Genomic DNA, 72089 nt, shown 5'->3' on the forward strand with positions numbered 1-72089 from the left:
AAACAGGGAGCGTAATTCCCCCTGTTTTATTCTTCCTTCTCAGGATTGCTTTGGCTATTCAGGTCCTTTTGTGGTTCCATATGAATTTTACAACTATTTGCTCTAGTTCATTGAAGAATGCTATAGGTATTTTTATAGGGATTGTATTGAATCTGTAGATTGCTTTAGGCAGGATGGCCATTTTGACAATATTAATTCTTCCTAGCCAAGAGCATGGGATGAATTTCCATTTATTAATGTCCTCTTTAATTTCTTTTAAGAGTGTCCCATAGTTTTCAGGGTATAGGTCTTTCACTTCCTTGGTTGGGTTTATTCCTAGGTATTGTATTCTTTTTGATGCAATTGTGAATGGGATTGTTTTCCTGATTACTCTTTCTGTTAGCTCATCATTAGTGTATAGGAATGCAACAGATTTCTGTGTGTTAATTTTGTATCCAGCAACTTTGCTGAATTCAGATATTAGATCTAGTAATTTTGGAGTGGATTCTTTAGGGATTTTTATGTACAATATCATGTCATCTGCAAACAGGGACAGTTTGACTTCTTCCTTGCCAATCTGGATGCTTTTTATTTCTTTGTGTTGTCTGATTGCCGTGGCTAGGACCTCCAGAACTATGTTGAATAAAAGTGGGGAGAGTGGGCATCCTTGTCTTGTTCCTGATCTTAAAGGAAAAGCTTTCAGCTTCTCGCTGTTAAGTATAATGTTGGCTTTGTGTTTGTCATGTATGGCCTTTATTATGTTGAGATACTTGCCCTGTATACCCATTTTGTTGAGTTTTTATTATGAATGGATGTTGAATTTTTTCAAATGCTTTTTCAGCATCTATGGAGATGATCATGTGGTTTTTTTCCTTCTTTTTGTTGATGTAGTGGATGATGTTGATAGATTTCCGAATGTTGTACCATCTTTGCATCCCTAGGATGAATTCCACTTGATCATGATGGATGATCTTTTTGATGTATTTCTGAATTCAGTTTGCTAATATTTTGTTGAGTATTTTTGCATGTATGTTCATCAGGTATATTGGTCTGTAATTTTCTTTTTTTGTGTTGTCTTTGCCTGTTTTTGGTATTAGGGTGATGTTAGCCTCGTAGAATGAGTTTGGGAGTATTCCCTCCTCTTCCTCTTTTTGGAAAACTTTAAGGAGGATGGGTATTAGGTCTTCACTAAATGTTTGATAAAATTCAGCAGTGAAACCATCTAACCAGGAGTTTTTTTCTTAGGTAGTTTTTTGATTACCAATTGAATTTTTTTGCTGGTAATTGGTCTATTCAGATTTTCTGTTTCTTCCTGGGTCAGCTTTGGAAGGTTGTATTTTTCTAGAAAGTTGTCCATTTCTTCTAGGTTATCCAGTTTGTTACCATGTAATTTTTCATAGTATTCTCTCATAATTCTTTGTATTTCTGTGGTGTCTTTGGTGATTTTTTTCTTTCTCATTTCTGATTCTGTTTATGTGTGTAGACTCTCTTTTTTTCTTGATTAGTCTGGCTAGGGGTTTATCTATTTTGTTTATTTTCTCGAAGAACCAGCTCCTGCTTTCATTGATTCTTTCTATTGTTTTATTCTTCTCAATTTTATTTATTTCTTGGAAATTGTTTAATCCCTCCTTCAAATTTAAATGATAACCTCCTTGCCAGGTATAGTATTCTTGGTTCAAGGCTATTCTGCTTCATTGCATTAAATATATCATGCCACTCCCTTCTGACCTGTAAGGTTTCTGCTGGGAAGTCTGATGATAGCCTGATGGGTTTTCCTTTGTATGTGATCTTTTTTCTCTCTCTAGCTGCTTTTAAAAGTCTGTCTTTATCCTTGATCTTTGCCATTTTAATTATTATATGTCTTGCTGTTGTCTTCCTTGGTTCCCTTGTGTTGGGAGATCTCTGCACCCCCATGGCCTGAGAGACTATCTCCTTCCCCAGATTGGGGAAGTTTTCAGTAATTACCTCCTCAATGACACTTTCTATCCCTTTTTCTCTCTCTTCTTCTTCTGATACCCCTATAATACGAATATTGTTCCATTTGGTTTGGTCACACAATTCTCTCAATATTCTTTCATTCTTAGAGATTCTTTTTTCTCTTTGTTCCTCAGCTTCTTTATATTCCTCTTCTCTAATTTCTATTCCATTTACTGTCTCTTATACTACATCTAATCTGCTTTTAAATCCCTCCTTTGTATGTTTCATTTCAGATATGGAATTTCTTAATGATTGAATCTCTGACTTAAACTCGTTCCTGGGTTCTTGAATAGTTTGCTGTACCTCTATAAGCACGTTTATGATTTTTATTTTGAACTCTCTTTCAGGCAAATTGGTGAGTTCAGTTTCATTAGGCCCTTTTTCAGGGGTTTGTGAGATTTTGGTTTGAACCATGTTCTTTTGACTTTTCATAATTTTGTGTGGTGTCCACTAGTGCCCACGAGCTCCAGTCTCTGGAGCTGCTCAGCCCCTAGAGTGAGGTTGGGGGTCATAGGGGAGCGGAGCTGGTGCCTGGGGGGAGGAAAGATCTGTTTCCTGATTCCCATCTGCGGTGCCTGTCTCTGGTGTCAGAGCCAGTGGGCCTTCTATTTCTTTTAATCCCCACTCAGCAGGGCAGTATTTATGTGATAGTTTGAGGATGTAGATGCAATTTGAAGGCCAAGGAAAATGCTGATGGGTGTAAGCTCAGAAAGAGTGATAAATTGCCTAGGAAATGGAAGTGGCTTGCTTCACTGGGACAAAACCTATCATTTTTCTTAGACAGTAGTAGGGATTTATCCCTTTCTATTTTCTTCCCTGGCCTAGGCTCATTTCCCAAATTAAAATAAGCTACTAATCAATTTCCCTGTATGTGGCCCAGTCCAGTTTCCATTCATCATGGTGGCAGTGGCAGTAGTGGTGGTAATGGTTTAGTAATAGTATTTGTCCATGAATTCCTCATCTTTAGAAAAAAGAATGATAATAGTACCCAACTCAATGAGTTGCAAAGAGTACTAAATGTTCATAGTGTTTAGCACAGTGCTTAACACCAAGTAAATATTAGTTGCTGTTAATTTGTTGTTAACATAATATATTCACATATTCCCTTAAGATTATTTCACCTTGACTTATACCAATTAAGCTCTACAAAATGCCATCTTTACTCTTTAGTAAAATCGTACCATAACTTTTTAATTTAAAACACATTCTCCATCTTGGAAATTAAAACTTAATAATTGTAAAATCTTAAACAAGGTATTTTATTGAGCCTCTGTTTCCTGATTTTAAATAGGTATATCATTATATGTTAGGTTGATATGAGGTTTAATTTAATAATGTCTATCAACAGTACTTGGGGGAACTGCAAAGAATTGTATACATTTTAGTTGTTTTTGCTTGTGCTGTAAACTGTCTTAGAGCACAGGGGCTGATGGAAACAAGAAACCAGCTCCAAAGAATCCTTGGCTACCATGCAAGACCCTCCTTCTAACAGGCACTGAGCCATATGCCATTTTTTGATGGCTACAAGATACCAATTTAGTTCAAACAGTCACAAATTCCCTAAGGCATAAGACCTGATTTTTGAAGTAGTTTAGGAAAGCATTTTGCACTGAATGATGCTCTCATTTCATTCTCCTCAGGTGACCATGATCTACTGGGTGTCCTCCCTAGCAGATGTAAGTGCCCAATTATTTTATGAATATCCTGATTCTGCTGCTGTGCCCTGCATGTGCCAACCTCCCCACGAACTGCTTACCTACCATCATATTCTTGTCTGTTCCTGAGAAATAGGACCTTCTTGAAAGTACAACAAATTCAAACTAAGACCCCTTCTCTATCTTTGTCTACTGAGATTATTTCAGAAATCCATCTGTAGTTCTGGAAGGAGGGGGTTCCCTGCCCAGGGCAAGTTCTATATGAATTCAGTGAGACTGAAGAAAGGCAAGGGCAAAAAGTTTGAGGTAAAGGAGGTTACCACATTTATTCTCACAGTGGTCATAGGCAGCCTGGTACACACAGCTGGCTCGAATGCACTCCCCAGGCCAGCTACAGGCTCTGCTCCCAGCACAAGCTTAATCCTCTAGGCAATCAGTCTCATTCTCTCCTCGCTTTCCACTCTCCCCGCGGTACTCCAAGCTCCCTGCTCCCACACTCGAATCTTAATTCTCCAGGGGCACCAGGACTCCACAGCTCTCTCAACACTCTCCCAGCACCCAACTTTCTGCTCCCATGCTCCAGAAGCAACTCTGTGCGTGGGTCCCTGGTGACTGGTGATGGCCTGACCAATTACATACCAGGAACTGAGGGGAGGGGTGAATGGGTGTTTCCTCTCCACCCGTCCCCTGGGTCGGCAGTCCTGTGACTGACCAGCTGCTCTGTCCCTGGTAAACATCGCACCGATGTATGAATAGGTATTTATATGTATATATAATGGGTGCTGTTAAGGCCAGGTGGGAATCTTGATCAGAAAGTTCCCATTTTCCCCCACACCATCTACACAACTCTATAGTCCTCGGTCATTGCCTCAAGTACAAGACACTCCTTCCATCTATGATTCTCATTCACTTATGTTCATACAAACTGTTGGATTTTTTTCCCTGAATCAATCACCACCTATTGTTTCATATTTACATCCAGAACTTTTATACCATGTTCTCTGGAGCACCTACAATATTCATGTTCTTACTGCCCAACACCCTCTCCTCCACACCTTCTGGTAAAAGATTCACCCTACCTACAGGGAAAAGCATGTGACCAAGATGGGCCACAAATATTGACCCAGAAATGATAACCCAACCAAGCCAGCCTACTCCAGGCTTCCTTGGGATTGTTCTCATAGAATCTGCAAGTGACCATGTTCTTTCTCTGCCATGTAAATAAAGTCCATTCACAATAGGAAAAAATAAAGCCAAAACAAAACAGAAGGCAAAAAAACAGAGATATGTTGAGAGAGTCCTGATGAGGTCAAGTGTCTGGCTCTAGTGCCTGAGATCCACCATACTTGGTTCCCAAAGTTTTTCTCTTGAACTGGTTACTTTCAGTCCAGTATATCCTCTTTTCAGTCACAACTAGAAAATTTATAACTAATAAAATTCATTCTACTATAAACTGCCCTATATCCTCCACCATTACCCCAAACATTCCCTTGACCAGTTGCTTTAATTGTATCCTAGCCATCCTTGCAAATAATTCCCTTTGGCCTCAAGAGGGGCTGATAATCTCCTCTCCTCCAAGCCACCCTATTCCTGAAAGCCCCAGCTCCGTGGGCCATGTTTCCCACCACCCTTACTGCTATTACTACTCACTGATTCATTCAAAACAGGACTCTGGCTTACCAGCCTCCTTGCATTGCTCTTATCACCCATGTGGAAGAACTTCCACTCTGATCTCTGACTGCCTTGTTTCTACTGACCTTTCCTCCTCCCCAGGCAAAGCTGGTATACCCTCCAATGTAAAATTAATCCTCTACCTATGTCTTGGAGATCCCAACACCCTAGAGGCTGCAGCCCATCATTTTCCCACCTCTCCCCATCTCTTCAGTCTTTCCTTCTCTTCCCCACTTCTTGTAATCCAAACATGCTCAACTGCCCCATCATCCAAAAGCAAACCCATAACCTACCTTAACTCCCTTCATCTCAAGTTACAGCCCTGCTCGCCTCTGTTGCTAAACTTCTTGAAAGCATTTACACTTCCTGTTTCCACTTCTTCACTTTGCATGTGCCACTTTCAGAATCTGATCTCTCTTCTATCAGAGCAGCATTGACTCAGGCCCTTGATGTCTTAAATAAAGTAAGGTTAAATAAAGTAAAATATGTTACAGGTTAAAGAGGAGAAAACCCATCTTGGGCTGCTTACATTTCTAGAGGTCAGAGGATCACGGTCCTACCCCTAGGGGGACACAGAAGGGGGAAGGTAACAGACTTCTCATAATTATTTCCAGCCAGCTCTGCCTTAACTGCCAGATGCCCTTCTAAGCATGATGTATGATCTCCTGCCAGTCTTTCCCAGTAGAGACAATGCTGCATTACAAATTCAGTTTATAGATTCCATAGCAGTAAAACTTATACTTAAGAAAATTATATAATTTCTAACAATTGATGGAGTAGTTTTGCTTCCTCATAGAAATACAGCTTCTTTCTTGCAATTCAGGGCAACTTTATATGTTTAAAATTTACTGTAATTGATAAAGTAATAGCATGTAAACAGATAAGTGACCTGCTTTTTTTAAAAAATGGACTTTGTGTTTCTATTAAGGCAGGAACCTCAGTCTCTTGACTGGATTAGGTTGAGAATCATTGCTCTCTGGAAGTTTAGGATCTTTCTGGCAAGTGAATATCCTGGAGGATAATTTATATGAAATAAGAATGGGTTCAGCAGACAGATTACTAGCCCTATGACTTTGGGCAAATTAGTTAATCTCTCTGAGCCTCAGTTTCCCCATTTCTAAATTAAAATAAATAACCCTATTTCACAGAGTTTCTGTGAAGACTAAATGATATAATCTATGTGAAGACAAAATACCTGGAACATAGCTGGTATGCAACAAAGTTTTCTTACTCTTCAACCCTTTGTCCAGAGGTTGAAATCCAACAGTCCCCTCTCAGTTCTTACTTCTGTTAGGCACTTCTTGAACTGACTCTAACATTATCTCAGAAGTGTTTTTCATTCTTATGTATTTCTTTTATGGCCAACTAGAGAGAACTTCTTTGAGGGCAAACATCGTCTTTCTGTTTCTTTCATATTTCTCATAATTACTGCAACTCTATGCCACAGATTTTTCAGAATAGACCCAAATCCACATAATCTGCCTTCTTTCCTTTTCTAAATTATTGAAAATATCCTGAGAATCCATGTATTTCAGGGCCCAAGATACACTTGCCAAAAAGTTAGTTACCCAGGACATGGTTACTGTATGTAAGAGCCAGCACTGTGCTGGACACAACTGAGTGATCAGTCTGCTCAGAGAGGCCTCCAGAGCCCCAAGGGCCTTGTAAGAACACCTTCCCCACCACCACGACTCACCCTCAGACGATTTTAATGGAAGTCATCCCTCCCTCTAAATTTAATAGGCCAAGCTAAAATGGAACTGAAATTGGAACTTTCCTCTAAAGACCACCAGGATAATTCCCCCATGCAACAGAGCCCTTTCTGCCTTGGTAACCTTAGGGGAAAACAACACCCCCCTGCCCCCTGTGTCATCCATCCTCACCACATTCTCTTCCCCACATGGCTCTGTTCATACTCTTACTTGAATTAAGCTAAAAGCAACCCCCTCTGCCCACTGAGCCTTTCACTATATCCCATTGAACCCCAGCTGTGTCCTCTGTCAAATCCTCCACACCTTTCACCACTTTCTGAGTATTTTCTTCACCCTCTTGTGCACAAACCTGGCTGCAGCTCTAACTAAAAAGTGAAATCTGCTTTCCCAAGTACCATCTCAGGAGGTGGCTGTTTTTTCCCTCCCACGTCCCACATATCTATGGGTGGAGTGGGTGTTTTTCATGATTCTCATGGCTGCTGACAAATAGTTCTCCCTCACTGGGAACCCCAGCTCTTCTGGAAGCCCATACCATCCAACTATGCCTCCCACTACATGATTATCTGCTACCTGTTCTGACTTCTCTTCATTTGTGCCAGATGTCAGTGCCTGGCTCACTCGCTGGCTCCCTTCCTGTTCTCCAGGTCATTCCTGGTGACTAAATATTCAGGTAAAATGTGTGCTGAGCACCCTGGCCTCTAGGGGTTTTGACTCCTCACTTCCAGTGAGTTCCTCCTCTGTCCTCCTCAGCCACCCACTCCCTACATCACTCCCTCACCATCTCTTGCCCATGACTGCACGACCTCTGAATTCTCTGCCAGCATCCCACTTCCTGACCACTTCCTCCTCAGCCAACTAGCCCCCTTCCAACAACCTTCATCACCATGGGTGCCGCCAGTTCAGAAGCCCAAGCACTACTTCTCTGTCCTCTGCATTTGTCAGAGAACTGCAAGGAGCAGGTGGCACGCTCAGATGTGTTTAACTGGAGGGAGTTTAATGAAGGGCCCTTCCCAGAGGAGGAGCCAGGCTAAGGGAACCAACAGGGGCTGGGGAGCTCCTGGGAACTAGGAATGTGGGAGGCTCTTGCCACTAACAGCCTGAAGAGGCAGGGAAGATGCTGAGGTCTCAGGCCCAGTGAGAGCTGGAACAGTGACAGAAAGGCTGCCTGACAAGGGCTGTGGCCACAGAACACAGGAATGATCAAGGGAGAACAAATCCCTGAAATCCACCTCTGATTATTGGCCAGTGCCTTCCCTTAGCTAAACTCAATTAGAAGTCAGAGGGCAAGGGAGCCCCAGGTGATACAGTCTGCAAAGGTTTGCCTTTCACAGCTGGAAAAGGTGGATTTGGGGTTGGGGGGACAGAGCATAGGAGCACAACCACCCCTCACAGCCTGTACTTCGTCACCCCTGCCCACTCCTTCATACATTCTCAACATCCTTGCCCTCCTTCATACAGGCCTGGCAAAACCAACTCTCTGCCTCCCTCACAGCTGTATTGGAGCAGGGGAATATGACTGGAGACAGTTAAGTGACTATGCTCACTTGTCTCACATTAAATTTATGTCTGCAAATCTCAGGTAGGCTCTGCTGTCTGATTATGTTCCCCTAATCTATTCACCCTCCCACAATTTTACCCCATTCTCTCTTCATACTCTATTATACCATCTCCACTCCTGATGATTTCATTTCATATTTTACTAAGAAAACAGAAGCAATCAGAAGACAACTTTATCTTGCCATGCCAGCCTGTCCACAAACTCTGCTCTCCTGCCTTTTTACTGTGGGTGCTCCTCTTGTGCACTAGATGCCATCACCTGTGGGGGGCACCATGGGAGCCCCAGGCCCTGACTGACCACAGCAGGGGTAGAATGACCTGTCGTGTCTGCCCAGTGCAGCCCCCCACCTGGATGACCAAAACTTTCTCAGGCTGCACCTCAGTCTGCGGCTCTTCCTGCCCAGCCCTCCTTCCCTGTCTTAACTCTGTGTTAGCATGTTTCCTGGATTACCCAAACTGACACAACCACACAACCTCTGTCTTGCCAAATCTGATGGTCATCTCAAATCCCATGGCTGACCAGAGTATGGTGGGTTTATGCAACTGAAGAAAGACCAGAGGGAGTGTTTTCTCAGAAAAGGGTGGAAATAATTAGATTGTAAGGTTTTGGAAAGCAATCTAGTTTTAAAACTCACTTTAGTACAACAGTTAATTTCCAAAAGACCTGAAACACTTCCATTGCACCCTGCACCCAGCAAGTGCTGAAAACACCCATTCTTTTATATGAACCATTTTTGAAGCATTCCCAGACCCAAAAAATAACCTCTCTTAAGCTTATCTTTTACCTTAAAATACATCTTGCTAATGGGTGCCCAAAATAAATCACAGCTTGGGCAGTTGATGCTGAGATGATGAGTATAGTTCCCAGGAGCTTAGTGGTCCCCCCTCCCTGCTCAGGCGCACTCCCTCTGGAATGGCTCACTGCAGAACAAGTGCTCAACACTATTTTTGCTTTTTTGCCTTTTTCCATAAAAGCTAAAATCCTCTTCAGATTTCCTTCAGTTAGTGGAAATGGGTACTGATGTAGGCCTTTTGTGAAAGCCAAGTGGCATAATGTGAACTTTCAAATGGTGGGGGATACCTGTAAATGAATTTCAAGAACAAAGACTAAGTCTGTCTTGTTCACAGACTTAGTCTATATCCCTCATACTTAGGCCATACTTAGTGCATTGCAGGTGCTGTTTAAATAGCTTTAAAATGGGTAACTTTGTAGAGTCAATCCATTTTTATATTTGCTTGTTGGCTAAACTATCTTAAGGTTGTATTCTAGTCCACGAGGAACCATTGTCCTTTTCATTCACTCAATAAAAATATTGAGCACTAAAAATTTGACAGCATAGTACCAAATAGTAGGATATACAAAGATGAGAAGACTCCCCATTCCTGAGGAGCACTAGTCTAGTAGGCAGACTGACAATTAGAATACAGTATGATAATTGCTAATGTTAAAACAAAATTCAGGCAAGTAAATTTGAAGATCTAATTGGCTTTATTAAGTGATTCATGAATCAGGAAGCATCCCCTCTAGTAACAAGATAGATTCTCCAAAAGGTTACAGAAAAGGAGAGGTTTTTAAAGCCAGGACAAGGAAGTCATAAACAGAAAAAAGGATTATTTTGTGTGAGGCCACCTTCGTTTGGGGACAAAAGGGTTTTAGTACTTGGATTACCGCATCTTCCTTTGGGGATGGAGAGGGCACATGGGACATAACCTTATGGATGCTGATTAGAAACTTATAGATTAGTAATTTATAGATACATTTGTGAGGGAGGTTGAAACTGAATTTAGGTTAGGTATTAATCCCCAGTTTGGTGACTAGGCCTGTCAGAAATGATCCCGTGGATATTATTTTGCTGTAAAGAGGAATGAAGTACTGGTACCTGCTACAAGAAGGATAAACCTCAGAAACATTATCCTAAGTAAAAGAAGCCAGTCATAAAAGACCACAATTCTATTCACATTATATCTCAGAATAGGCAAATCTAGTGAGCTGAAAGTAGATTAGTGGTTGCCAAGGGCTGCTGAGACTCTGAGGGATAATGGAGAGTGACTGGTAATGTGTATAAGGTTTATTTTAGGGATGATAAAAATGTTCTAAAGTCAGAATATGGTGATGGTCGCACAACTTTGTAAATATATGAAAAATCATCAAAGTGTACACTTGAAATAGGTGAACTATGTGATATAAATTATATCTCAATAAAGCTGTTTAAAAAAATACATTTGAATCATAAGACTCAGATTGCCTATGTCTGTGAATGAACATCAGTAAAGGATCCAAAGAGATCACGTTTGAATGAGACAAAGGAACAGTAGCAGAGTGTTGGGTGTATGAGAGGAGAAAACGTTCCAGACAGAAGCAGCAGCAGGCACAGCTAGTTCTAGGAGAGTATGGGAATAGAGCATGTCACAGGGTGTATAGCGTGTGAAGTCTCTAATGCTGGTAAAATAGACCAGGGCCTATAGAGGCAGGATTTGGGCCTGTTTGGGTATGCAGGGAACAAATCATAAAGGGTTATTTAGTCATGCTAGCTTTCCATAAAGGAAAAGAGAAATCACTACAAAATTTTGAGGTTAGAAGCATCATTCTAATGCAAAAATTGGAAAGTGATTCGGAGATAAGTGAAACTAGTGTCATTTGAACAGAAAGGAGGAAAACAATTACAGCTAACATTTAGAGCCCTCCATAAGCCTTTCTTTAAATCATCCTGTTTAATTGTTAAAGTAGGTACACCAGGATCTCCTTTGTCTAGATGACATCCACATGGCTTGCTCCCTGACTTCCTGCAGGTCTTCAGGCAAATATAACTTCACCAGGTTTCCCCTTCCCCTTGCTTTAGTTTCCTTTGGGACCCTCATCTCAATTTAACAAGTTTCACTTTTTAAATCTTGTTTTAAGATTCTTCCTCCCAACTAGAATGAAAACCCATCAGAATAGATTCAGTTGTACTTTTCATTCAATTCTGTATCATCAGTGCCTAGCATATGGTAGATGCCCAAAACATTTTTTTAATAAATGAAGAAACTGAGTCTCACAGAGATTAAGTAATTTATCCATGCACATATAGGTAATAAATGGCAGAATTATGATTCAAAAACCCATGTTCCTTTACTAAGTGATTCCACAGAGTTTAATATTGTAGGCCAAAGGTGAGTCCCCTCCTGGGGTTGTGGTAATGGGAAGAGAGAAGAGGGAAGGGGACAGAATTGCCTGGGTTTGATAATAGTTTGGATGTGGATGGATGCTGAAAGGCTCAGTCCAGGAAGATTTTGGTTTCTAGATTTAGCAAATGTGTAAACAGTGGTATAATTCATCAGAAGAATACAAAGGCATCTTGGTTTGGGCAGAAAGATGAAATTAGAGGATATGTCCAATCCACAAACCCTTTATACCATCTCCTTGGATATTACTATGAAGCATTAGTAAATATGAAGCAAGTAACCCAAACTGATCCCAGTGTCTTCAACTGGAGGCCCAGGGGGTGGGGAATTGGTATAGGAGTGGGGATGCGTAGGTGGGATCCTATTCTTTTAAAAAAAACTAGTTCAAAGAATAGAAAAAAGTGCCCAGGAGTGTTTAAATAACTCTTTCAGGTTAATAGTTGAGGCAGACGATAAAAATGAAGAACATAGCGTACCCTTGTGTAGTTAGGCTGTAGTCGTACGTTTAGATTATCTTGGTGGCAGGGGTTTTCAACAAGTGACAGTCAACATGGAAGCAGGCACTGACACCCAAGCTCGGGGAGGCCAGGAAAGCGGGACGGCCAGCGGACTCCGCCACCTTCTAACCTAACTAGTCGCCGGAAACTCATGGCTCACACGACTCCCAACCCCGCCCCAGCGCGGAGCAGGGGGCGCGGGGCTCAGGTTCCTAGCATTGGCCGGGCTGCGGGCTTACGACCTCCGGTCCCCAGGCGGCGCTGTAGGCTCCGAAGGGCGGCCGCTCACGAGCTAGCGCCGTCTCGTCAGTGCGCATGCTCGCCTCTCGTGTGCGCTCCTTTTTTTTTTTTCCCTGGGCTGCCCCGGCGGCTGCGTACTGGCTCTGGGATGGGAAGTGAAGCCCCAGCTAGCGGCAGCGACGGGGCTGTAAGGAGCAGCCAGGGGGAGGCAGCGGCGGCAGCTTGTCGGTGAGCAGCTGGGAAGAGCGGAGCCGGGGCGCCAGCACCTGCAGGCACGGGCTGCGGCTTCACCATGGCGGTTCGCAAGAAGAGCTCCAAGAGTCCCCCGGTCCTGAGCCACGAATTCATCCTGCAGAATCACGCGGATATAGTCTCCTGTGTGGCGATGGTCTTCCTGCTGGGGCTCATGTTCGAGGTGAGCCCGCCCCGCGCCCCAGCCGCCCGCGCGCCCTGCCGCCCCTCACCAGCCTTCCAGCCTCAGCCCCTCGGCCCGCGACTGCGGCGGAGCCGGGCCGGGGAGGTGGCGATCCCCTGGCCGCGAGGAGCGGGCCTGCCTGGCCCCGCGCCGGCCCGGGGGTGCGGAACCCCGGAGGGCCTGCCGCCGCCTGGGCGGACTGGGGGTCGCCGCGTCGCCCCCGGACGCCGCTCACGCCTCCCCTCCCGCCGCTGCCCCTCCCGCCGACCGCGCCGCGCAGTTCCTGGTTCCCGCGAAGGGTTACGTGGCAGCCGGCGAAGGGCCGGCGGGCAGCGGGGGCGGCCCCGGCTGCCGAGCTGGCTCTGGGCGAGTGGGCGGGTGAGGGGATGGCCGGCGGCGCCGTGCGCGTCGGGCGGTGAGGCTGGAGAATGGAGGCCAGGCTTCGGGCGGCCGGAGAGCGCCCCGTGCCGTGGGGGCCTCTTGTAGGACCGAGTTTGGGGCGAACTAGAAACATGGAGCTGGGCGCCCGCAGTCTCCTGTAAGGGCGGTGGCCGCGGGGCTGCGAGGACTGCCTCGGGTTCAGCACTCCGAGGCACACCCGATTGTTTGGGTTCTTGTCTCCCAAAGTGGTGTTAATACCAGTTATCGAACTTTTTGCCGTCGCATTTGCTCTTTTCCTTAAAGAAACGAGGTCTGATACAGAAATCGAGGTTCTGAACAGCAGAGCCAAGGAGTCGAGCAATTTTCTTTTTGTTTCTTGACATATGAGGGGATAGAAATGTCAGGAGTGTGTAAATTCTCTTCCCACGTATCTAATGTTTTGATGACTTATTTAACAGCTGTTGAATGTGGCTTACAAACGTTGCAGGGTGAACGTGCAACATCCTACGGTTTTCCTTCCCTCGCTCCCTGATGCACACGCCCATTCCTTATTTTATTTTCCTTTTTTTCTTTTTAGCTCTTAGGCTTCATCGAACATACTAAATATTTTATTTTTTGTCTCTTTCCTCTTGGAATGTAACCTCAGTAAGGGCAGAAATTTAGGGGTTTTTACTAGTCCGTTTGCAGTGCCTAGAATAGTGCTTGGGATATAGGACTTGCTTAAAAGAATTTGTTGAAAAAGTGACATTAAGAATTCTTGAGAAAAACTGGCGGGATGAGATTGCCAGTCACCAAAAAAATGAATATATTTGTTAAATGGAGCCCAGGTGAGTTTTTTAACTGTTATTATAGGTAAATATTTTAATTTCTTTTCGCTTCTCTTCAAATGGGCTCTCTTTTTTGGGCCCAGATACAGATTTACTAAATTCCTGATAGTGTCATTTATGTCCACTTAGCCCACTACCACCAAAGTCCTCTACCACTAAGGAGGTGGTGGTGGAAGGAAAGGGGAAAGGTAGAAGGAAATTAACGTTTAAGTCTCTGGCTTTGTTTTAGGCTGGGCCTGTGATACTTATCTACTGGGTGACCCAAAGCTGAGCCTCAATTACTCTGTTCTATGTAAGGAAATAACATCACGTGTGCTATTCTCACAGCCACTGTTGCAAGGATCACATAACATGGGTAAAGTCATCTGATGGTTTTTTGAAATATTAAATGAATATATGATATTAAAAATGCAGTGCTAAACATTTGTATTCATTTAATTTTACATTTATATATACTTCCTGCTCTGATATTAAAGTAATAATTATGTATATACAGTATTTTAAACAGTTTTAGAAAACTTGCCTAAGTTGTCCTGCATGGTAAGAGTTCCTGATTTTAAAAATATAGTTTAAGAGTAACACTATCTACAAGGCATATTTGCAGTACTTTGAATGAAATGAAATATAAAAACCAAAAATCCTGATCCTTAGAAATGTTATAATTGTGCTTTTAAATGTTAGCATTCTCTTATATTTCTAGAGAAGTTTGCCACCTATACCTTGCATCACATGTTAATTGTTTTGATTGTGGATTTTCTTTATAGAAATTTATAAAATTGACAAATCTAAATAAGCATAAGAAATATCTAAATAGACGTTTTAGTTCAAAAGAGAGCATTGAAGTAGTATACAGAAGAGGGAAGTTTGCGCAAGTTGTACATTTTACTTAACCATATGTTAAAGTTTTGGCATTTGAAAGTATGATATGTACATACAGGAAAAATTTGACTAAGCTAGTTTTACTATTTGACTTTTAATATAACTGCTGCTGAATCTGAAAGTTAATGTAGTCATAGAATTACAGTATTTGTGCTAGAATAATACAAAGTTGATGTTTTGCAGTAGAACCTGTTAAGCCTTTTGTGTAAGTATATTGAGGAAATGTCAAAGGATTTATGGCAAAATTGATGAAGCAATAGCAGATACTGTTTTAGTAGGCCAAATGAAGAATCAGTGTAGATACACTGTAGAATCATAGATTCTGGAGCTAAAAGGATCCATTTTCAAGTTACAGCTCTGCAGCTGGCTCAGTGGGGGATCTAGGGCCTGTCATTTAACTTTGCAGAACTTAACTTCCTGTTCTGTAACATGGGGCTCTTTGGGTCACTTCAAGAATTAAATTAACATGTAAATGCCTAATTCAGTGCTTGGCTTACAGGAGGCATGCCATAAATGGTAGCTATTATTTTTCATTAATTATTTATCAAAGTTGGAAAATAGAAGACAGCATTTTTATTTGAGAGAAAGGGTCCAGTAATGAGCATCCAAAGAGATTATATATACCCCAAAAAGGTTGATAAAGAAATAGTATGTTTTGGGGAAATGTAAGTTCAATTTCCAGGAAACTTCATGTCACCGACAATTGCTTATGAATCTTTGAAATCATGATTTTAGTACAGTCACATAATGTCCACATAATGCATATCATGGTCTGTAATTAATGGCTTTCATAATTGAGTGTGGAAAATCTGGCTGGTTGAAAAATGTAAGGGTATGACTGGGAAGCTTTCTGAAAGTGACTATCTAGAACAGGAGTGAGGAGTTAGGAGTTTCCAAGAGGAATATATTCTTCTGGAAGGAAATTACTTTCCAGATATTCAGCAGTCTAGTTTGTGCCATTCAGATTTGGGGGACATTTATAATTAACAGCTACCTTGGAATAATTTTGGAGATGTTTTGTTTTTAAGCATGATCTGCCTTAATGCTAACTCACCCCCTCCTTTTTTTTTTTCCAAGAAAATTTTATGTAAGCTGCTGGGGAAGTAGAATTTGATATCCAGAAACTGTTTTATCTTTCAGGCATCTAGTCAGTGTAGTAAAGTCACACTTTGCTCTAACAAGTACAAAATAGTTAACATCTCTGTATAACAAGAAAGACCAAACCCCTATTGTTGACTATTTGATTAAGGAAATAGTATGATATTCACCATATTGCATACAACATAAAATTAGATAATTCATTAGAGTTTGTGGTAACCTATTTAAGGTGTATCCAAATAAATCTCATAATTTTCTGGTAAATGGAGAGCAGTGCTATAAATGTCCAAAACTGTCATAGACTCAGTTACTTTTGTTTTTGAATACATTATAAATTTCTGTGTACTTTATTCCAAAGTAATTTACCTTACTATTTATTAATTGTAGTACTAGTTTTTAACTAAAGAATGCTAGTTGGGGTTGGAGCTTATGCCTAGAAATGGCTAGGAGCACAACTACTGGTTTAATTTTTCTGTAAACTTTTTTGGAATGTATAATTGGTATTTTTTCTCTTAGCTGGAGGCCAGGTTTTAATTTTATTTAGAAGCCTAGCATAAAAAGATAATCTAATTTTGTTGCTTTTGGAATTTGTTATTAAATTTATCTTTGAAGAATTTCACTTGTCATTTGTAAAGGACTCTTGAAACTTTTCTTAGCAATGGTAGTGGTGACCTCAGGTGACCCTGTTTCCAAACTAGAAACAGGGATATAGAGACAGTGTCTGTGTGTTTACATGTATCAAGTCTGATCAAAGATGTTAAAAGTGAAATTTAGTAATCAATTTTATTTAAAATAATCACATGAAAACAGTGATACCTTGAAAACCCATGCTATCATTCTGCTCTAATGCATCCATGTGAATGACCCAAGATGTAATACAGAATCCTTACTGGAATTTTCTATTTAAGTGAACTTTATGTATCTACCCCAGTTAAGCAGTTTACTTTAGTGGCCATTTCCCGGACTTGTATCACTCGGGCTGCCTTTTTTCCAGTTCTGAATTCCAGTATAGCAGAGCACAGCCTCATCTTAACATGTTGCTCACCTCCCTGCCTCTGCTGTTCATGTCAGCTTCCACCTGCTCCAAGCTTTTATGGTGCCTTGGCCTCCTTTCCTTTTCTCCAGTGTATTAGTCTGATCATTGCTCTGCTTTTCTTCCTGAAGACTTTACTACATTCTACACTCACCAAGCCCTCAGCTCCCTTCCCCTTTTGGTCTTTCTTCCTATTTGCCCTGCAAGTAATCAGACTATGGATGCAGCCCAATTGCCTTTTCTGTGCCTCCCCATTCATGGATTACTAAAGGTTACCAGAGAAAGTCATACACTCATGCTGACAGATAACAGTATAAATCAAAGGTTTATATCTCAGACATCAATAACACCCAGTGATCTTTTTACTTTTTCCTGGCCAGCTCTTTCCCTACAAGACTATGTAAATACTCGTCATTCAAGTCTCCTACTATTCTTAAACAGATGCCCTAGTTTTTTTTCCTCCAGAGAAAATGAGAGTTTTACAGATGTAAATTTTTTCATTGCCTGCCTTTTGAACTTACCTGTCACATCCTTTGCTACCTTCTTTCCTACCTTAAGAAGAAAACTGTTCAAGATTAATTTCTAGCTTTGTCCTTATATTTCATTCCTTACCAGATCTTTCTATCCCTTATCTCCTTATATATTTAACTTCTCCCTTTTCCCTGGCACCTCCTGATTGCCCCCACACAAGCTCAGTCTCTCTTATAAAAACAACGTAAATCTTGATGTGGCATCTATGATTAGATACCACTTTGTTCCTCTTAGGTTTTTCCGTGCACTGTGATGTAGCTTTTGCTCTCATCATCACTGGAATCACTCAATCTATGACCACTGATGACTTGTTAAATCATCCAGTCCATTGCTCTCTTTTCATGCCATGTCTCTTTTACTTTTGGTTTTACTAACTACACCTTTTGAAATGTTTCCCCTTGGCTTTGAGAGAAAACCTCTTCATCCTTTCTCTCTGACCATTTCTTATTTTGCCACCAGCTTTTTCTCTGCTTTCTCCACAGTTCTAATGTCCTACTTGTCTACAAATACTGTACATTCTCTTTAGATGATTTCTGTACTTTCTTCCACAGCTTCAACTACTGTCTGTAAATAGAGACTCCTGAATCTGTAAGGTAGGACCTCCTCCTCAAAGTTCCAAGATTAGGCTTTAGCTGCCTGTTGGTCTTTCCACCTGTGTATCTCAAAGAAATGCAGGTTTCTCTAAAACTCAGTTTTTTATCTTTCCCCCAAAACCTGCCCTTTCTCCTGTATTCCACATAGTATTACTTTTTACCTAGTTCAAACTGTAAGCATCAATACATAATCTTCCCTCTTCCTTACCACGCATTATGCTGCTTCAAAAATACTCCATCTATCCCACTACCACTGCCTCAGTTCAGGCCTAAAATTCTTTCATGTGGTCTCTTACAGAAGGCTTACACTTGACTTGCATACTTATTTGAATTTATATCCTACCTAGTATTTTTTCAGTAATATTTATTAATCACCTATGTGTGCCAGGCCCCATGCTGTTCTCTAAGCATATAATATAGTGATGAGCAGAAACAGGCATGGGCCCAGCCCTTATGTAGCTCACTAATGAGTGGACAGAAATCATTAATATAATTACACCAAGAATGTGTGTTTTGAAAGAAAGAAACACAACTCTCTGAGATAACAAAGGACCAACTCTAAGAAGACAGGAAAGGCCTCCTTGAAAAGGTGTGATTGAACTGAGATCTGGAGGAGGAAGGTTTTCCAGCAGTGTTTAGCTAGAAGTGCATGTGCACAGACTCTGTAGTGAGAGGAATGCAAGATGCAGGGAGCAGGAGGAAAGGGTCTGAGATAAGCCTAGAGAGGAAGAGAGGAGGGGTCAAACCATGGATTGTTGTAGGGGCCACATTAAAGATTTTGTTCTCTGTCCTAGAAAGATGGGAATCTAGTGGATTTTCAGAGTGGGGTTTGGGGAAGAGGAAGGATGGGCATGGGGAGAGGTTCACATGAGCAAAAGATGCTTCTGGTTGCACTGTGGAGAATGGATGAGGGGCCTTGACAGACCACTTAGGAGACCACAAGGCAGTGATCTAACTAAAAAGCACAAATGAACTCCCTGCTCCTCAACATTCTGTGGACATGCTAAAATAAAAATCTAAACTACTGAGCTCAGCAAACAAGGCCCTTTCTAGCACTTGATAGCTTTCCTAGGCTTTTCTGCCACTTCCTGATGTGTATTCATATGCCAGACCTCATGTTTACTGCTACTTGACCTTTGCACTTTCTGTTTCTTCTACCTATACATTCTTCATTCCCTTCATGAGCTTAGAAACTTCTGTTTTTCAACAGAAGGACTCCACACCACATTCTGTGAGAAGCATTTCTACAACATGCCTCATTCCCCACCCCAGGAAAAAAATAAAAACCAAAGAAGTTTGTTGTTTATCCTGAGTACCCATTGGCACTGATTCTGCAATATTACAACAATTTGTTAACCTGTCTTCCTGACCCCACTGAGCTCCCAGTCATCAGGGATTATATCATTCATCTTTTTGTTATCCTGAAGGTTGAGCACATTGCCTGGTGCTTGTAAATACTGAATGAGCATTCCATTTTTCTTCTCTAACAACTTTACCAATAGTCAGACCACTTAACTGTGCTAGGTGTATGGAAGATTGACAGACACATACCATATACCCTACCTTTGATCCATTTTGTCTTGGTAGCTGTGCTTCCTTTTCTTCTAATTACATTTGATTTTTTTCTTGCTAGGAGCTTTGTGTTAATTGTACATGTCTAGATTAGAGAGTCATTATTTGTCAAATCACTGTTTACTAAAACCGCACTGTCTCTCTTGAAATCTTAAAGTTAGGGGTGAATTAACACAATCTCATCCAGACTGGAGAATGCTCTAGTGAATTGCATTAACTCCCAAGCTCAGCTCCTTGGTGATCAGGAATTCCTACTGGGCCTGTCAGGATGCTGCAGGATGCCCTTGGTTGTTTGATTTGGAGGCAGAATTGATCATGTTTTTCTCCCTTGATCCGCTATTTGAAAGAAGGTCACAAATTGATCTTTTTTTTGTCTCTGTCTAGATAACAGCAAAAGCCTCTATCATTTTTGTTACTCTTCAGTACAATGTTACCCTCCCTGCAACAGGTAGGTAGTTTTCTTTTAGCATTTTATATTTAATAAGTAGAAGAGTTAAGTTAAAGAAACTTGGGAATTTCCATGAACATTAGGCTCTTCGTTAATTTTCACAGATCTCATTCATGATTAGGCAACATTTTGATGATTTTATAATAGAAGATCTGATGCTTTTGGTTGACTTCACCCTATACATTGTATGAAAAGCAGTTTTTATGTGTTTAATGTTTATTGTATACTTCTGTAAATGGGCTTGAAATTCTGTGGAAGAGTGTTTTTTTTGCCTTCTTTTCCCTCTAGTCTTTTCGTAAGAAAATTTTAAGAATAGATGTTATATTTCTTTAAAGTGCTATTGTTCATTTAAGGTTTCTAAAGGCACAGTGTTGAGGTTCAGTTTTTCTGACCTGTGAGTTATGTTTTGGACCTGTAATTATAATCCTTTTAAGCCTATTTTATTTTCACTTTTCTGTTGTGCTTTACCTCTAACAGTTTTGATTAGAGATAATTGTCAGTAAGCTCTAGGAGTTACCTGATAGCATCCAAACTACACTTTTAGGTTTTATTTCTTAAGCTTTTTTTCCTAAATGTTGGGAGTTGATTGTAGTGACATTCAGTAATATAATTAACTACCATAGGTGAAGGATAGGATATTTCGTTAATAAAATATTAACATATTTGGGCATTTAACTTGCCCTGAGGCAAAATGTTTTGAAATTTGAAAATGCCAGAGAAGATTGAAGCTCTTTTACCCAAATGGTCCCCATAAAGTTCGAGAAAAGTGACAGCAATTTACAAGTATTTGAGTAAGATTTGTTCTGAAAAACTAGAGCAGTTTCAGGGCTTAAAAACAATTTTAAGTAGCAATTGCCTCTGTCTCTACTGCTTATAGATCAAAACTAAATCAAATGTAGGTTAAATCAGTTTTTCCATCAGATTCATAATGTAGTGTCTAGTTTGAAAGGAAAGGTAGAAAGTAGGAAGTTTCGAAATTTCTTTGAAAAGACAGCCAAATATAATTTTGATATAATCTAAGTGTGAACTAATCTTTACTCCCAGGGTAATGCCAGGTTTACAGTCTTCCCAAGGATCTGAGTGTGGCTTCCCTTCCCTGTTTTTTGGTCTTCGAAGGCTGTAACTAACATGTGTCAAGTCTTTGTGAGTAATTTCTAAGGCTTTAGATCACTAGATAGTCTCCTCAGTTTTCATTGCTCCTAAGACTCAAGATGTCCAAAAGCAAATTACCTGTGATACCTGGTAAGACTTATTTATTGGGTTAGTCTTTTGTTTCCATAACTATGTTGTACTTAGTGCAAGTTTTTATAATCTTACGTATATTTTTGTGTGTGTGTGTCCTGTCCTTTTTGGCCTTCAGAAGAACAAGCTACTGAATCATCGTCCCTTTATTACTATGGTATCAAAGATCTGGCTACAGTTTTCTTCTACATGCTAGTGGCGATAATTATTCATGCCATAATTCAAGAGTATGTGTTGGATGTAAGTACACAATCTTAGACTTTGTAAAATACTGGCTCTCCATACTATGATAATCATATATTAAATATATTTTAGAATATATTCTTGATTATTAATGATTGTTTTTATTTTTAGAAAATTAACAGGCGAATGCATTTCTCCAAAACAAAACACAGCAAGTTTAATGAATCTGGTCAGCTTAGTGCATTCTACCTTTTTTCTTGTATTTGGGGCACATTCATTCTAATATCTGTAAGTATATACTATGCTTTAATTTTCATTTATATTACATACATAGTATTTGCAGAGTATTTACATTATATACCCAGAACAGAAAATAGTGTCCCATTTTTAATGCTCACATGCATTAAAAATGAATCTTAGAAAAATCCCTCTTCTGTTGTTCTTATCTAAGGTTAGGAATTCTGCTATGTTGAACTAGTATAAATCAAGTTTCAGCAATAAGTCTTTTAGTTAGTTTTTATAAAGCATAAATATTTTAAGCTATGTTTAATGTTTGAGAAAGCTTTACTCATTTTTAGTCAGTCTGAATGTTGTTTTTATATCTTATAGTCATTTGCAGATATCTCTGTATTAGCAAAATGACTCAGATGTCTGATATTTTTAGTAGGTTACATGACTTATGATGTTTCCAGTCATTTTACCCTTTAAAAGCAGTCCAGTTATTTTCCAAGCAACCTAAAATGTTGTATAACTTTTCAGTTAAAGCTGTCAAAATGTTTTAACTATCATTCTAATTGATGATGGGGGAAGGTAAGATCTATTTTATAATTAGTAATAACAAGCCCTTAAATTGATATGGACTCCAGAGTTTATGTATTTTTGAGTTTGTCAAGACAAATAACTTTTTTAATCACCATGTTAGAGATAAATAAATAGGCAAAGTAAATTTTCCAGGGTATAGTACTTAATCCTCGAGAGAGACTACACTCAGCCTTTTAATCTAGTGCTCGTTCTATTTTAAATATCCATCTGCTTTGATGATACTTTATAAATATACATAAATTTCAGCTTAAAATCTATAACTTTTTTAAAAACAAAGTGTTATGTTTCAGTGGGAAAATATTGACAATAAATCACTTGAGTTTTTTTTTGTTTTTTTGTTTTTACATCTGCATCAATTCTCAATAAATTTGGTTATGTAAAAAAGGTTTGGTTAGGATGTTGACATGATCCTATAAAATTTGGCAACACTTTGATTCTCCATCTCCTGTCAGGTGCTGCATCTTTCCTGAAACCCTTCTGATTACCCAAGACAGAATCATCTCTCCCATAGCTGTTTTGTCTCTGATATGTACCATTTCTGTATTTTGGTTATTTTATGTTATTTACATACATGTATATTTTACTTCACTGGCTTGTGAAAATTTTGAAGGCCAGGAATTACACATTTTTTACTTTGTGTCTTGCATAGTGATTTTCACTTTGCTTAAAACAAGTAATTCAATGCAATTAAAAACAAGACAAATGTTTGATTTCAGTAAAGCTTTTTGGAGCCTTATATGGAGAATTGTAAATGTGCAGTACATGTAGTCTTACTTTCTAAGTCTGCATTATACTCATAGGCTAACTTTTCATCTTCTCTCTTAGGAAAACTACATCTCAGACCCAACTATCTTATGGAGGGCTTATCCGCATGACCTGATGACGTAAGTCATTTTTTGCAGTCTTTTCTTACTTAAGGACCCATAGTTATGCCACTTTAAAGCAAATTGTTTTTCTCCTTAGCACCTCAGGCAAATACATTCATGTAATAAGTATGTCTGTGGCAGTCCACTGCCATAAGAAAATTCCTTTGTGCTTTTTTCATATTTATTAGCTTGAGAAAACTGAGTTTAACAATAATCTTAATTTAGTACTGTTTTCCCTTTCTTCTCCCTCCTTTCCTCTCTTCACTGCACCATCTTCTCCATACTTTTGCTCTTTTTCTTTGCTTCAGTCACTTTTCACTCCCGTTTCTTATCTTCTTATACTATAAGCTTGAAGATGAGGGTAGAAATTTTCTTTTTTATCTTTATAGCCCCCAAGGTTTATGTACAATGCTGTAAGAAGCTCAGTGGTTGTAAAGACATTTAGCTAAATTACTCATCCTTCAAGCCCAGCTCTAGTACAACTATTCCTTATTTATTTTCCTTGCTACTTGAGCCTGTATTGTCTTTTGCTTTCCTGAGTTTGTCCTTTTGGTGTATAATATTGTATGTAGTATCTATAAATTGTCTTGACTGTTCTGTCCTGTCTAGTTTATGTAAGTCTTACATTGTGCCCATGCCCATCGAGACTCTTACATCTCTTGATAGCAGTAGGAACTATCTCTTTATACTAAATATTCTTCATTGTGCCAAACTGTAGATGCCCATCACCTAGACAATATGCATTAAATGCACTGTGATGGGAGAATTGGAGGAAAAGATATGAAGAGAATAACATGACCATGCATATCTTTGTTTTAATCCAGCAATAATACCCACTCTGCTGAGTCATTCTGACTTTTAAAAATTACATTAATTGAATAAACTATAAAGTGTGATTACAAACATCATATTTATATGGAATGGTATACCCCCATCACCCCCCAAATGTTTCAGATTGGCTTTGTGTTTTCTGTTTCAGACTTCTGAAGGGGAGGGTGAAGGGAAAATAAAGAGAAAAAAGTGGACTGGAGGACTATAATGTAAAGAGGAGACTTTATTCTAGACAAGATTAGGATATATCTCCTGAGGAACTCTTCTATGCCCTTTTCCTCTCTTTATTCTTTGTTTGCCTCCATTTTATTTGGGGCTCTCTGTGTTCAACCAGGTAGGGTTATCCTATTTCCCTAAGAAAAAAAGCCAAGGGATATTTGCAATTGGGATTATCCCAATTTCAGGTGCTTGTTGATCTGCACACCTTTGCTTTTCTTTGAGTCTTTTGCCCTTTCTGCTTCCCTTTTGATGAACCTTAAGATCTGTAATTTGATTCCCTCAGGGTCATGTTCCTTATATTTTCATTAGCTAACATGAAATACTAATCTGTATTAATTAACTAATAGACAAGGGGCTCTGCTTCCTCCCAGCTAGCTTGTATATTAACAGGGTTCTGCAGATAATGTATTTGCTTTATTAATGTTCTGCTGTTTAATCCAGAGGAATTGACTGATAGTTGGAATATCCTAGGGAGACAGGGGAAGTGGCTGTTGTAGAGTTGTGTAAAGGTACTCAGAGTACTGTAAGGCGACCTAGAATGATAACACAAAGAGCTACTTAGTATATCTTGGTTTGTTTCCAGTGTTTGTATTTACTTTATTCTTTAAAAATACTATGCTTTACAAGGTATTTTTTTTGCTTTCTTGTGTTGTGCAGATTTCAAATGAAGTTCTTCTACATATCACAGTTGGCTTACTGGTTTCATGCTTTTCCTGAACTCTACTTCCAGAAAACCAAAAAAGTAAGCTGTGATTCTGTAATTTTAAAGACTGGCTTGTCTTTTCTTCCTTTTTTTGAAATCTTCCCAAAATTATCTTCCCAAAATCATGTCTCTAATGTCCTCACTCCTTCTCACCTCCACTCTTCCCCCATTATTCTTCCACAACCCCTCTTTCCACAAAGACTAAATATCCTTAGGTACTTCTTGAAAACCTTAGTCATTATTTTCAGTTAGGATCTTTTATATTTGACATGATAATTGTGTGTCTTAAAATTAGCTGTAATTTTAAAATAAAACTATAATTCAAACAAACTTTGAAATGTAGTATTAGTTTCATATTATTGATATTCTTAGTTTCACAAGTGAGATAAAAAGGATTATTCTACCATTAACAGTTCTGTGTAAAAGTCAGAGAAAAGTTAAGTATTAAAAAAAAAACTGTAGTTAAATATTCACCAGTGAGGCTTTTCCTAAAATGGGTGAGCATTCCCTTTTTAGCTTGTGGAAAAGGTGTTTATTTGAACAGATAAGTAAACTACTAAGCATTGCAAGTTCCTTTCAAACATTTTACCCTCAGTACTTCTAAGGTCAGATTTCCATGATAACACAAAGTAAACTTTGTTTCCTTTATTTAACTCTTTCGCTTCTAACACTTGTACCAGGTATCCCTGTTGTGATTTAAACTAAAATAAAGCTGCTCACCTATGCTCGGAGGGCTTCTTCCATCTGTGCACCCTCTTTCCTGGTCCCTTTTCCTTTCACTCTCCCCTTAGCCTTCAGTCACACGATAGCCCCTAAGTTTATAATTCCAATACATCAGTTCTTTTCCCTGACATGCCTTTTCCCTCTGATAAATTAATCAAGCACTTTTCCTTTTTTTGGAGGAGACTAATTAAAAATCAACATATATGAAATGATACTTGGGTCATGGGGACATGGGTGAATCAAGTTTGGTTGAGTTAACAATTGTTGAAGCTGGGTCACAGGTATATTCAGGTTCATTATACTCTATTTGTTATATATATATATTTACATTTTTCTAGTCCCCTTACTTTAAGAAGCTTTCCAAAAAAGAAGTGTAACAACCTTTCCAGGGACCAGTTTATCTCTGCCTTCTCTAAAGCCACAAACACTTATTTCTGTATGTAATGCGAATAGTTAATTCATGAGTATAGATATTTGACTTACTACTGTTTTGTGTCTGTGTTTTTTGTGGGCTGTGTGTCTGTCATTGATGTTGTCCGCTGTGGTTAGAAAACAGCACCAAACTAAAGTCCATGTACCATCGCTCAAAATTTCTTTTTATGTTGATTTTTAGAAAGTAGAATGTTTTTCTAGCTAAATTAATTGTAAGGATTATGATGGTGATCTGTAAGACCTTTGACTTAGAACTGTCTCAAAATAAGATAAAATTTTTAGGATCACTGTTTTCCAGTAGCCCTGCTATATTTACCTAAGTAAGCACCTAATGGGAATTATGGCTGTCCTGAGCTGCACTGTCCAGAACAGTAGCCACTTGCCACATTTAAATTAATTGAAATTAAGTACAAACCAGCTTCACTTTCTTGGTCACACTAGCCCTATTCCAAGTGCTCATTAGCCACATGTGGCCACACTATCTATCACTTTAGACAGCAGGGAACATTTCTGTCATTGCAGAGAGTTTTGTCAGTCAGCATTGCTGAAAATGTCATGGTTTTTGATGTTTTAGCACTGTGGCTCAAATATTAAAGCTTTCTTCATGTACTTGTATACCCACGGATACACCTCTGGGTTTTATTATTAATCCATATATCTCCATCTTGTTCATAGACCATGTAGATAAAAAGCAACATTGTTATTGTTCGCTATAGTTTTCCAGTCTTTTAGTTCCTGCCAGATGGCATTTCTCCAGAAATGCAGTTTAATTTTTGTGGAATAATTTGCATAACTTAGAACTTAAACGGAAACTATTTTTAACTACATATGACTGTCAAGTAAGTGTTTCAAGTAATTAACATAATTTGAAAGTAACAGCTGCATATGTGTTAAACAGTTTCTTAAAATTTACTCTATGAAATTTATTTTTGGAAGAACTCTTTACTGGAAGAAACTAGTATAGTGATTGTTTTGAACCAGTCCTACAGAGAAACAAAAAAAGAAAAGAACACTGTTAATAGCAGTTCAAGAGGTATGCTAGTCACAAATAACTCAATTTCTTTTAAGGAGAATATTTTAATTACATATGATACGTATGCTTCAGTATATGCATTTTGCCCATGAGAAGATTCAAAATGTATTTTCATAACCAACTTGAATATTTGAGGTTTCAGGTAAGTATGTATGACATAGCCAAGTGCTTTGTTTCTAATATTCAGTTTATTTAATTAATAACACACATATAAAGTACATTAAATTAGAAATCCTTTTCCCTATTCCTACTTCATGAAAGTTATATTCACATTTTCATATGCAACTTTATTGTTAGTATCTGTCATTCATCCCTGAAGCCTCTTGAATCATCTCATCAGTTTTGCCAGAGGACATCATCTTTACTTCTGTCTTACTGATTATTCCACTAGATCTCTATAAACATTCAGAAATGACATTGATTGAGTTATTTTGGGTTCATTATCTTCTCCAAGCATGTATTTGTTGTTCAAAATAATCAATAGAAATCCTTGTAAAAGAGCTTTGAAAAGACTTAAATATGAGATGATTCCATCTGTGGTTTAGGGGGAAAATCTTAGCCTTATATTTGGGCATACATGTGATATTCTGTTCAAAGTTTGTTTTTAGTACAATATAGTTAAGAAAAGTATTTTCTTACAAAAGTAGCAATTTACTAAAGTATATAGCTGACCATTTTCATAAAAAGATGTTGGATAACAACAAAAACTATCACTTGAAGTTACTTATAATTTAAGATTTTGTATTTAAATCTATATCTATTAGCTATTCCATGGAAAATGAGACTTTCAGAATTTTAAGTCATTGTTCCATGATTTCATCCTTAAATAAACTACTAGAATATTAGTATTAAGGGTATGTAAGAACTGGGCAGAGCTTTTATAATAACTCATTTTCATTAGATAATTTTTCCTTTCAAGTATTAAAAAAGTTTATTAATATTTAAACAAATAAGCAAAACCTTATTTCTGGCTCTTGGTAGAAAAGGTATATTTACATGACAAAACCATAGGATGATGTATGAAATTGTCTTTGAGACACCAAAATAGTTTTCTCTATGCCGCTTGTATGTTCACCTAGACTCTAGATTCTAGAACAGTGATGAGCTGCTCTTGGGTGACATGCTGACTCCTTAATTGAAACCTGTGATGTGGCAGGTGAACTGATACCGTGAACTCCCTCTAAGAGGGCCAGATTTCAACTAGCCGCCTCTGTTTCCCTTGTGGAAATGTGTAAGCTTAGAGATGGTGGTGCTGGGCTCTGTTGTTGGCTTCAGACATGTAAACACCATGCTAGTGGGGCTGTAACCCCATAAGGGGTGGAGAATGTTGGGAGGAGTTTGACCTACATTAGTGTTGCTGAAAGCAGCCATTTTTTAAATACAACCTAGATGAAACTTCTCATTTAAAAAATCTTGCAACTTTACCTTTGTATTTTTTAAGTAATACGGAAATACCTTTAATCTAGGGTGAGTGTTCTCCAGTTCACCACAATCTCCACCAATCCCTGTGTTATACTCATGTCTGCCACTTATTTTTACTTTTTCTCTCATTAGGCTTTGAGTATGCAAACATTGCTTTAGAGACACTAGTCAATTTGTATACAGCTGAAGGTAGGTTAGAGGTTTCTTGATACTCCTTTTGAAAATTGTATTTTTAAGTTTTTACTTAAAAAGCTCTTGCTAAGCATTTGATGGTTGTTAAGACAGAAGCTGGTAATGGTATTTTACTCTCCATTATTGACTCAGTTGGTCAACTGTCAGAAAGGCAGAACTAAGATGTGAGGTTGAACCTGAATTTGGAAAGAGGTTCTGGGTTTTTCTTTAGCTAATGGAAAGTACAGTCTTGCCTGACCTAACTAGGTTCAGATTTAAAGACAAAAGATACGAGAAATGGAATAGCTTTTGTAATGTAATTTATAATAATGTTTTTAGATTTATCAGAGAGGGTAAAAAGAGCTTAGATTCTTTGGGCATATTTTTAAAACCTATTTGTGTTTCTTCTTTAAGTTTAATTTTTTTTCTAATCCTCCTAAGAAACTATACTTCTGTAAAATAGGGATTTTTTAGCAGTTATTCTAGCAAATCAACTTTTTACATTGACTTATACAAGTTTTTATGTAATGAAATGAGGTTAGTGAGTAGTATTTTATTTAGTAAATAAAAAACTAAAAAGCTATCATTGTAAGTATCGGGTGTCTCCCTGGTCTGTTTTCCTCTCAGAAATTTGGCATACTGATGAACACATCTGCAGGAATATGGCAGAATTTCCCATGCCTAGTTATTTTACATACCACCTTGCTGTAACTTAAAATATTTAAAAATCATGGTTAAAGTTAAAAGTCATTTGTTATGTAACTATCTAAAATAATTTTGTATAGTGTCATGATACACATACCACACTTGGAAACATATATCATGTATATATAGTGACACCTCTATATCCATAGCATACTAATAACAACTACAGCTGAGCTGTTCTAAAATGATTGTAAGAGAAGAAAGAGGTCCCCTTGTGATTAAACTTCTTATCTCAGCACCTATCTCTTTTTAGAAGAGGAAATATTTCATTGGAAGTTTAGAAATTATATGGAGAAGATCTTAAGGCAGTTTATTCTCAAAGATACTTCTCTCTGTAATTGGAAGAGCCAATGTAAATTTGGTGGCATTTAGATCTTGAGAATTTTCCCCAAATGTCCCAAAACATAGTGCTGTATATAGATTTTTATGTCATAATTCTGTGTGTGTGTATGAGAGAGAGAGAGAGAGAGAGAGAAACCTGGAATAAAATTTTCGTGAAACAGTGTAGTGTGCTGTACACTAGCATTTTCTATTCTATTTCATATTTTAAAAGATGTTAGTGTGATCTCCTAAAGGATTTCACTATTCTCTAGTAGGTCTTGACTTACATATTTTAAAAACACTGTTTCTAAGATAACCAGGTCACCAGGGACTATGGAAGAAAAAAAGAAACAAAAGTAAAAATGTAGATATTGGCTTACAGGGTTTTAAGAGGAGAAAGAGTATGCCATTAGGTGATACCCTAAGACAGAAGATAAAACGTTAACCTTCAATTTTAATGTCTGTAACTGACAATGAAAGGGACTAAAATTTAACTACTCAAAAGTGTGTGAACACTTTTATTCTATTTATGCTATTTAGGTAAACAAAAGCATCTCAACTGCTGTAAACAGCAATTTTATTTAGGACATCATTACGGTTATTAATACTGTGTTATTTGGTAAGTGTTTATTATAAAAAGAACCATAGATCTTAACACTGAAAGGAGTTTTGAGTTTCATCTGTTTCAAGCAAACATAGGTATTACTCATATTTTTTTTTGGGTATCACTCATATTTTGCAGGTAATGGAGCTGAAGCTGAGAGGTTAAATGACTTGTAAAAGCCGTGTAGTTAATTGGGATGAGCAAATGGTGTAGGATGCTGGGGCAGAATAGCCTTTAGGTCTTCTACTCCTCTTATGGTACATTTTTCACTCCACCACACTGCTCCTAAGGAGCAGAAATGTTTCAGCATGTTTTATTCTATAATACAATTTTCTGTTTGCAGGAAGATATTCCTCGTCAGCTTGTCTACATTGGTCTTTACCTCTTTCACATTGCTGGAGCTTATCTTTTGAAGTGAGTTGGGATTTTTCTTGGGTGTATATATGGGTTAGACAAATAGTATGCAAGTTTGTCTTAATTGATAATTAATCTTTGCATTTTAAATATGTTCTTTTTAACAGCTTGAATCATCTAGGACTTGTTCTTTTGGTGCTGCATTATTTTGTTGAATTTCTTTTCCACATTTCCCGCCTGTTCTATTTTAGTGATGAAAAGTATCAGAAAGGGTAAGTTGTTGAGCCATTCAGTTTCTTATCAGAGTCAGTGCCTGTGTTGCCAAGGTACATGCTATGGCAGTTATATTACTTCATGAGCTGTTAGTAGTAGCTTTAATTAAAGTGAAACTTTAGCAGTTCAGATTGGTATTTTATTCTATAAAATGGAGTCTTTCTTAGAGAAATACATTGCAACTTTTAATTTTGAAGGCTTTTGGTTTTACTTTTCTGTTATAACTTCCATCTTGTTTAATGCATGTTTTTCTTTTGGAAAAGTAGTAATAAGGAAGTGATTATAGAGATAATAGTAATAGGCAAGAAGAAAATGAAATAATAGATTGTATAACCTTAACGATATTAAAATTTTTTATGGGAAAATTGTACTGAAAATAGAATTGTAGTAGTAAGACTTGTAAAAATATGTAAAGCCTTAAAAAAAAGTAAAATTATAACTCTTAAATGGGAATTGGATGTCTATATTTACAGCACAGCTTTTATTTTCCCCAGCCTTTTTCAAAATTATATACCACTAGTCTGAGGACCATTAATAGTAATTATATTTAAAAAGATCAGTTAAACAAAAAGTCAAAGCATTTCTTTTCTGGACTTCCTAGAACCTTGAATATGCTAAGTTATGTATCTCCAGGAGCATGATATAATATGTAGCATTTTCCAAACATTTTACTTCAGAATCCTTTTTGCAGAACAGTAAGAAATGTTCTAATAAACATTTACTTAATAGGACTTTTATTTCCTATATAATCTTTTCTTCACAATTTTATAAATTTGACTAATTTTTCCTACAGGTTTTCTCTGTGGGCAATACTGTTTGTTTTTGGAAGACTTCTGACTCTGATTCTCTCAGTGCTTACTGTTGGCTTTGGCCTTGCAAGAGCAGAGAATCAGAAGCTGGATTTCAGTACTGGGAACTTCAATGTGTTGGCTGTTAGGTATGGTTCATTTAACATTTTTCTCAACTTTGTACTACTCTGTGGTGTATATTATCAGTTTATGATTAAATCATCTTTTTAAAAATTGGATTATGGGAAAATATTCATTTGATTTGGCTTCATACCCATTTCAGTTTCCTAAATTACTAAAGCACCTGCTTAACTTTTGGGATTAATATTAATGGAATAATAACATAATCCTGTCAACAAAGTGGGAATTTTATTGATTCACTCTGATTTTTTATTTCTTAATATTCTCAGAATTGCTGTTTTGGCATCCATTTGCATTACCCAAGCTTTCATGATGTGGAAGTTCATTAATTTTCAGCTTCGGAGGTGGAGAGAACATTCTGCATTTCAGCCACCAGCTGTGAAGAAGAAACCAACAGTGACTAAAGGCAGGTCTTCTAGAAAAGGAACAGGTTTGTATTCAGTAAGCAGTGAAACATCTGAGGTAGAAACCTTTTCTTTTTTAATGTTGGGGTTTTATTTTTAATCTTAATAAGATTTAAAATCAATAAAATTATATTCTACTTTTTAGCAAAACTAGAGGCAAAGCAAACTTACCCCATTGTACAGTTTTGTGATTCCCTAGGCTCAGTTCTTACCCTCAAAAGTCGTCTTCTAGATTTCTCCCTCATGGATATGGGCAGTGTTGGTGATTAACTAACTTAGAGAGTGATATTCTGTGTTTTCAGAGATCTTGTTTATATTTTTAAGAAAAAAACTCTATAACCCCTGCCCATATTTTGAGATTGCTTGATCTGTCAGTGCTTCATGTTAGAGCCTGCATCTAACCACTTTTCTCCTTTTGGCTTTTGATTGAAAATACATTGACATTACAGTAGTATATTTAGTGTTATACTTGAAATTGTAATAGTTCCAGTTCTAAAAATATATCACCTCTGGTTTGCTCTGTGTAACTCTTCATATCTGACAGTTTATGTCCTCCAGCCCTGTCCCTGTTCAAGCTTGTCTCAGCAATTCTTCATCCTTTGTGTCTTTAATTTTTTTCAATAAAACTTTTTAAATAACCACTTTTTGGGGACAATTTACATACCATAAAGTACACCTTCAAAGTATACATTTCAGTGGTTCCTAAGTATATTCACAGAGTTGTGTGAACCACTGTGTAATTCCACAATGTTTCTCTCACCTCAGAAAGAAATCCCCATACCCCCTCCCCTTGGTAACCACTTTACTAATTTTTGTCTCTCTGGATTGGTCTTTTCTGGACATCACATATAAATGGAATCATACAATAAGTGATCTTTTGCAGCTGGTTTCTTTCGCTTCACATGCATTTAAGGTTCATATGTATTGTAGCATCTAGCAATACTTTCATTCCTTTTTATAGCCAAATATTCCATTGTGTAGACATACCATATTTTGTTTATCCATTTATTAGTTGATGGACATTTGGGTGGTTTTCACTTTTTGGCTATTATGAATAATGCTGCTGTAAATATCATGTACAAGTTTTTGTTTGAATACTTGTTTTTTGCTCTCTTGGGTATATACCTAGGAATAGAATTCTGGGTCATATAGAAACTGTATGTTTAACATTTGGGAAAATTGCTAAACCATTTTCCAAAGTAGCTGCACCATTTTACTGTCAGTTGTTTTACATATTGATATCTTGTTGTCCCTTCACCATTTGTTGGAAAGACTAATCCTCTATTGAATTGTCTTGATACTTTTGTTGAGAATCAGTGGATCAGGAAAGAAAGAATTTACTTCTACACTCAACTCTATTCTGTTAATCTGAATTTCTGTTCATAAGCCAGTACCACACTATCTTGATTATTGTTGCTTTCTAGTAAGTTTTGAAATTAGAAAATGTGAGCCCTCCAGTTTTGTTCCTTTGTTTCATGTTTTGGTTATTATGGGTCCCTTGTTATTTCCATACGTATTTTAGGATCAGCATGTCAGTTTCTGCAAAAAAGACATCTGGGCTTTTGATATGGATTTATTTAGAATCTGTAGGTCTCTTTGGAGGGTATGAACATGGATGTCTTCCCTTTACTTGGTTCCTCTTTCATTTCTTTCAGTTAAATTTTGTAGTTATCAGTGTAAAAGTCTTCCACTTCTGTTAAATTATTCCTCATTATTTTTTATGCTATTGTAAATAGAATTGTCTTCAATTTTGGATTGTCCATTGCTAGTGCATAGAAATACAGTGGATTTTTCCTTATTGATCTCTATCCTGCAACATTGTTGATCATACTGATCTTTAAAATTTTGTAATTTAATAGTGGAGTTTTTGTGTGTATTCCTTTGCATTTTCAGTATAGAGGATCATGTCATTTGCAAAGACAGGTAGTTTTACTTCTTCCTATCCAGTCTGGATGTCTTTTATTTCATATTCTTGCCAAATTGCCCTGGCTAGAACCTCCAGAACCATGCTGACTAGAAGTGGTGAGGGCAGACAATCCTCATTTTCTTCCTGGTTATAGCAGGAAAGCACCCAATCTTTCACCATTAAGTATGATATTACCTATGTGTTTTTCCTAAATGGCCTTTTTCAGGTTGAGAAAGTTCCCTTGTATTCCTAGTTGGTGTTTCTATCATGAAAGGGTGTTAGATTTTGTAACTTTCTTTCTCTGCATCTAACAAAATTACCAAATGGTTTTGGTCCTTTATTCTATTGATGTCATGTATTATACTGATTTTTTAATGTTAAGCCAACAAAGCATTCTTGGGATAAATATCACTTAGTAATGGTATATAATCCTCTAAGATGTTGCTTGCTTTGCTTTGTCTGTCTATATTCACAAAAGGATCTTAATGTGAATTTTTTCTAATGTATTGATGCTAAAATGTAAAACCAATCTTGCATTCCTGGCATAAAACAAAGTTGATAATGATACATAACTTTTTCTGGATTGGATTTTTCAATATTTTGTTAGGGTTTTTATATCTATGTTCACCTTGTTCATCTGAAAGACTGGCATATAATTAGTTATTGGGTTTGTTTTAGTTATTGTGGTATCCTTGTCAGGTTTTCATATCATGGTTTTGCTGGCTTTATAAAAAATAGTGGAGGAGGAGCCAAGATGGCGGCATGAGTAGGACAGTGGGAATCTCCTTCCAAAAACATAAATATTTTTGAAAATACAACAAACACAACTATTCCTAAGGGACCAGAAGATACAGGACAACAGCCAGGCTACATCTACACCTCCGAGAACCCAGTGCCTCACAAAGTGGCAACTGCATGGAGCTTACTCCACAGCGGGAGATCCCATCTGCATGCAATTGCCCAGCACAAGCTGCTAGGGGTCGCTGTTCTCCCAGGAAAGGAAGGCCAGGAGCAAGTGGAAAGAGACTTGGTTCTCCCAGCTGACACACGCGCCAACTGCCTACGACTACCTCTATTGCCAAGAAAAGACAGAAGAATTTGATACAGACCAGACTAACCCAGACATCCTACCCTGAGAGGGAATCTGGGGAGATAGATTTAACCAATCTTCCTGAAAAAGAACTCAAAATAAAGGTTATAACCATGCCGATGGGCTTGCAGAGAAATATGCAAGAGCTAAGAAGGGAGAATACAGAAATAAAACAATCTCTGGAAGGACTTAAAAGCAGAATGGACGAGATACAAGAGGCCATTCATGGAATAGAAATCAGAGAACAGGAACGCAGAGAAACTGACGCAGAGAGAGAAAAGGATCTCCAGGAATGAAAGAATACTAAGAGAACTGTGTGACCAATCGAGACAGAACAATATCCGCATTATAGGGGTACCAGAAGAAGAAGACAGAGAAAAAGGGATAGAAAGTGTTTTTGAAGAAATAATTGCTGAAAACTTCCCCAAAATGAGGGAGGAAATAGCCTCTCAGACCACGGAAGCACACAGAACTCCCAACACAAGGGACTCAAGGAGGACAACACCAAGACACATAATAATTAAAATGGCAAAGATCAAAGACAAGGACAGAGTATTAAAGGCAGCCAGAGAGAGAAAAAAGGTCCCTGCAAAGGAAAACCCATCATGCTATCAACAGACTTCCCAACAGAAACCTTACAGGCCAGAAGAGAATGGCATGATATATTTAATGCAATGAAACAGAAGGGCCTTGAACCAAGGATACTGTATCCAGCACGATTATCATTTAAATATGAAGGAAGGACGAAACAATTCCCAAACAAGCAAAAGTTGAGGGAATTTGCCTCCCACAAACCTCCTCTACAGGGTATTCTAGAGGGACTGCTCTAGAAGGAAGCACTCCTAAGGCTAAACAGATGTCACCAGAGAAAATAAAATCACACCAAAGAAAGCGAAACAAACAAATACTAACTAAAGGCAAAAAAATAAAATCAACCACCCACAAAAGCAGTCAAAGGAAACACAAAAGAACACACACACACAAAAATAACAACATACAAAGAATGGAGGAGGAGGAATAAGAAGGGTGAGAAATAAAGAATCATCAGACTGTCTTCATAATAGCTCAATAAGTGAGTTAGGCTAGACAGTAAGATAGTAAAGAAGCTAACCTTGAACCTTTTGTAACCACGAACATATAGCCTGCAATGGCGATAAGTACATATCTTTCAATAATCACCCTAAATGTAAATGGACTGAATGCACCAATCAAAAAACACAAGAGTAATAGAATGGATAAAAAAGCAAGACCCATCTATATGCTCCTTACAAGAGACTCACCTCAAACCCAAAGACATGCACAGACTAAAAATCAAGGGATGGAAAAAGGTATTTCATGCAAACAACAGGGAGAAAAAAGCAGGTGTTCCTGTACTAGTATCAGACAAAATAGACTTCAAAACAAAGAAAGTCACAAGAGATAAAGGACATTATATAATGATAAAGGGATCAATCCAACAAGAGGATATAACCATTATAAATATATATGAATCCAATACAGGTACACCAACATATGTGAAACAAATACTAACAGAATTAAAGGAGAAAATAGAATGCAATGCATTTAATTTAGGAGGCTTCAACACACCACTCACTCCAAAGGACAGATCCACCAGACAGAAAATAAGTAAGGACACAGAGGCACTGAACAACACATAAAATAGACAACTATATAACTCTACACCCAAAAGAAACAGGATACACATTCTTCTCAAGTGCACATGGAACAGTCTTGAAAATAGACCACATACTAGGCCACAAAAAGAGCCTCAGTAAATTCAAAAAGATTGAAATTCTACCAACCAACTTCTCAGACCACAAAGGTATAAAACTAGAAATAAATTCTACAAAGAAAGCAAAAAGGCTCACAAACACATGGAGGCTTAACAACATGCTCCTAAATAATCAATGGATCAACGACCAAATCAAAATAGAGATCAAGCAATATGTGGAAACAAATGACAACAGCAACACAAAGCTCCAACTTCTGTGGGACGCAGTGAAAGCAGTTTTTAGAGGAAAGTATATAGCAATCCAGGCATATTTAAAGAAGGAAGAAAAATCCCAAATGAATAGTCTAAAGACACAACTATCAAAATTGGAAAAAGAAGAACAAATGAGGCCTAAGGTCAGCAGAAGGAGGGACATAATAAAGATCAGAGAAGAAATAAATAAAATTGAGAAGAATAAAACAATAGAAAAAAACTAATGAAACCAAGAGCTGGTTCTTTGAGAAAATAAACAAAATAGATAAGCCCCTAGACAGACTTATAAAAAGAAAAAGAGAATCTACACACATCAGCAGAATCAGAAACGAGAAAGGAAAAATCATGACAGACTCCACAGAAATACAAAGAATTATTAGACAGTACTACATAAAACTGTATGCTAACAAGCTGGAAAACCTAGAAAAAATGGACAACTTCCTAGAAAAATACAACCTTCCAAGACTGACCAAGGAAGAAACAGAAAATCTAAACAGACCAATTACCAGCAAAGAAATTGAAGCGATAATCAAAAAACTACCCAAGAGCAAAACTCTCAGGCCAGATGAATTTACTGCGGAGTTTTATGAGACATACAGAGAAGACATAATACCCATTCTCCTTAAAGTTTTCCAAAAAATTGAAGAAGAGGGAATACTTTCAGACTCATTCTATGAAGTCAGCATCACCCTAATACCAAAACCAGGCAAAGACCCCACCAAAACAGAAAATTACAGACCAATATCCCTGATGAACATAGATGCAAAAATGCTCAGCGAAATATTAGCAAACCGAATTCAAAAGTATATCAGGGGGATCATAAACCATGATCAAGTGGGATTCATCTCAGGGATGCAAGGATGGTATAACATTCGAAAATCCATCAACATCATCCACCGCATCAACCAAAAGGACAAAAACCACATGATCATCTCCATAGATGCTGAAAAAGCATTCAACAAAATTCAACATCCATTCATGATAAAAACTCTCCGCAAAATGGGTATAGAGGGCAAGTACCTCAACATAATAAAGGCCATATATGAAAAACCCACAACCAACATCATACTGAACAGTGAGGAGCTGAAAACATTTCCTCAGATCGGAAACAAGACAGGGATGCCCACTCTCCCCACTGTTATTCAACATCGTACTGGAGGTCCTAGCCACAGCAATTAGACAAAACAAAGAAATACAAGGAATCCAGATGGGTAAAGAAGTCAAGCTGTCACTATTTGCAGATGACATGATATTGTACATAAAAACCCTAAAGAATACACTCCAAAACTACTAGAACTGATATCGGAATACAGCAAAGTTGCAGGATACAAAATTAATACACAGAAATCTGTGGCTTTCCTGTAAACTAACAATGAACTAATAGAAAGAGAAACAAGGAAAAAAATTCCATTCACAATTGCATTAAAAAAAATAAATACCTAGGAATGAACCTAACCAAGGAAGTGAAAAACCTATACCCCAAAAACTACAAGACGTTTTTAAGAGAAAGAGGACACTAACAAATGGAAACTCATCCCATGCTCTTGGCTAGGAAGAATTAATATCGTCAAAATGGCCATCCTGCCAAAAGCAATCTACAGATTTGATGCAATTCCTATCAAATTACCAACAGCATTCTTCAACGAACTGGAACAAATAGTTCTAAAATTCATATGGAACCACCAAAGATCCCGAATAGCCAAAGCAATCCTGAGAAGGAAGAATAAAGCAGGGGGAATTATGCTCCCTGTTCTCAAGCTCTACTACAAAGTCACAGTAATGAAGACAATTTGGTACTGGCACAAGAACAGAGCTGCAGACCAGTGGAACAGAACAGAGACTCCAAACATTAACCCAAACATATATGGTCAATTAATATATGATAAAGGAGCCATGGACATACAATGGGGAAATGACAGCCTCTTCAACAGCTGGTGTTGGCAAAACTGGACAGCTACATGTAAGAGAATGAAACTTTTTCATTGTCTAACCCCATACACAAAAGTAAATTCGAAATGGATCAAAGACCTGAATGTAAGCCATGAAACCATAAAACTCTTAGAAAAAAACGTATGCAAAAATCTCTTAGACATAAACATGAGCGACTTCATCATGAACATATCTCCCCGGGCAAGGGAAAAAAAATGAACAAGTGGGACTATATCAAGCTGAAAAGCTTCTGTACAGCAAAGGATACCATCAATAGAACAAAAAGGTATCCTACAGTATGGGAGAATGTATTCATAAATGACAGATCCGATAAAGGGTTGACATCCAAAATATATAAAGAGCTCACGCACCTCAACAAACAAAAAGCGAACAATCCAATTAAAAAATGGGCAGAGGAGCTGAACAGACAGTTCTCCAAAGAAGAAATTCGGATGGCCAACAGACACATGAAAAGATGTTCCACATCGCTAGTCATCAGAGAAATGCAAATTGAAACCACAATGAGGTAGCACCTCACACCAGCAAGGATCGCCACCATCCAAAAGACAAACAACAACAAATGTTGGCGAGGTTGTGGAGAGAAAGGGGAACCCTCCTACACTGCTGGTGGGAATGTAAATTAGTCCAACCATTTTGGAAAGCAGTATGGAGGTTCCTCAAAATGCCCAAAATAGAAATACCATTTGACCCAGGAATTTACCCTAAGAATGCAGCAGCCCAATTTGCAAAAGACATGTTCCACCCCTATGTTTATCGGGCACTTTTTACAATAGCCAAGAAATGGAGGCAACCTAAGGTGTCCATCAGTAGATGAATGGATAAAGAAGATGTGGTACATATACACAGTGGAATATTATTCAGCCATAAGAAGAAAACAAATCCTACCATTTGCAACAACATGGATGGAGCTAGAGGGTATTATGCTCAGTGAAATAAGCCTGGTGGAGAAAGACAAGTACCGAATGATTTCACTCATATGTGGGAAGAACTGAAGGAAAAAAACAGCAGCAGAATCACAGAACCCAAGAAAGGACTAACAGTTACCAAAGGGAAAGGGACTGGGGAGGATGGGTGGGAAGGGAGGGAAAAGAGGGGGGAAGAAGAAAGGGGGCCTTACAATTAGCATGTATAATGTGTTGGGGGGCACGGGGAGGGCTGTACAACAGATAGAAGACAAGTAGTGATTTTACAGCATCTTACTACGCTGATGGACAGTGACTAATGGGGTGTGGTGGGGGGACTTGGTGAAGGGGGGAGTCTAGTAAACATAATGTTCCTCATGTAATTGTAGATTAGTGATACCAAAAAAAAAAATAGTGCTGGGCAGTTTTGTCCTTTGTGTAATACCAGCATTATTCTTATTTAAATGTGGGGGGAGAATCTACCAAGGAAGCCATCTATCTTGGAGCCTTCTTTGTAGGAAGCTTTTACCTACAGATTCACATTGTTTTGTAGATAATAGGATTTTACAGATTTTCTAATTCTTATTGTATCAGGTAAGTTGTGTTTTTCAAGGAATTTGTCCATTTTACCTAAATTTGCAAATATATTGATGTAAAATTATTCATAATACACTCTTACTAATGCCTGTAGAACAGCAGTAATTTCCATTTTTCATTTCCTTTATTAATAATTTATACCTTTCTCTTTCCATCAGCCAGGAGCCAACATTTGCCTTTTTTTGTCATTGATTTTCTCAGTCATATCATTGAATTCTGCTTTTTTCCCTTTTTTGGGTATAATTTGCTCTTCTGTTATTTGTGGTTTACCTTCTGGAGATGGATCTTTAGATCATTGATTTTCATCCCATCTTGTGAATTACTTGGAATTAAGGGCAAACTTTCCATTTCAGCACTGTTTCAGCTGAATTTCACAAGTTTTGATACGTCTTTTTCATTATCACTCATTTCAGATTATAATTCCGACTATAATCTCTCCTTTAACCCATAAATTATTTAAAAGCACATTGCTCAATTTATGAATATTTGGGCATCTCCTAGTTTTCTTTTTGTTAATGATGTCCAGCTTAATTCCACTGTGGTTTAAAAAGTATACTCTGAATGACTCAAATTCCTTCAAATTCATTGAGACTTTCAGCATGTGTTAAATTTTGGTAAATTTTCCACTTAGACTTCAAAAGGATGTGTATTCCACGTTTCTTGCATATTATGATCTGTGTCAGGTCACATTTATTAATTGTGTTCAGTATTTTGTATCTACTGGTTTGGTGGAAGGAGTTAAGCTTGTTCAGTTAGTTATTGCAAAAGATGTTGTCCATTTCCCCTTGTAGCTTATACATTTTTGCTTTAAATATTTTGAAGATGTATTATACGTACATCAAAATTCAGGGTCATTATAAAATCTTGTTTATTTTGACCTTTTTTTATAATCCTTTTAAGGAAAAATTATAGCTTTAGTTACAAATTGTGTGGTTAAAGAGATTCAAAATAAAAATGACTTGAAATAAATTGAGAGAATTAAATATTACTGTTATTTCTAGATAGTATATCAGCTTGGGCTTTTCTTTTTTAATTGAAGTATCATTGACATACAATTAAAATCTCTTAAAAGTTGTATATCAACACAGTCATTCAACAGTTACCCACTCATATTAGTAAATCCTCACCCCCACTAGTGCAGTTACTGTCTGTCAACATAGGAAGAGAACCATCAGCTATATTCTCTGTTGTACTACCATCCCCATGATCAACTTATATTATGATTGAGCATTTTTCTCCCTTTATCCCCCGATCCTCCATCCATCCACCCCAACACCCCCCGCATGGTAACCACCAGTCACTTCTCAGTGTCTATGCAACTGCTATTTTGTTCATTTTGTTTTGCTTTTATATTCCAAAAATAAGTGAAATCATGTGGTATGGTATTTATCTTTTTCGACCTGGCTTATTTTACTGTGCATAATACCTTCTGGGTTAATCCATGTTGTTGCAAATGGCATGGTTTCCTTTTTTTTTTATGGCTGAATAATATCCCATGTGTATGTGTACCACCTCTTTTTTTTTTATCATTAGTATACTCTTACATGAGCAACATTGTGGTTACTAGATTCCCCCCATTATCAAGTCTCCACCACATACCCCATTACAGTCACTGTCTGTCAGTGTAGTAAGGTGCTCTAGAATCACTACTTGTCTTCTCTGTGCTATACTGCCTTCCCGGTGCTGCCCCCTTACAGTATGAGTGATAATCATAATTCTCCTTTTTCCCTTTATCCCTCCCTTCTCACCCGTCCTCCTAAGTTCCTTCCCCTTTGGTAACTATTAGTCCATTCTTGGGTTCTGTGAGTCTGCTGCTGTTCTGTTCCTTCAGCTTCTGCTTTGTTCTTATACTCCACAGATGAGTGAAGTCATTTGGTACTTGTCTTTCACCACCTGGCTTATTTCACTGAGCATAATACCCTCTAGCTCCATCCATGTTATTGCAAATGGTAGGATTTGTTTTCTTCTTATAGCTGAATAATATTCCATTGTGTATATGTACCACATCTTCATCTACTGATGGAAACTTAGGTTGTTTCCATTTCTTGGCTATTGTAAATAGTGCTGCAATAAACGTCTGGGGGCATGTGGCTTTTTCAAACTGGGCTCCTGCATTCTTAGGGTAAATTCCTACAAGTGGAATTCCTGGGTGAAATGATACTTCTACTTTTAGTTTTTTGAGGAACCTCCATATTGCTTTCCACAATGGTTGAACTAATTTATATTCCCACCAGCAGTGTAGGAATCCTCCACAAATCACTTGCCAACATTTGTTGTTGTTTGTCTTTTGGATGGTGGCCATCCTAACTGGTGTGAGGTGATATCTCACTGTGGTTTTAATTTGCATTTCTCTAATGATGAGCGATGTGGAGCATCTCTTCATGTGCCTGTTGGCCATCTGAATTTCTTTTTTGGAGAGGTGTCTATTCAGATCCTCTACCCATTTTTTAATTGGATTATTTGCTTTTTGTTTGTTGAGGAGCATGAGCTCTTTGTGTATTTTGGATGTTAACCCCTTATCGGATATGTCATTTATGAATATATTCTTCCATACTGTAGGATATATTTTTGTTCTGATGGTGTCCTTTGTTGTACAGAAGCTTTTTAGTTTGATATAGTCCCACTTGTTCATTTTTGCTTTTGTTTCCCTTGCCTGTGGAGATATGTTATGAAGAAGTTAGTCATGTTTATGTCCAAGAGAGTTTTGCCTATGTTTTTTCCTAAGGTTTTCATGGTTTCATGACTTACACTCAGGTCTTTGATCCATTTCAAGTTTACTTTTGTGTATGGAGTTAGACAGTAATCCAGTTTCATTCTCTTACATGTAGCTGTCCAGTTTTGCAACACCAGCTGTTGAAGAGGCTGTCATTTCCCCATTGTATATCTGTGGCTCATTTATCACATATTAATTGACCATATACACTTGGGTTAATATCTGGACTCTCTATTCTGTTCTATTGAGCTATGGGTCTGTTCTTGTGCAAGTGCCAAATTGTCTGGATTGTTGTGGCTTTGTAGTAGAACTTTAAGTTGGGAAGCGAGATCCCCCCTGCTTTATTCTTCCTTCTCAGCATTGCTTTGGCTATTCAGGTCTTTTGTGGTTTCTATGAATTTTAGAACTATTTGTCTGAGTTCATTGAAGAATGCTGTCAGTATTTTGATAGGGATTGCATTGAATCCATAGATTGCTTTAGGCAGAATAGCCATTTTGACAATATTGATTCTTCCTACCCAAGAGCATGGGATGAATTTCCATTTATTAGTGTCCTCTTTAATTTCTTTTAGGAGTGTCTTGTAGTTATCAGGTTATAGGTCTTTCACTTCCTTGGTTAGGTTTATTCCTAGGTATTTTATTCTTTTTGATGCAATTGTGAGTGGAATTGTTTTCCTGATTTCTCTTTCTGCTAGTTCATCTTTAGTGTATAGGAATGCAACAGATTTCTGTGTATTAATTTTGTATCTATCATGCAACTTTGCTGAATTCAAATATTAGATCTAGTAGTTTTTGAGTGGATTCTTTAGGGGTTTTTATGTACTATATCATGTCATCTGCAAATAGGGACAGTTTAACTTCTTTGTTGCCAGTCTGGATTCCTTTTATTTCTTTGTGTTGTCTGATTGCCATGGCTAGGACCTCCAGTACTATGTTGAATAAAAGTGGGGAGAGTGGGCATCCTTGTCTTGTTCTAGATTCTAAAAGAAAGGCTTTCAGCTTCTCATGTTAACTGTAGTGTTGGCTGTGGGTTTGTCATATATGGCCTTTATTATGTTGAGGTACTTGCCCTCTATACCCATTTTGTTGAGAGTTTTTATCATGAATGGATGTTGAATTTTGTCAAATGCTTTTTCAGCATCTATGGAGATGATCATGTTGTTTTGACCTTTTTGTTGATGTGGTGGATGATGTTAATTGATTTTCAAAATGTTATACCATCCTTGCATCCCTGGAATAAATCCTACTTGATCATGATGGATGGTCTTTTTGATGTATTTTTGAATTTGATTTGCTAATATTTTGGTGAGTATTTTTGCACCTGTGTTCATTAGGGATATTGGTCTGTAATTTTCTTTTTTTGTGGGGTCTGTGCCTGGTTTGGTATTAGAGTGATGCTGGCCTCATAGAATGAGTTTCGAAGTATTCCTTCTTCTACTCTTTGGCAAACTTTAAGGACGATGGGTATTAGTCTTTACAAAATGTTTGATAGAATTTAGCGGTGAAGCCATCTGGTCCAGGAGTTTTGTTCTTAGGTAGTTTTTTGATTACCAGTTCAATTTCTTTGCTGGTAATTGATCTATTCAGATTTTCTGTTTCTTCCTGGCTCAGCTTTGGAAGGTTGTATTTTTCTAGAAAATCTGTTTATTCTAGGTTATTCAGTTTGTTAGCATATAAGTTTTCACAGTATTCTCTAATAGTTCTTCGGATTTCTGTGGTGTCAAGTGATTTTTCCTGTCTCATTTCTGATTCTGTTTATGTGTGTAGACTCTCTTTTTTTCTTGATAAGTCTGGCTCGGGGTTTATCTTGTTTATTTTCTCAAAGAACCAGCTCTTGCTTTCATTGATTCTTTCTATTGTTTTATTCTTCTCGATTTTATTTATTTCTTCTCCAATCTTTATTATGTCCCTCCTCCTACTGACTTTGGGCCTCATTTGTTCTTCTTTTTCTAGTTTCATTAATTGTGAGTTTAGACTGCTTGTATGGGATTGTTGTTCTTTCCTCAAGTTGGCCTGTATTGAAATATACTTTCCTTTTAGCATGGCCTTCGCTGTGTCCCATAGATTTTTGCGGTGTTGAATTATTGTTGTCATCTGTCTCCATATATTGATCTCTGTTTTTATTTGGTCATTGATAACATTGGTTATTTAGGAACATGTTGTGAAGCATCCATGTGTTTGTGGGATTTTTCATTTTATTTGCATAATTTATTTTTAGTTTCATACCTTTGTGGTCTGCGAAACTGGTTGGTAGAATTTCAGTCTTTTTGAATTTACTGGGGCTCTTTCTGTGGCTTAGTATATGATCTATTCTTGAAAATGTTCCATGTCCACTTGAGAAGAATGTGTATTCTGCTGCTTTTGGGTATAGAGTTCTGTAGATGTCTGTTAGGGCTATCTGTTCTAATGTGTTGTTCGGTGCCTGTGCCTCCTTACTTATTTTCTGTCTGGTTGATCTGTTCTTTGGCATGAGTGGAGTGTTGAAAGTGTTTAAGTCTCCTAGAATGAATGTATTGCATTCTATTTCCCTTTTTAATTCTGTTTGTATTTGTTTCACATATGTTGGTGCTCTTGTGTTGGGCTCATAGATATTTATAATGGTTATGTCTTCTTGTTGGATTGACCTCTTTATCATTATGAAATATCCTTCTTTGTCTCTTGTGACTTTCTTTGTTTTGAAGTCTATTTTGTCTGATACAAGTACTGCAACTCCTGCTTTTTTCTCCCTGTTAGTTGCATGAAATGTCTTTTTCCATCCCTTCACTTTTAGTCTGTGTATGTCTTTGCGTTTAAAGTGAGTCTCTTGTAGGCAGCAAATAGATGGGTCTTGTTTTTTTATCCATTTGGTGACTCTGTGTCTTTTGATTGGTTCATTCAGTCCATTTACATTTAGGGTGATATAGGTATGTACTTTCTTCCATTGCATGCTTTAGATTCTAGGTTACCAAAGGTTCAAGGTTAACTTCCTTGCAATCTAAGAGTCTAACTTAACTCACTTAATATGCTATTACAAAAACAATGTAAAGGTTTTTTTCTCCTCCTTTTTCTTCCTCCTCCATTCTTTATATATTAGGTATCATATTCTGTATTCTTTGTCTCTATCCCTTGATTGACTTTGGGGATAGTTAATTTAATTTTGCATTTGTTTAGTAATTAGCTGTTCTTCTTTCTTTACTGTGGTTTTATTACCTCTGATGACAGCTATTAAACCTTAGGACACTTCCATCTGTAGCAGTCCCCCCAGTATACACTGTAGAGATGGTTTGTGGGAGGTAAATTTTCTCAGCTTTTGCTTATCTGGAAATTGTTTAATCCCTCCTTCAAATTAATTTAAATTATAATCTTGCCAGATAAAGTAATCTTGGTTCGAGGCCCTTCTGCTTCATTGCATTAAGTACATCATGCCACTCCTTTCTGGCCTGTAACGTTTCTGCTGGGAAGTCTGATGATAGCCTGATGGGCTTTCCTTTGTATGTGATCTTATTTCTCTCTCTAGCTGCTTTTGATAGTCTGTCTTATCCGTGATCTTTGCCATTTCAATTAGTATATGTCTTGGTGTTGTCTCCCTTGAGTTCCTTGTGTTGGGAGATCTGTGCACCTCCATGGCCTGAGAGACTTACTCCTTCCCCAGATTGGGGAAATTTTCAGCAATTACCTCCTCAGAGACACTTTCTATCTCTTTTTCTCTCTTCTTCTTCTTCTGGTATCCCTATAAAGTGAATATTGTTCCGTTTGGATTGGTCACACAGTTCTCTCAGTATTATTTCATTTGTAGATCCTTTTTTCTCTCTGTGTCTCAGCTTCTTTGTTTTCCTCTTCTCTAGTTTCTATTTTGTTTATCATCTCCACTGTATCTAATCTGCTTTTAATACCCTCCATTGTGCTGGCTCTTCAACGATTGGATCTCTAACAGGAATTCTTTCCTGAGTTCTTTAATATTTTTCTGTACCTCCAGTAGCATGTTAATGATTTTTATTTTGAACTCCCTCCCTTTCAGGAAGATTCATGAGGTCAATGTCATTTCAATCTTTCTCAGGAGTTGTATTCGTAATTTTACTCTGGACCAGGTTCCTTTGGCATTTCATATTTGTATATGGCGCCCTCTAGTGCCCAGAAGCTCTACTCTATGGAGCTGCTCAGCCCCTGAAGCAATGTCGGGGGTCTCAGGGGAGTGGTATTGGTGCCTGGGGGGAGGAAAGAGCTATTTCCTGCTTTCCGACTGCTATGCCTGTCTTCACTGCCTGAACCAGTGGGCCAAGCACCCAGGTATAAGCCTCTATGCTTTGTATTTGTAGTTCCTGTAGATAGATCTTCCCTCTGGCTGGCCTAATGCCAGGGTAGGGTTTGCCGGTTTGCCGGTTTGCAAGCCAGGTGGGGCTGGCTGGGAGAAAGGCACAGTAGGCTGCCTATTATGTAGGGGGTCCATTGAGCTGATGCACCTGAAGATGGTGAAGGCTCCCAACCTGCTAGGCAGAGTGCACCTGGACAATTTTGTCTACCTGTCCTTTCTCCTGAGCAGTATGCTCTGTGCAATCCTTGCCCCTTTAGCAGCCCTCTTGCTAAGGGCTTCCTTGTTAGTAAGTTTCTTAGACTGCCCACCTTTCTTTTGTCCCAGAGCAGCCAAATATGGATCCCTGCTTTCCACAAGTGGCTGGAATCTCAGTCTCTCCAGGAATTCTGCCTGTGTTAGCTTTCCAACTCTCTAATCATGAGGGTACCATGCAAGCACCATGAAATGTACGTTTGTGCTCCCAGAGCAGATATCCGGAGTTAGGTATTCAGCAGTCCCAGGCCTCCACTCCCTACCCGCTCCTTTTCTCCTTCCTCCCGCCAGTGAGCTGTGGTGGGGAAGGGCTTAGGTCCCGCAGGCCCACAGCTTTGGTACGTTACCCTGTTCCATGAGGTTTATTCTTTTCTCCAGGTGTATGCAGTTTGGCACAGTCCTCTTTCCTGTTGCTCTTTTAGGATTAGTTGTGTTAATTATATTTTCATATTATATGCAGTTTTAGGAGGAAGCCTCTGTCTCACCTCTTATGCCACCATCTTTAATCCCTGTATGTCTTTAAAGAAATGTCTGCCTAGATTTCTACCCACTTTTTAATGGGGTTACTTGTTTTTTGGTTTGAGGCATATGAGTTCTTTATATATTTTGGATGTTAGCCCCTTATCAGATAAGTCATTTACATAAACATTCTCCAGTACTATATAGGTACCCCTTTTGTTGTGCTGACAGTGTCCTTTGCTGTACAGAAGCTTTTTAAATTTGATGTAGTCTCACTTGTTTGTTTTTTGTTTCCCTTGCCCAGAGAGAGGTGTCCAGATAAAACTTGTTTTTATTTAAGATATTTTTGCCTGTTTTCTTCTAAGAGTTGTAAGGTTTCATGTCTTACATTCAGGTCTTTGATCCATTTCAAGTTTACTTTTGTGTATGGAGTTACACAGTAATCCAGTTTCATTCTCTTGCATATAGCTGTTCAGTTTTTTCAGCACTAGTTTTTGAGGGACTGTCTTTTCTCTACTTTATATTCATGGCTCCTTTATCATATATTAATTGACCATATATGTGTGAGTTTATATCTGCATGCCCTATTCTGTTACATTGACCTATGGGTCTGTTCTTGTGCCAGTACCATACTGTTGTGATTACTGTAGCTTTGTAGTAGAGCCTAAAGTCAGGGATCATATTTCCCCCAGCTTTGTTCTTCTTTCTCGGGATTGCTTTGGCTATTTGGGGTCTTTTGTGTTCCATATGAATTGTAGGACTATTTGTTCTGGTTAATTGAAAAATGCTTTTGATATTTTAATAGGGATTGCATTGAATCTGTAGATTGCTTTAGGCAAGATGGCCATTTTGACAATATTAATTCTTCCTATACATGAGCACGGGATGTGTTTCCATTTATTGGTATCTTCTTTAATTTCTCTCATGAGTGTCTTGTAGTTTTCAGGGTATAGGTCTTTCATCTCCTTGGTTAGGTTTATTGCTTGGTGTTTTATTCTTCTTGGTGCAATTGTGAATGGAATTGTTTTCCTGATTTCTTTCTGCTAGTTAATTGTTAGTGTATAGGAATGCAACAGATTTCTGTGTTTTAATTTTGTATCCTGCAGCTTTGCTAAATCCAGTTATTGGTTCTCATAGTATTTTGGTGGAGTCTTTAGGGTTTACCCTGTGTAATATTATGTCATCTGCAAATAATGATAGTTCAACTTCTTCCTTACCAGTTTGGATGCCTTTTTCTCTTTTTGTTGTCTGATTGCTGTGGCTAGGACCTCCAGTATTGTGTTGAATAAAAGTCATGAGAGTGGGCATCCTTGTCTTGTTCCTGATCTTAAAGGAAAAACTTTCAGCTTTTTACCATTGAGTATGATATTAGCTGTGGGTTTGTTGTACATGGCCTTTATATGTTGAGATACATACCCTCTATTCCTATTCTGTTGAGTTTTTATAATGAATGGATGTTGAGTTTTGCCAAATGCTTTTTCAGCATCTATTGAGATGATCATGTTGTTTTTATACTTCTTTTTGTTAATGTGTATGATACTGATTGATGTTTGAATATTGTACCATTGTTGCATCCCTGGATTAAATCCCACTTGGTCGTGATGATGATCCTTTTGATAAAATTTTTTAGTTTGGTTTGCTAATATTTTGTTGAGAATTTTTCTATCTGTGTTCATCTTGGTTAAAAATTTTCCTTTTGTAGTGACTTTAGTTTTGGTATTAGTGTAATGCTAGCCTCATAGAATGAGTTTGGAAGTATTCTAGTTTTTCTGAATTTACTGTAGTTACACCAGCTATTTTTTGGTAAAATGTTAAGGTTTATCTTTTCCTGTATTTTTCTAGTTTAAACTTTTCTTTCTGTTTAAATATAAGTTGTGTCTCTAGTAAGCAGCATATAATTGGATTTCATTTTTTTCATCTAGTTTGATAATTAAAATTTTTTTAGCAGTTAAACTGTGATATGTGAAGGTATGATTTTCTTTGTATTCTTCCTGCTCTGTGTCCTGTAGAGCTTCATGAATCTTGGTTTGGTTTCTTTGTATTGTTCTTGGAAAAATTCTCAACCATAGGTTATTAAATATTACTTCTATCCCATTCTCGTTCTCCTGTCCTTCTGGGACTCCAGTAAATGTGTTAAATCCTTTTACTCTGTCTCTTTTCATGCTTTCTGCATTTTCCATTCTTTTTTCTTCTCAACTTCAATCTGAGTGTTATTTCTAGTTCACTTATCTCTCCTGTTGTGCCTTATCTATTAAACTCATTTTATTCAATTTAAATTTTTAGTTACTGTATTTTCCTGTTCTGGGATTGGAGATTTCTATTCTCTAGCAAAATTCTCCATATTTTAATTTATTTTTATGGCTCATTGTTCTTTTAATGATTAGTGACTCCAGATCTGGATCACCTAAGGATCTACTTCTGTTCTGTTTTTTCTTAGTTTTTAGTCATTTGATCTTGTTTTCTGATATGCTTGGTAAGTTTTAATTGAATACTGGACATTTTGTATAAAAAATGTGTAGAAGCTCTGAATGAATCTGTAAAGGCTCTTTACTGAATATGTATACATCATTCTATTCCATTGAAGCCGATCTGTTTCTAGTTTGCCCTCATTCTAAGACATCAACCATTTATAAGGTCTTTCTTTCCTGACAGGCCCTGGGTTCAAATTTTTGTCTCCTTATTATAGGATGGCTCACCAATTCTCTGTGCAGCTTTTTTTGTACTTTCTTAGGACTTGTTTTCTGCTTCATTTCTCTTGAGTCTTGTTTTGTGCATTCACATTTAGTAATTGGCAGAGTTCTTAAGGTAGAAATCCACATCACTGCCTTGTTTTTTTTCCAGTGCCTTCCAGCCATTTTTTTACCTTTTAAAAGCCTATTCTTTACCTTTTAAGAATATTTTTAGAGAGAGAGTCTGAAATCAGTGTTTTCATTATAGCTTGAAGAAGGCCATAACACACTCTTAATCATAAGAGTTATTCTTAACACCAACTTTTTTATATCTTGTGAAGAAACATTTCCTGAAGAACTTAATGTAATGAAGTAATTTTTTGAGTTTACCATTTTCTATCACTTTTCTGCTTCCAGTAGTAATTACTTTCCCCTTTTTTTTAACTTTTAATGAGGTGTTTTAAAATTTGCTACTTTTAGTTCATTGTGTTTAACATGTTACCATATTTTATAATTGGTTGAATAAAACTAGAAGAGATTAAGCATTAGTAAATAAGTTTTAGCTAAGGGCATATGAGTTACATATGGATTTTTAAATTTTTTTTCTTAAAGGTACCTTTATGTATAAAGATGATATAATTTGCACTTAATTTATAAAGGAGTGTAACACTGATTCTCTTCTCTTTTCAGAAAATGGTGTAAATGGAACAGTAACTTCAAGTGGAGCAGACTCTCCCCGTAATAGAAAAGAGAAATCTTCATAATGAATTATAATCTGATTAATGTCCCCAAAGAAATCTGCTTTTTACTCTCTTTCAGCACTAAACATTTTTTCTGTTCTGAAAATACAGTTTGTGCTCTTTGATTCTCACTATTTACTGTTTCATGCATTTTTTAAAGGGCATTTGAGGGAAGGATGATTACTATGAGTGAAAAAAAAATTTAGTCTAGACTAAGTTACCTACCTGCCTTCAAAATAGTTTAGGGACCACCACCATATTTTATTTTGTTTTTTAATCTTTGAACATTTTTCTAATGATTTAGAGAGAGAACTATTTACAGAAATTCTACATATCAGTGATATAATTTCTTGCTCACCAATTTTTTATATTAGCAAGATGGCCTGTTCCAGCAAGGTCATATTTTTTAAGTTGTCTTTCAGGATAAAATGGAAGTACTATAAAGAACATCAAACTTTAATGTGTTTTCAGTGTTCCCTAATTTTTAGGAATTTTTGTAGCCTTTACACCGGGGAGAAAAATTTATAAATTCACAATTGTGTGCTTTATTTGTAGGTATATTCCCACTAAAAACACACACTATCAGTTACAGTGTGGAGATTTACAACCACATATATTGACTCTAAATGTGATATTAACAAAAAAGTACTTATGAAGTAAAATCTTGTGTATTTTCAACACTTGCGAACTGGAAATCAGAAAATTAGGCATTTACTATATATGAAGAAGAAAACTATATAGCCCTTTTTGATATGTTTAATAGTGATTCTTAAAGGGTCTTGTCATAAGTTTGATGCACAGCATCTTAGAAAAATACTGTTCAACCTGCAAACCCTTTTTAAAAGTAATGCCTACTTGATTTATATCTATAAAAAGAATGTCAGATAATTATATTTGGAAAACATTTAATGCACTAACCTTAAAGAAATTGAAAATTCAGGTGGATAAATAGTCTTACAAAAGACAGTGCTTTATGTTACAACTATAGCTTTGGTCCCATCTCTCATTGAGAAGCATTTATCTGTACAAAACATATTTTTGGATGAATATATATATATATATATATTTGTATCTCTACAGAAAGACTCTAAACCCATTTGAGTAAAATACTTAGTTCCCTTTTCTATGATTATCCTTTAAAATCCTTATAGCTATATAGCTATAGTTGGTTTTTGGTTGTCTTTACAGTATATATATTGTTCCTTTTGGTGTTCACATCCTGTTCCCCATTTCTCACTTTGTCACCAGTTCATGTTTGTGCCATTTTTAGTATAAAAGTTGCAGACCTTTTAGGTCTGCTGTTTATAGTAAGTTGCCATGCTGCTAGAAAGTTGTGCTTTGTTTCCAGCTGTTTACCTCCTTCTTGGAAAAAGTAGTAGCTCTCTGTAGCATCACTGAACTTCAGTGGAACCAAATTTTTGCCATTAGAAGAAACTGGCATTATATTGAACTATACATTGAGGAATCAATCAAAATAAAAATTTTTACTTTCACAAGCTGTATCCTGGATATTTTCTTCATTGGTAGCTTGTTTTTTTTGCTATTTTAATATATAGTCTCACTAAAACATACCGTATTTAAAGAGTATATATGTGATAGTCATTTAGAATAGCCTTCCCAAAAAATGTATTTAGCAAAAAAAAGATTATTCGTTTTATATATAAGTTCTGAGGCCTGCTGGTTGAGAAAAATGGTTCTTAATAAATTCAGGGAGTATTGTGTTAAACACACTTAGAGGTATTTCTTTGTTTACTCTTTCTTTATTCTAGGGCTGTTCAGTCTTCATATGCAAATGTGTTCCTCTTGCACCAAGAATGCTGGTGGGATATTCAGTTTCCCAGCTCATTTGACTCTGGAACCTTCTTTCTATGGAATTACTTAGGGCATTTGTGTTCTTCAGTATGTGCCCTTGGTTCAGGAAGAAGACAAAAGCCCTTGGTATGTAGTTAAAACTTTATAAGGCACATATACATACACAAGTGTAATTACAAATTATAAACCCTAGGCTTCCTCCTCTCAGATGCTCTAAGAAAAGTGTAATTAGTAGCCTCCAGATATTCAGAATATCTCACTGTCACTTGGCCTCAGGTCAAACTTTGAACCCTGATTGGGAACATGTAGGACAGAACAAAGACAGCTGATCCATGAGGTGAACTGATCTTAAAACTAGTTGCTTTTCCATTTTGTGGTTTTCTTTCCTGCTGTAAAATGTCTTCTTGCTATTGCTAGCACTTTAGAAAATGGTTTTGAGTGGTCCAGGTAGACTATTATGGAGCAAAAGTATTAAGTACATTCCTCTAAAAAAAAGTAACAGCACAGTCCTCAAGTTCAGAACTAACCCTGGAGCAAAGCTTATGTAGATGAAATAGGAGAGAGATTTATTTGTTGTATAGATGTTAGCAACAGCCAGTGACATCTAAGGTATTTCTAAATGTTTTCAATGAAAAGTAGTTCTGCCTGTGTACATATGGCCAACAATAAGAATTTTTAAGAAATGACAATGATACTGATCACTTGTTTGTATCTTCTTAAATAGTGGTTTCATAGTAACCCTGGAAAAAATTCTAGGGTAATGTTTAAACAGATGTTTGTCCGTAAGTCCACCCTAGGTGTCAGACAATTCAGTTAAGAAGAGTCATTCACTATAAAACTTCTAACAAGACAGGTTTGGGAATTTCAAAGTAGATTAGCAGGTTTAGATTGAAGAATGAAAGACTAGTAACCCAGGGGCTGAGGAGAGTGAGTGGAGCTGGCCTGAGTCTCTAGTGCTTCAGAAGCCCTATGTATACAGCCCGAATGACGAGAATAAAGTGAGGGGTGAGAAAACAAGCTCAGAAGTGCTGTGTTAATCTGCTCACTGAGCACAGCTACTGGTCATTTGCAGAAGGCACACACCACCATGGCTTGGTTCAGTAAAGAACAGCAGACAGCCCAGTATTTACAAAAACAGAACAGTCTTGTGTTTACCTAAGCATGATTTGCTTTACAAAAAGCTGCACTAAAAAAAAAAAAAAAAGGCTGCACTAGGTAGCTATGTGCCACACGCTGACCAGCTTTATTCAGTACCATTCGGGAAAAGACTAACGCAGTTTGTCTAGCTTGAAACTATCTTCAGTGAAGATTATTAGTATGTTTGCTTAAGATATCAAGCATGCTGGGTGTTTTGAAACATCAGGAAAAAATTAAGAGGTTTAGGTCCATCACATAATCCATGACTACTAGTAACTTTGACCTTAAGTTGGTCAAAGGAAAAACATATTTTTGAAGATCCAAAATTCAACCAGTGCAAGAGATCGTTGGTTTACATTAATAAGTATGTAGTGGTTAACATTAGCAGACCAGAGTTCAAATCTTGATACCTGCATTGTGTGTGATCTAATTAATATCTGTGCCTGAGTTTCCTGAGACAAGCAACAACCTATACCCCACAAGATAGTTGTGTTAGAACTGAGATAATTGCACATAAATTGTGCATAGCACCATGCCTGATGCTTATTATAGTGTGAGTTGTTAGCTCATAAAGTTGTGACAGTAAAAGAAATAGCTAATAGAATTTTTTTTAACAAGGTATCATGGATATACAATCTTATAACGGTTTTACATGGGCAACACTGTAGTTACTACATTCACCCATGTAAGTCCCCCACACACACCCCATTGCAGTCACTGTCCCATCAGCATAGTAAAATGCTAGAGTCACTACATGTCTTCTCTGTGCTATATTGTCTTCCCTGTGACCACCTACATTATGTGTGCTAATCATAATGCCCCTTAATCCCCTTCTCCCTCCCACCCCACCTACCCTCCCCAACACCTACGCTTTGGTAACCTGCTAGTCCCTTCTTGGAGTCTGTGAGTCTGCTGCTGTTTTGTTCCTTCAGTTTTGCTTTGTTATACTTCACAAATGAGTGAAATCATTTGGTACTTGTCTTTCTCTGCCTGGCCTATTTCTCTGAGCATAATGCCCTGTAGCTCCATCCATGTTGCAAATGGTAGGATTGTTTTCTTGTTATGGCTAATATTCCATTGTGTGTATGTGCCACCTCTTCTTTATCCATTCATCTACTTACAGACACATAGGTTGCTTCCATATCTTGGCTGTATTGTAAATAGTGCTGCAGTAAACATAGCAGTGCATATGTCTTTTTGAATCAGGGATCCTGTTTTCTTTGGGTAAGTTCCTAGGAGTAGAATTCCTGGGTCAAATAGTATTTCTATTTTAGTTTTTTGAGTAACTTCCATATTGCTTTCCACAATGGTTGAACTAATTTACATTCCCACCAACTGTGTAGGAGGGTTCCCCTTTCTCCGCATCCTTGCCAGCATTTGTTGCTCGTCTTTTGGATGTTGGCCATCCTAACTGGTGTGAGGTGATATCTCACTGTGGTTTTAATTTGCATTTCCCTGATGATTAATGATGTGGAGCATCTTTTCATGTGCCTGATGGCCATTTGAATTTCTTTGGAGAAGTGTCTGTTCATATCCTCTGCCCATTTTTTAATCAGGTTATTTGTTTTCTGGGTGTTAAGGTATGTGAGCTCTCAGATATTTTGGACATTAACCCCTTATCAGAAAAGTCTTTTATGAATATATTCTCCTATATTGTAAGATGCATTTTCTGCTGATGGTGTCTTTTGCTGTACAGAAGCTTTTTAGTTTGATGTAGTCCCATTTGTTCATTTTTGCTTTTGTTTCCCCTGCCCTAGGACATGTGTTCAGGAAAAAGTTGTCCATTTTTATATTCAGGAGATTTTTGCCTGTATTTTCTTCCAAGACTTTTATAGTTTCATGACTTACATTTAGGTCTTTGACCATTTCGAGTTTACTCTTGTGCATGGAGTTAGAAAATAATCCATTTTCATTCTCTTATGTGTAACTGTTCAGCTTTGTCAACACCAGTTGTTGAACAGTGTGTCATTTCCCCATTTTATGTCCATGGCTCCTTTGTCATACATTAATTGGCCATATATGTGTGGGTTTATATCTGCACTCTCTATTCTGTTCCACTGATCTATGGATCTGTTCTTGTGCCAGCACCAAATTGTTTTGATTACTTTGGCTTTATAGTAGAGCTTGAAGTTGGGGAGTGTAATTCCCCCAGCTTTGTTCTCCTTTCTCAGGTTTGTTTGTTTGTCTATCCGGGGTCTTTTATGGTTCCATATGAATTTTAGAACTATTTGTTCTAGTTTGTTGAAGAATGCTGTTGATATTTTGGTAGAGATTGCATTGAATCTGTAGATTGCTTTAGGCAGGATGGCCATTTTGCAAATATTAATTCTTCCTATCCATGAGTATGGGATGAATTTCCATTTATTAGTGTCTTCTTTAATTTTTCTCATGAGTGGCTTGTAATTTTCAGGGTATAGGTCTTTCACTTCCTTCATTAGGTTTATTCTTATATTCTTTTTGATGCAATTATGAATGGAATTTTTTTCCTGATTCCTCTTTCTGCTACTTCATTCTTAGAGCATAGGAATGCAGCAGATTTCTGTGTATTAATACTGTATCCTGCAACTTTGCTGTAGGGAGTTATTAGTTCTAGTACTTTTTTTGGTGGATTCTTTAAGTTTTTTCATGTATAGTATCACGTCATCTGCAAACAGTCACAGTTTAACTTCTTCCTTACCAATCTGGATGCCTTTTATTTCTTTGTGTTGTCTGATTGCCTTGGCTAGGACCTCCAGTATGTGTTGAATAAAAGTGGGGAGAGTGGCCATCCTTGTCTTGTTCCCAGTCTTAGAAAAAAAGCTTTCAGCTTTTTGCTGTTAGGCATGTTGTTGGCTGTGGGTTTGTCATATATGGTCTTTATTATGTTGAGGTACTTGCCCTCTATACCCATTTTGTTGAGTTTTTAGCATGAATGGATGTTCAATTTTTTCAAATGCTTTTTCAGTATCTATTGAGATGATCATGTGATTTTTGTCCTTTTTGTTGATGTGGTGTATGTTGATTGATGTTTTAATATTGTACCATCCCTGCATCCCTGGGATAAATCCCACTGGTCATGATGGATGATCTTTTGATATATTTTTGAATTTGGTTTGCTAATATTTTGTTGAGTATTTTTGCATGTATGTTCATCAGGGATATTGGTCTGTAATTTTCTTTTTGGTGGGGTCTTTGCCTGGTTTTGGTCTTATAGTGATGCTGGCTTCATATAATGAGTTTGGAAGCATTCTCTCCTCTTCTACTTTTTGAAAAACTTTGAGGAGAGTGGGTATTATGTCTTTTCTAAATGTCTGATAAAATTCAGTGGTGAAGCCCTCTGGTCCAGGGTTTTTGTTCTTGGGTAGTTTTTTGATTACCAGTTCAATTTCATTGCTATTAATTGGTCTTTTCAAATTTTCTGTTTCTTCCTAGGTCAATCTTGGAAGGTTGTGTTTTTCTAGAAAGTTGTTCATTTCTTCTAGGTTATCCAGTTTGTTATCATATAATTTTTCATAGTATTCTCTAATAATTCTTTTTTTATTTCTGTGGTGTCCTTAGTGATTTTTCCTTTCTCATTTCTGATTCTGTTTATGTGTATACATTCTCTTTTTCTCTAGACAAGTCCAGCTAGGGGTTTATGTATTTTATTTATTTTCTTGAAGAACCAGCTTCTGGTTTCATTGATGCTTTCTTTTGCTTTATTCTCAGTGTTATGTATTTCTGCTCTGATCTTTATTATGTCCCTCCTTCTACTGTCTTTGGGCCTCATTGTTCTTCTTTTTCTAGTTAAATTAATTGTGAGTTTAGACTGTTTGTTTGGGATTGTTCTTTCATGATGTAAGCCTGTATTGCTATATATCTTCCTCTTAGAACAGCCTTCACTCTGTTATAGGTTTTGAGCTGTTGAGTTGTTTTCATTTGTCTCTATATATTGCTTGATCTCTGTTTTAATTTGGTCATTGATCCGTTGATTATTTAGGAGCATGTTGTTAAGCCTCCATATGTTTGTGAGCCTTTTTGTTTTCTTTGCATAATTTATTTCTAGTTATATAACTCTTTGGCCTGAGAAGCTGGTTGGCACATTTTCCATCTTTTTTATTTTACTGAGGCTCTTTTTATGGCCTAGTGTATGATCTATTCTGGAGAACGTTCCATGAGAAGAATGTGTATCCTGCTGCTTTTGGATGGAGTGTTCTGTAGATGTCTCTTAGGTCCATCTGTTCTAATATGTTGTTCAGTGCCTCTTTCTCAATTATTTTCTGTCTGGTTGATCTGTCTTTTGAAGTGAGTGCTAATAGTATTAAGTAATTTTCATCATTAATATTTTTCCCTGTAAGATCCATTATACAAGCTGTTGAGCCCTCACACTCTCCAGTGCAAGTACAATGTTCCATGGTTGCTACCCTTGAGCTGGTGGGCTGGTAAAGTTGCATGAGATGTTCAAGTCAACATTATAGCTGTTTAATTGTTGAAAGACTTTACAGGCATACTTACCCAGCATGAAAGTTCATATATCAAACATCCAAGTCTGCACTGAGTCATTTACATTTATGTGGTGTGATGATTATAAAAGAAAATAGCATGTACAATTTCTAAATAATTTTAGAACAGTCATATACCAATGGTTTTATGAAACCAAAGTTTCATTGACACTTGGGGTTGTCTAACCTTCTGATGGGAAGAATCAAACTCCATTAGGTAAATGAGAATATTTACCTGGGACAGGAAAAGGGTGTATTAAAAGACAATGTTTACCAAGTAATCTGAAGTGATAGCATAAAATGCCGAAAATTACAGTTCTGCAAGTGGACTGGAAGGCCTGGTTGTCACAGTGTGTGTGGGATATACACTTCAGTGTGGATAATGCATGAAACAGACTGAAATCTCAAGATTAAGATCCTTACTCTGTTGAATACTTGCTGACTGAATTCTGAACTAATCCTTTTTTCTTTCATCAAGTATGAGAAACTATAATAAAGTTCCAATGAGAACAATTAGAGATTAATTTTTAATGCAATTTTACCAAACTAGGTTACTAGGGGCCTTCTGACCAATTAGCATGGTCCTTCTCTCTTGGTGATTTCATGCTCAACAAATAAAACAGACAGATTATTTATTATTTAGGCAGAAAGGGAAAATACACTGTATATACTAAGTATGTGAACAATGAAAAATCAAGTGTGGTTTTTAAAAATTGAATTCCATTCTGTAAGATTAGGGTTTTAAAGACCACCAGGAATAAGAAGACTGATGATTTACCTAAATCCTTATACAAAGCTTTGAAAAATGCATAAGGAAATATACAAGGCTTGGTTCAACTTTATCTTTAAAGAGAATGGCCATAAACTCACTATCACCAGTCCTTCTCTGTGAAAAGAAAACCCCAATTCAAACTTAGAAGTCCTCTGTTGGTATTATGGCATGGTGGATCAATTCTGTCTCAGTGCGAAAATAGTGATACAAAGGAATGAGATGGGGATGAAGAGATAACCGTTTAGCCAAATAAATCTCCTTTTTTTGAGGTAAGAGAAATGCCTGGTGATTTTCATTGAAATTTATAACGTAAATCTCTAAATGTTGGCCATTATCCAGAAACCACAGGCTCATCTTAAGTATTCTTCTAATACATAGCATCTGAATTTTCATGGCCTGTAGTGGTTTTTGTTTTAATGAACAATAAAACAATAAAAAATTTCAAAAGCAAAGCCATCTTGTGGTATGTAGCTTCAGGTGTAAGTAATCACTGTTTTCCTTTTTTTTTACTGTATTTTGATGAGCGCCAACATTCTAATTACGGTCCAGCATCTCTTGTTCAGCAAGCTGAGCCAATCATCCCCTATTATACGCTGATGTATCATACGTACCCTTTAGGGGTGCTGCAGTCACCACCCTAGTTTTCCACTCACGCCACATCCACATCAGCGCTCTAGTCTCCAGAGGTAAGAGCAGCTGTACTCGCTGTACTCAGTAAACCAGCCGCCCTTGACATTTGTTCCCTTTTTTTTTTAAACCTAATGTTGCAAATTCTCTACTAAAGGAAATACTTTCAGCCTGTGATTTTTTTTTTTTTTTGCATTGATTATTTCAGCTGTTTCTTTATGCAGGATATGCACTTCCCTCTTAAATAGTACTCATATTTCACACACTGAGCTTCAAAATTCCACATAGACCTGTGCATTAGTGTGATTTGATTTGACACAATGGTTGATGGGAAGGGCCAACTTGAATGTAAGTCCAGATCTTCATCAATTGATCTGAAAGTTTGGCTTTAAAAATTTTGAGGATTTGTTTCTTCTTGATATTTCCAATCATCTAAAAAACTGCTTCAGTTATATACAGTATTTTATACTTAGTGATTCTCATTTCAGAGAGGCTCGGTTTTAGTGGGTTCCTACCCTACTCTGACTCTCCTTATCACTGCAAATGTCTGTTCTTGAGAGGATCATTTACATTAAGTACACTGTCTTTTCATCTCTCCCTGCCTGCAGCAGCAGGGTCCAATGTTTAGCATCCTGCATCTGAAATGAAAGAAATGGGGAAGGGATATTTGCATTTTAACAGCTGCTTTTGCAAAAGACCAGCCTCTCCTACCTCAGTCTCCCAAACAGAGTTCTTGGCAGCTTTCCAGATTTCTGCCAGCAGGAAGCACAGATAAGGAAGCTTTGGAGAGTGAAGTACACTCCCCTCAAAAGTCAGATTTATCCAGAATAGACGCTTGATTTCACAAGAAATCCACAAAATGAGGGTTGGCCAAACAGAAGCACAGAGAGGTTGAGTGTTACCACTGGTGCCTTCAGATCCAAGTGTCGTGTCTGCTTCTTCTGACTTTAAGGGAGGTTTAAGAGTCCTGAGCTAATGATAGTTGTCACAAAGCTTGTGTCGTTAATCCCCAAATGGCCACAATGGTATCTTCACTTAAATCAAATTGTGTATTATTGGTAGGAAACCAACCCTTCTATGTCACCACATTACCTGTATGGTTACTCTTGTAGTGAGTAACTGAGAGGTGAGGTCTGCTGTTGGACTGATTTTTGCCAGGGAGATGCCACAACATCCCCAAGTGGCATGCTTCATACCAACACAAGTCTGAGGACATTTTCATTGAGCCAGCCCTTTAGCACTCTGAGGCAACTGAAACTAATGTATCCTTAGAGGACTTCACCAGGTTCCTATAATTTGTATTCTTAGCTGATCTCGTATGTTTTTAGTTAGTGTCTTCCATTAGACTAAATCCATCAGATTTTTGCAGGCAGAAAAAAATTATTTTTAAAAATATTATTACAAAAACTATCTTCTCATATCTTTTGTAGTTTTCCCACATGTCTGTTACATTCTGTACCTGGTGAATGTTGATTAATGCATTAATAAAATGATGGAAGTATAACAGCAGGTTCCTTTATTTCACTTTAGAAGTGCACGTATTTTCCTTGCTCATGTACTGTTTTATTCAAGGCTCCGTGAATTTGATTTAAAACTTTGAAAATTCAAGAATATATAAAAAATAGTACAAAACTTAGTTAATTTGGATCCCATGTGCACAGGTATCGTGCCCACCCACATATCTTGGCAAATACATGTCAATACCTAGTTAGGTCAGGCAGTGAAGTCTTAAGCTACTCACCCACTGAAGAAGCCTCAACTGACAAGATTTCTTGAAGGGGAATTTCCTAAACTGAGACCTAAGGCACACGTTCTTTTGCATTCCCTCTTCTCATTGTGAATTTCCTGAAAAGTATGCAGAAAGCTTTGGAGGGTAGCTGGATGTGTTCTCTCTGGTTGTGAAACTTAGCCACAACCTCCAGGGAGCAAGGGTGTAGCTGGGAGGGAGTGAGGGTGGCTGGGCTGCGGGAGAGAGAGCCCTAGGGAGCAAACCTCAGGCCAGCACTGCAGACCGAGCTCCACTTTGCAGAGAGTCAGTAGCACCAAGGGCATAGAAATTTCTTTCCATTCCTCCCTCATCATCACTTTGCCTCCTCTCCTGCATCCACCCCCACCCCATCTTTGCTTAGCCAATCCCACTTCCCTTCTCAGAGAGAGGAGAGGGGAACATGTTTGGCTGGGGTTGGAAGGGCCCACACTGTGTTTTGAATGCAGAGTTCCATTTTTACTTGTTATTCCATTGCCTCGGTGATGTCCCCTACCAGCCTAGCAAGGGGAGCCAACAATTCCTTTGAGAAAGACCCAAAACTCTTCAAGCTCAACAAGTCTCCACCTCCCCAAGTAAGAGTGCATGGACACTTACTAAACCCTTTTAAATTATAAGCTGTATGTTGGAATCTTGCTGCGACCTGTTCCAGTAAAGCCGTATTTGCTGATGCTGCTGTAATGCTGTTTCATAATGATATTGTTCATGTAAAAAGTGAGCACAAGCTATAACAAAGAAGGTGAAGGGAGAAAAGGGAGCCATGCAAAATATGATCAACTAAGCAGAGGCCCAAGTCTCAGGAATCTTGACCTTTTTCAAATGGTTTTATGAGAGCTGAGAATTAGGTGAGGGGGTGGAGAGGAAGGTAAGAAATTAACTTTGCCAGTTCCATTCTATTTCTTTTTAGTTTTCTGAAGAATGTGTTTTCTAGTGTGCTTTTGGTGTATTTGCTATTGGTAGAAGCTTGTAGAATAATTCCTTTATTAGTGTGCAGGGTTTGATTCAACAATTCATTTTGAAGTCAGAACTTCATTACCTGTGGTGGAATCACATAGGACATATTGGGATATTTTCTAGGATATCAGAAAAAAGGATTATGTTGTTTTTTTTAAATAAGAAACAAAGGGAAGAAAGGACAGAGAGAAATAGAACTAAAATAATAATAATAATGCATCAACTCTGAAAGGGAACAAACCATTTAATTCCTGGTGATGTGAGGCCATTATTTGTGCAATAAAGTGTTTCTCATTGATAGTGTTGGTGAGGGTGCAGAGGATATCAAGGAGAGATATATATGATACTTCCCTAAATCTTTCATAAGCTTTCTCTATTCTGCTCCTAGAACAACCCCATATTCCTAGCTATCTGACCATTTGTAGCAAGAAGTCAAAAATGAAGGCAATCCAACAACATAGAATAGATTGTGTCAGGAACCAGCATCTGTCTCCTTTCTTGGAAAAGTCTTCAGCTCCCTACTATCTTAGGGACTTACACACCTACTTCATTCATATTTGGGGACTCAGAGGCAGATCCAAATGGAAGAGTTTGTAACAAGATTCGAAAGAACATTTTACTTATTTGTAAATGGTAATAGTAACTGGATGCAATCTTTTTGGGGAGATGGAGGTTTACTGTATTTGGGCAGGTTTTGCTCTTCCTCAAAGATCCTGTTGGGCTCTGCTTGTTAGGTTTGTAAGGGTGATCACAGAGGAGAAGGGGTAATGAGTAAAAATGGAACCCAGTTCAAAGTCTGCTCTTTGCTACTCCCTGACCCCAGACAAAGTTATGGGCAGCTAATCTCTGACACACACATGCACACACACACACCCTGGGGTGCAATAACTCCCAGCAGCCAACTAGCTCCAATGTCTAGCCAGTACCCTTCAAGAAGGTACCTACCGTCCAACCACAGGGCAGAGCTGGCAAAGACAGAGCTCCTCTAGCACCCTCTGTGTCCAGAGATCAGTTAAAATTCAGTTTTGACATGCAGAGCCCAACACCTGAGCTTTCATTCAGATTATAAAAGTATGTCACCATTCATTCATTCTTTCATTCAACAAATGCCCGAGCATCTCCCATGTTGCAGGCCATGTTCTAGGAGCTATGACTACAGCTATGAAAAAAGAAAGCCCTGCTCTTACAGAGCTTAGAAATCTCTGTGTATCTTTATTAGTCACTCAAAATCATTCCATAGAAAAAAAGGTAGAACATGAATATCGTACCACCACCAAAACTGTTTGCTGAGGCCTGTGTGCATAATATTGCTCCCTCCCTTTCTTGAGTCACATGTCCTTTGTCTTTTACGTGGAAACTAGGCTTAAAGAGTTAATGGCTTCAGTATAAAGGAGCTTCATTCTCAGAGTATTTGTAAATTAAAGTGACTTTTGGGGCTAAAAGTCCTTTCCAACAAGGAAGAGCAGCATGGTGTTTGGAGGAGTGGGAAAATGACTGGCATGTCTTGGATGCCTCTTCCAACGGAGGAGATTCTCATCCCTTGGCTGAATGGGTGAGGGCTGTCATCCTCAGAGATGAGGAAGCTGAGCCCAAGTCTCTGGGATACAGCCCCGGGGATGGCTGTCTTATGCTGTGGTTTGCCAGGTAGGGTGTGAATATGTCTTGTTGGGAGCTGTGAAAGATGAGGCAGGAGAGAGACAGTGTAAGGGGATAGGGAAGGCCACCAACCTGATGATCCATGGACTTGCATGGACACAGCCTTACTAATTAAAGTACTGAAATGCCTCCATTCTGGGTGGTAAACAGTCACTGCTCTGAGCTCACCACGTGTACCCAGCTCACGGGGAAGAGCTAGAGGGTTACCACCTGGCATTCTGAGCATCATCCCCTCGAGACAACCTGTGAAAGCAAGGACCAGATGAATTGCTTGGCACTTCCAAGTTATCCCCCTCCTTTCTGATGGCTGCTGGTATCACCCAGACACAGAGCAGGCACTTCCTGCACCGCTCTGATGGTCCATGGTGTCAAAACAGCTGGGAAGACACTCTCCAAAATGGGAATTCAGCTAAGAATGCTTATAGTCAATCCATCATTTCATGAGCAGGAGAGAAAAATCAGGTCATTGCTGCCTTCACTTTTTATCTAGACAGCTTGGTGTGGTATATAGCAACATGCAGGTAAGAAATCTGGAATTTTTGTTAATCTGAGAGGTGAAAAACCTTCTCTTTCTGATTTGCATTTCTTTAGTTCTTCAATTATTACTTTAATTAATATATGTTTATAGGCCCCATATAATTCAATTGTTTATATCTGTTATTCATTTTATTATCTTTTTCTTTTACTTATTCATTTGTAGAAGCTCATTATATTTTAAGGTTATTAATTTTTGTCTAAAATATTTGTTAAATATTTGTTAGAAATATTGTCTTCCAGTCAGTTACCAGTTCTTGTACTTGTTTTTAATGTTTTTTTGCTGAAGAGAAGGTTCTAAGTTTTTTAGTAAGATCTGTCCATCGTTTCTATGTGGTTTCTGGGTCTTCTGTCTTAGGAAGTTCTGTCCCACCTCCTTAATATGATATCCTTTTCAGCATATATTTCTTTTTAAAATTACACAAATAATACACAACTTCATACTCAAATAATTTGAATAACAGAAAATTACACAGTAAAAGTTATTTTCACTCCATTCTTCCCAGTTTCACTTATCTCCTGGAGATGACCACCATCAACATGTTTTCCATGTTTGCCTTGTCACACTGATTCATATCTTATCTCATTTCCAAAAGGGTTCAAAACTGTTTTCAAAGATGTAAACAATAAAGAAAGATAAAAGACATCGTTAATTTCCTAGGAAGCAGTGTTTTAAAGGGGAAAACAACCAAGTTGATAAAGTAAAAAATAAACCCCATGCCCATGAAAAGCACAACTTCTGATTCTGAAATCTAGAAATAGTGTCTTGCTGGGGAGACAGGGTAGTGCAATGAATAGGATCCTCATAATCACAATCAGTAATTCAACTTTTCTTACAACAGCATTCAAGGTCAATAGCATTGTGCCATTTGATCAATTTAATATGGGCCAATACCAAGCCTTACAGATTAGCACCTCTCTGGTAGCTGTATTTTAGATGATAAGATTTATGACAAAACATTAATTTCTTGAAGACAGGAATCAGGGAAGGGAACAAAACTAAAAGCACTGCAATCTGTGCTTTTCATAATAACTGAGACAAAGTAATTTTTTATTGTGATTTTGATAATTAGACTTGTGAGAATGACTGAGTTGCTGTATAGTAACCATTAGTAAAATTAAAAACAGGTTCTTCATCCTCCAAATTATTGCAAAAGACAAGAGAAAACAAGGTTCTGTTTATATGGAAAAGAGAATTGAATAGAAAAGAATAGCAAGGAAACCAAAAACAAAACCACAAAATAATATGACTGGTCAGAAAAATTTTGACAATTAAAAACATTTATTAAAATTCATGGTTCGTGGAAGTGTAGCTTGTACAACTATTTTGTAGAATTATTTAATGGTGTCTCTGAAACTAAACAATGCATATCCCATGACCCAGCAATCCTACCCCAAGGCACATATATGGGCTCACTGAAACACAAGGGGTGTTCTGAGAAGCACTGTTTGAGAGCCCTAAACTAGACAATACCCAAAAGACCAACAATAGATGGAAAAATAAAGTATGGTATATTCATACAATGTAACATTATTCAGCAATAAGAATGAACAAACTATCACTGCAGATGAATCTCACAAACATAATATTAAGCAAAAGAGCCCCAACACAGAGATGCACACGCTATTTGAGCTCATTCAAATAGAATGTAAAACCATAAGAAAATTATTATGAGAAGTAGTTAGCCTTGCTGAAGCTAGAGACAGGAAGGAGGAAGAAGGAGAATTTCTGAATGTTCTGGGTCTGAAGGCTGGTTCCATAGCTTAGTTCACTTTATGAAAATGCATTGAGTTCTATACACTTACAGTTTGTGCACCTTTCTGAATGCTTATTTTCAATAAAAATACATCTTAAAAACAACATTCAGTGACTTTCTGCATACAAGAGAACACAGCTAGCAAAAAATGAGAGAAAAAAAGTAAGAGAGTTAGAAAAGATCAGCTACTATTTATTGGGCACTTTATGTGCCAGTGTACTATTCTAAGTGCTTTCCTTACTTTATTAACTTTCCCAACAACTCACACTTTATACAATAGGATAAAGATGGTTACTTATCATTCTAATAAAAAAAAATTAATGGAGAATTCACAATAATATTGAACATATATTCATCAAATAATACAGTATCAAAAATATATAAAGCCAAAACTTCGGAGATAAAAACAAAGAGCTATAGAAATATAATTGCCATGTAATATAGTAACAGTCTCTTCACAAAATCTGTACCAAATCAATCAGGCAAAAATAAGGAAAGTTGTAGAAATTTGAGCCATATACTTTATATGTCCATTGAATGCTTTTTTGAAAACTAATCATATTAGGGCAAATAAAATTTAAAAGAAGAAAATCAAAACAGTAATTTAAAAGATCACAATCTCTGATTTAAAATAATAAAATTAGAAATTCATAAAATATACCTAATTTACAATGACACTAATAAAAGCTCACATTTAGAAAATCAAAAAATGTAAACCTCTGTCCTGAAAATAATGAACTCCTGGCCTTAGAAGCTTTTATGATCAAAAAGCAAAAATCAATTAATAAAATGACCAGTTAAAAAATAACATATAAATCCTTTAAACCACTATTAAGCAATTAAAAATGAAACAGAAAAGATCCCATTCACAATAGCAAAACACTAAAAATAGAAGCACATGCTTAACAAATGAACAGGGATTATGCAAAGGCAATTCTAAAACTATATAGGACACTGAAAAATATGAACACATTGACAGACACATCGTCCTTCTAAATTTGAACACTAAAAATAATGATTCTTGCCAAATTTATAGGTTTAATGTAATCTGATCACATTGCCAATTAAAAAATTTTAATAAAGTAATTCAAACATTTATCTTACAGAGTATGAACAACTGAGACTATTTGAGAAAATTAGAAGATTAAGCCTAATGAAGAAAGAAACTATCAGCAATTAAATATATCAGGACTTCCACTTCTGGTAGTGGAAGGTAATGGCAGACTTGGTATCTCAGATAAATACTTAACCAGAGAGCAACTAGAAAATCTGGTCAAAACAGAAAGAGCATCTGCCTAATGGCAGAAGACAACTAACAAGAGAAGGCAGAATTACTGGGCCTGACACCGGGGAGCATGGAGGACAGCTAGGTAAGCAAGGGTAGTGTCCGCCCATTCCAGAGGGGCTGGGGAGCCATGGGGACCCTGATCTGAACTTCTGACAGCCTCTTGGGGCTAAGGAAACAGAGACTGGAATTCAGAGTTCACTCAGAGGCTAGGCCTAGTAAATGCCCCACTTTCGGTTGGGACCCAAAGAACTACTGCCTAGGAGAATGAGCCGAAATACATGGGCCCTAGCTGGAAACTACTAGCAAGCACAGGTTGGCCAGGTCCACGGGAGGATGGGAGGCATGCTGGTGAGGCCTCTGGAGAGGGTCAGATCTGGCTCCTGCCATCATCAGGCCAGCTACACTGAAGGAGGGCAAGAAAAGGGGGCCCACCAGAACTTCTGTTCCCAAAGAAAGTTCCTACGGATCACTGCCCCTCCAGCACACACCTTAAATCTAGCCAATAGATCACCAGCATGTATGGCCCAGGCGCTTTTCAATCTGCTGCATCTGTGCTGAATCTTGGAGCAAGTGAGATTGTATTCAGGCCCTTTCAGAGAGGGGCTCAGTTTCCTGTAACTCCTCATCTTTCTGGGCGTTAAGCCTGGCTGATTTGCAAAGCCAGCTTTTATGGGGGCTCCTCTTCCTGGAGCAGATCCCCGGGGCGGGAGTCCCTGATGTAGGTCGTGAAACAGTTTCCACATGGAGGAGCCCCACACCTGTGACATACTTCCTGCTTGCGGGTCCCAGGATTGGGGTGGGGAGTTGATTCCTGATCAGGCCACACCTCTGCCCCTCCTTCGCTTCTCACTGCAGCGTTTCCTTCCTGTCTTTAGCTGAGGAAGGGCTGTTCTGCTAATGTTCTGGTCATTCTCACAGAGAGTTAATTGCTCTGAATGTAAACAGTCTTGGTGTGTCCTTGGGAGGAGGTGAGCTCAGGACCCCACTACTCTGCCATCTCCCCCTCTTGTCATGCTACATCTAACTGCAACTCAACCTCCAAAACTCTTCTCCTCTTCTCTAGGAAGCCTTCTTTGTCTACTACCACAACCACCCTAGTCCAGTTAATATGTCTCTTCTGGAGATAAATTTTTTGAAGAAAATTGTATTGTGTCCGTGTCTCACTGATTTCAATCATTGATTCACTTGATCCTTTTCTCATCTACTCTGTGAGAGCACCAAGTCTAATTTGATTTTGCATTCCCAAGACCTAACTCGTTGGAAGCTCTCAAAGATTCTTTGTTGGATGTATGAATGAAGAACTTGTTGCTCACTGAGATGATAGTTCGTTTAGTGACTCGAGGTTATGCGCAAACGTCTTCCACTGGGAGGCAGTGTTGTTCAGTGAAAAAGCTCTCAGCTTCGCAAATCAGGAGTAGGGCACCCACATCAGTTCTGCCACATTTTCCCTGCCTGTTCCTGGCCATCAACAGTCTTAAGACATCAGCAGAAAGAATTAGAAGAATATTTTTCTTACAGAATTATCATGAGGATTATAGATAACTTAGGTAGATTTAGGTAAAGTATTCATCAGGTGTATTTATCACAAAGAAGCTCTTGATTTCTTATATTAATTTAAGCACAATTGCAGGTAAAGAAGTTCAAAGAAGTGTTCTTCACAATCATACTGCAAATGATCCTCACAAACGAGCTTTCCGTCCACTTCTCACCTGCCTCAGACGCTCGGGGTTGGAAGCCCGGGGTTCAGGGGTTCTCAGTGCTCCATGGGACTGGGAGTTCCACTGGGGCTTAGACTAGTCAAGAGCTTGAGGGACTACTACTGCCAGGCCCTGGTTCAGCTGCATGTGCATTAAATAGATTTTTGTGCACTGGCCTGGGAAACAAGCCACCATCTATAATTCTGTTTCTATGGGGAGAGGCTTTCTGTGTTCCAAACAACCAACTTACTAATGAACTTCTGGAACACAACCTATTTGTCGCCCGGGCCTGGCTGACTGGGTTTACATGGCTGAGCCAGCTGCCCAAGTGACTGCACAGTGTTATCTAATTATAACGGATTCTCTACAGTGACTAATGTAGCCGTGGTCTCCACAATTGAAGAGGAATTCTGAAAAATTGGAGAGGGTTCTACAAAGAACCACAAAGACTATTAAAGGACTAAGGGAAAATCTAGTGTGGTCTCTATGGTTTTAAGAGGATTGTAGAAACTACTCATGTAATAATCACCTCAAACGAAGAAAACATTTGATTCTGTACTGTGTCAAGTGCATTTCTCATCTGCTAATTGATCAAACTCGTAGAGAAGGGAACCATGTTTGTTGGGCACCCCCATCTCATGGAGTCAGACACTTCGCCAGCCTTTTTTTTTTTTCCATTTTTAATAACATTATATTTAATCCAATATATACAACTCGCCAGCCTTTTTATACCCTATTTAAATGGATCCTCATAGCCACCCTGCCAGATAGATATCATCATGTTTATTTTACAGAAGAGGAAACCAAGTTCAGTGAGATTAATATGTCAAAAATCTTACAGCTAACGATACAGAACATAGATTCAAATCCAAGCCAGATCAATTTCAAAGCCCCTCTAACCAATTTTCTTCAAAGCAGCAAGAGCGATCTTTCTGAAATATAAACCTGATAATCTCCTTCCCCTGCGTAAAACAGTTCTATGGCCCACTATGCTCCTGGGATGAAACTCAAGCTTCTTAACATGGTGGGACCCTGAGTGTCCTGCCCCTGGCATTGCCTTGTCTCCTGCCATCAGCCATGCCCCCGGGCCCCAGAGCTGTGTTCAGATATTTTCCATTTCTCTATTCCTCCTTATGCTTCCAGCCTCCAAGTCTTAACACACACGCAGCTCCCTCTGCTTTCTTGCCTTTCCTTTCCCATTGACCAACTGTATTCTACTTGCCTGGGGGATCTTGGCGTGGACATGCCTTCCTGTGAAGGCCTTCCCTGGGTCTCCAACTACAGGCCAGTCAGCCCTTCTCGGTGGTCTCACTGCATTGCCCATTTCCCATAGAACTGCATTTCTCACATTGAATTATAGCTGAACGTTAATGTAGCTTTAGACACCACCACTCCCAGTACACATACCCCCCCACTCAGTAATTATTTGTTAAATAAATGTTGCATGATCATATCACAAGTTATTTTTACAAACAATAAAACATTGACATTAAAACATTGACATTTACAGGTTTAGCTTTTTTTAAAAAGAGGATTTGACGTCAAAATGGCCATCCTGCCCAAAGCAATATACAGATTTGATGCAATCCCTATCAAATTACCAACAGCATTCT

The 72089-nt window shown here is 37.8% G+C and overlaps 1 protein-coding gene across 3 annotated transcripts; it reads left to right on the plus strand.

The window, feature by feature from the left end:
- Positions 1-12548: 12548 nt before the first annotated feature.
- Positions 12549-53513, plus strand: TRAM1 (translocation associated membrane protein 1). 3 transcript variants are annotated; one of them, XM_036886226.2, is made up of 12 exons: positions 12819-12865; positions 20164-20227; positions 21272-21469; positions 21588-21709; positions 21824-21940; positions 23300-23358; positions 25048-25132; positions 30848-30918; positions 31026-31130; positions 31925-32068; positions 32330-32490; positions 51968-53513. In XM_036886226.2, exons 3-12 carry the CDS (start codon positions 21439-21441, stop codon positions 52039-52041), a joined length of 969 nt encoding a protein of 322 aa, XP_036742121.1. In that variant the 5' UTR covers positions 12819-12865; positions 20164-20227; positions 21272-21438; the 3' UTR covers positions 52042-53513. The 3 variants fall into 3 exon arrangements, with proteins under 3 accessions (XP_036742120.1, XP_036742118.1, XP_036742121.1); XM_036886223.2 differs by lacking the exon at positions 21272-21469 and having other exon boundaries at positions 12550-12865; XM_036886225.2 differs by lacking the exons at positions 21272-21469; positions 31925-32068 and having other exon boundaries at positions 12549-12865.
- The last annotated feature ends 18576 nt before the right edge of the window (positions 53514-72089 follow it).

This window comes from Manis pentadactyla, chromosome 3, assembly GCF_030020395.1.
Source record: "Manis pentadactyla isolate mManPen7 chromosome 3, mManPen7.hap1, whole genome shotgun sequence".
Classification (NCBI taxonomy): Eukaryota; Metazoa; Chordata; class Mammalia; order Pholidota; family Manidae; genus Manis; species Manis pentadactyla.

What these genes read in the sequence shown, in the direction of transcription:
- TRAM1 (XM_036886223.2), top strand. Translation starts at nt 12,743, where the DNA reads ATGGCGGTTCGCAAGAAGAGCTCCAAGAGTCCCCCGGTCCTGAGCCAC. An exon ending in TGCTGGGGCTCATGTTCGAG is followed by an intron (nt 12,866 to 20,163) that starts GTGAGCCCGCCC and finishes GTCTCTGTCTAG; the next exon opens with ATAACAGCAAAAGCCTCTAT. An exon ending in TTCAAGAGTATGTGTTGGAT is followed by an intron (nt 21,710 to 21,823) that starts GTAAGTACACAA and finishes TTTTATTTTTAG; the next exon opens with AAAATTAACAGGCGAATGCA.